The sequence below is a fragment of the Mustela lutreola genome, chromosome 7 (assembly GCF_030435805.1).
Source record: "Mustela lutreola isolate mMusLut2 chromosome 7, mMusLut2.pri, whole genome shotgun sequence".
Lineage (NCBI taxonomy): Eukaryota > Metazoa > Chordata > Mammalia > Carnivora > Mustelidae > Mustela > Mustela lutreola.
Window position 1 is genome coordinate 71145607 of NC_081296.1, and position 65388 is coordinate 71210994.

Below are 65388 nucleotides of genomic sequence, written 5' to 3' on the forward strand. Positions count from 1 at the left end.
CTCCTCTCGCCCTTTGCAGTTCTTTTTTAAGAAAAGATTTCATTTATTTATTTGCCAGAGAGAGAGAGAGAGTATAAGGAGGTGGAGTGGCAGAGGGAGAGGGAGAAGCAGGCTCCTCACTGAGCAGGGAACCCAATGTGGGATTTGACCCCAGGACCCTGGGATCATGACCTGGGCAGAAGGCAGACACTTAACCCACTGAGCCACCCAGGCATGCCAGCCCCCTGCCCCCCCACCCCACCCCCGTGCTATTCTATCCATCCCCAGGCAACTGCTGACCTACTTTCAGTCAGTATAGATTATAGATTAGTTTGAACTTTATATAAGTGGAATTATACAATATTTATTTTTTGTCTACTTGCTCAGCATAATTATTCAGCAATTCATCCATGTTATATCAATAGTTCATTCCTTTTTGTCACTCAGTAGTATTCTGTTGTATGGATACACTACAATTTTTTTCATCCATTCATCTGTAGATGAACATTTGCTTCTTTTCTCCAGTTTTGAGGCAATGCAAATCAATTTACTATGTACATCATTATACAAGTCTGTGTGTGGACTTATGCTTTCATTTTTCTTACATCCATATCTAGGAGTGGAATGGCTAGAGCATATGGTAGGTATAACTTAATTATGTTATTTAATTAAGAATAATTAAAATTTAAGTGACCAAAGGTAGCTAGTAGCTCCCACATTCGGCAGCACAGTTCTAGAAAGTATTTATTACTCTGGTGTGGTGTTTACCAGGGAGAGACTTTCACTCTTTCTCTAGTATCAGAATTTATTCATTCACCTTTCACTCAGTGAAGATCTACTGAGACCCACTTTGTGCCTCTCATTGTGCTAGACACTAAGGATGCGCTGTGGCAAGGTGGATGTGGACCCTGTCATTGAGGTGCTTACAGTCTAGTGGATTCTGTTTCGTTGGGTTCTGGGTGTGTGAAGTCCACTGAGGAGGAAGAGGAAGAATCCAGTGTGATTGTAAAGTAGAGCTGTTCAAGTCTGTTTAGGCTGTTGGGATGATCCCAGGAGGGGTGTGGGATTAAGGTGAAGGATGAAGCCTCTCCTCTCCTATAGATGGAGCCTGTGAAAATCAGAAGCAAGTACGGGGATCATCATGTTTTTGGATAATACGGAGGTAGTTGGTGAATTTGGTGTTTTGGGTAGTGGGGGGCATTCGCTGCTTAGGGGGGGGAGAAGGAGACACACGCTGTGCTAGGACTAATTGTGCCTGTCCTAGGGACAGGGTGGGGGCCCTACAGGGAGTGATCAGCTCATGGGAACTCCCTAGAATCTGAGCCTTCACTGTCACTTTGACGCGATATAGACACATCTCTACTGATGTTTCCCACTAGAGGAAAACTATTTTTAGGTCCTGAGTTAGTGGGTGTGGGTGTATTGCACCAAGAATCTTCCTAAGAATTTTTAGGTCATTCTGCTCATGACTCACAGTTTCTGCCTGTGGAGGCTTTGCCCAGAAGCAGCCGTGAGCCCAGGATTTCGGTGGAAGGCAGGGGGGCGCAGTAAGATGTCCTCCTTGAACTGACAGCATGATCTGTGCTGGGGTGGTTGTGACTGACTCACTTGGGGAGCAGATCCTGCATCTCCATTGTGTGATGAAGTTATGACTTTGGAGTTGTTTTTAGGATGTCAGGAAAGCTTCTAGCGAGGCCAGAGAAGCTCAGGACACCAATGTAGGAATAACGGCAGCTGCAGCCACCATTCAGTGCGCCCCCAGCATGTGCCTGAGACCAGCTAGCATTAAGACCTCCCTTTAATTAAAAACAAAAACAAAAAACAGATCCCAAAGAGGTCAAGTAATCAACCTCAGTTCATACTGATGGAACCTGAATATAAACTTGGGGTCACTTCTGCCCCATTGAGAAAAGGCAGATGGGTATGAAATGACCTGACATAAAATCTCAGATAACATTTAGTTGCTTTCCATCCTTCAGTGAATCCCTGGTGTGAGAATCTACCTGAGTTATACTAAGTAGATATGTCCAGTAGGAACATTTGTGATTTCTCCCAGAGCAGGGAGCCAAGGAAGGAGATGACAATTTATTGACCAGCAAGCACAGTGCTAGACATTTTATGGACAGCATAACCGTTCACAGTGATTAAGTTCACAGGGCTGAATTTGAATCCCCACAGGCTGGATCCAAACCTTCTCCTTGCCATCACGCTATGCCACCTCTCAACTTCTCACCAACAAAGCACAGCAGAGAAGAGGCAGAGCATAGCCCCTTTGGGGTCTCTATTTGTCAAAAATGTTAGTAAGCTTCAGGCAGTTCCGGAAGAGATGGGGTCAGAGTTAAGGTAACCTGTCCATCCAGTTGCACAATTCTTTTTTTTTTTTTTTTAAGATTTTATTTATTTATTTGTCAGAGAGAGAGAGAGAGAGCAAGAGTGAGCACAGGCAGACAGAGTGGCAGGCAGAGTCAGAGGGAGAAGCAGGCTCCCTGCGGAGCAAGGAGCCTGATGTGGGACTTGATCCCAGGACGCTGGGATCATGACCTGAGCCGAAGGCAGCTGCTTAACAGACTGAGCCACCCAGGCGTCCCTCTTTTTTTTTTTTTTTTTTTTTTGTAAGATTTTATTTATTTGTCAGAGAGAGAGCACACAAGCAGGCTGTGTGGCAGGCAGAGGCAGGGAGAGAAGCAGGCTCCTGCTGAGCAAGGAGCCCAATGCAGAACTCGATCCCAGGATCCAGGGATCATGACCCATGCCAAAGGCAGAGGCTTAACTGACTGAGCCACCCAGGCGTCCCCAGTTGCCCAATTCTTGATGAAGCAGGCACATTCCTGCTGTGGTCCTCCTCACGTTCATCCCATCCACATAGCTGTGCATGCAGGCAGCCCCCGTGGGTGCTCCGAGAGCATCATGAAATTCTGCATGAGCTCATTCGGGAGGTCCGTCCAAGCTCCCGTCTCACCGGAAAGTCTAAGAGTGTGGAGGCTGGACCAGCCTGCCTGGATTTGAATCCTAGCTCTGCCACTTCTTGGCTGACCTGGGGCAAGTTTCTTCAATTCTCCTTGTCTCAGTTTCCTCATCTGTAAAACCAGGGCAATAAAATAGGGTTGTTTGGTAAGATTCCTGAACACCCGAAAATCTCTTAGAGCAGTGCCTGGCGTATACAGTGCTAACATTCAGTCAGTGTTTTATTATTATTATTAGTAGTAGTAGTAGTAGTAGTAGTAGTATTCAGACGGCCAGACTGAGGTTCAACAAATGTCCAATGAGACACACCTACCAGAGCTGAGACCAGAATTTTTTCTTCTGCCTCTTGCTCCAGTGTGCTCCTATATGCTCGGTGATAACGTTGTAAAGTGAGAATAGATTGATTTAAACTCCATCAAGACTTTCAAAGGAGTGTGAGCTGTTCCCCAATTTCAAGATGAAAATAGCTGCTGTTCATCTTCTAAAAACAAGGCGTCTTTGTTAAAGGAACAAGCCGTCACCAGCAAGACGGGAACTGACAGGAACTGCTACTACCTCTGTGCTCCTGGAGATGAGCAGGTTCTGGGAGTGATGATAACTGCTAGCTGTTAACAGCAATTTAGTTGCAGTTAATTATGCAATTGTCTGTGGGTGTTTCAGGAGAGGGTCTAATTTCTCTTGTAATCTTAAAACGATACGGAAAATAATCAGAAGTTCTTGAATAGCTGTGCTGTAATCGTACATACTCTAAGTATAAAGAAACTAAGTCTTTGTTATTGGAAGATGGCCAGTCTGGAACATTTTTTTTCAGAGGAGCCATTTTATGCTAAGGTTTCAGTTATGTTATGGGAAAGAGATTACAGCATTGATGATAGGGGTTCTTAGGGCTACTTAAGAAATTTCATACAAAAATAGATATTTAGTGGATGTATACTTTCCAACATCCACACAGGCCTCTTGCGTCTCCAACACTGGAGATTCGAACAGAAGACCTAGGTCCCTCCCCCAAGAGGCCTGTGGGTTGATCAGACAGTGGTGGCTCCCACAGCGACCAAATGGGGGAGGAGGACACAGAAGAGGGGCTCCTAATTCACATCGGGAGAGCAAGGAAGGCTTTCTGGAGGAGATGATGCCCAAGGAGATCCCTTCAGGATGAGATGAGTTTTGTGAGGTAAAGAAGTTGGGGAAATGATCTTTCAGATAAAGAAGGGGCAAAGGAGTGAGGCTAACAAATTTGCCTTGTTCTCGGAGCTGCGAGACCAGCACTGCTCAGTTAGTCAAGTAAAAAAAAAAAAAAAAAAAAAAAGGCAGTGTTTTTTTGTTTGTTTTGTTTCGTTTTGTTTTAGATTTTATTTATTCATGAGAGACAGAGAGAGGCAGATGCAGGGAGCCCGATGTGGGACTCAATCCCAGGACCCTGGGATCATGATGCCCGCCCACTGAGCCACCCCAGCTGCCCTAGGCAGTGCATTTGTGAAGAGATTAACTTTTGATGATAATGATGTATTCTCAGCACTTCCACGAGATAGCTCACTTAATCCTCATAAAAGTCACATGAGGTAGGGACAATTAATACTACTGTTTTGCACACAGAAACACTGAGGCACAGAAAAGTTCAATAAGTTTTCCCAAAATCTCACTGTTAGGAAGGGAGGGTCAGGATAGAAATCTAAACAGCCTGCTCTGAGTCCATACCTCTGTGTGAGCTCAGAGGGAAAGCATCTCTTTGGTTTGGAGCTTCCTAGTTACTAACCCAGATATCTACTAGATCTTACCCACTCACAACCCAGATGAGATCAGCTTTAACCCATAATTCCATGGCTTGTGGGAAGTTCACTGACTTCCTGGAAATTTCTGTGAATTACTGGAGGCTTGTGTTTTTGTTGTTTCCCAACATAGAATCTCTTCAGCTGTTTCTTGGTCATTTCAATCCTGTCTTGGTGATGGTCCATTGTTGGGCACCACCCCTTTTCCTTGATTTATCTACCTTTCCCTCTCCCCAAGCAATGTAAGCACTGACTTAAGATTTGGTGGATGGGGGCGCCTGGGTGGCTCAGTTGGTTGGGTGTCTGCCTTCTGCTCAGGTCATAATTGTGGGGTCCTGGGATCAAATCCTGTGTTTGACTCCCTGCTTGGTGGGACATCTGCTTCTCCCTCTCCTTCTGCATTTCCTCCTGCTGTGTGTGCACCTGAGCTCTCTCTTCTTCAAATAAATAAATAAAATCTAAAAAAAAAAAAAAAAAAAAAAGATTTTGGGATGGCTGTGACCTGTGGATCCCCATGTATGTTGACTATAATGTGAAACAGCCCCTCGTCCTCACAAACAAGACCAGGTGTGGACACGGAAGTGCACTGTCCTGGGAGCAGGAAGTGCTTCCCCCCTATTGAGGGAAGGCCAGAAGGAGCCCAGCCCCTGTGGCTTGGGTCCCAACACTTCCCCATCATGGCTGTGAGGGTTGAGGAGTGAAGAGAGGAAATGCTAGTGAGAACAATATGCTGAGACCTGGTTTAGTACCATTCTAGTGCTTTAAAAATCAAGAACTCAGCTAAGAAACAGAGTAAAATTCTGGCTACTTTTTGGCCAAGCATGCATATAAATTGTAAAAAGTTGAGTGCGCCTGAACTATTATACTTACATTATTTTTATACATCTATTATCTAAAACTTGGTTGTGATTTTGACTACAGTAGTCTACACTGGATCCCTTGTGTATCACTTGTTTACTAATTATAACTAATTTTAAGAGTTGTCTGTGACCTTCTATTTCTGCATTATGACTCTACCTACGTGACTTTTGTCAAGGCACTTAACTTCTCCTGGTCTCAGTTTCTTCATTTGTAAGATGATTATAATATTCCTCAAAATACCATCACGAGAATTACCTAATGAAATGCACAGTACAGTGTCTGAAATCTCAAAAAAAAATGTTAACACATATTTCCCCCATTAACCAAAAGTTGACTGTGGTTTGTTATGGCTGACATATGGCGGGGTAGGGTAATAGTTGTGGAAAGGATGGAACTGTCAGTAGAGAAGTGAGCAGTCACCAAATCAGAAAGATTTTGTATATCATTACCAAGAGGATGGATTTTATCCTACCAGCCAGAGTTTCTCAAGCTATCCCTAATGGGAGTTTGATCTTATATTTGTAGGAGTGAGGGTATGACCTAAGATGCTCTCCAAAAACATAATATTGTTTCCTTTCCTGTTTAATTTGAAAAATCCTTAGGAATTTTTTATTCTAACATGTTTCTATAACATGTTCAGTAGGGAGGAGATGGTCTTCAAAGATCAATTCCAAAAAAATATATATCTTATAAAAAATTCCAACCAACTGAACCAACTTTTTGAGACGTCCCAATTTCAATATCATGGTATCTTAAAGATGAGAATGCTTCTCAAACCAGATCTATCTATCTATCTATCTGGATGTATATATAACCAGATATCTATCTATCTATCTATCTACCTATCTATAAAATATATAATACTTTGTCTTGGCACTTTAAAAAATATGCTGCAGTGACGCCTGGGTGGCTCAGTTGTTTGGGCAGCTGCCTTCGGCTCAGGTCATGATCCCAGCGTCCTGGGATCGAGTCCCGCATCGGGCTCCTTGCTCGGCAGGGAGTCTGCTTCTCCCTCTGCTGCACTTTGGAAAATTTTCTTTTTTTTCTTAAAGAAACAGAGAGAGAGAGAGCACAAGCAGGCAGAGAGGCAGGCGGCGGGCGGGGGGGGGGGGGAGGTGGGAAGCCGTCTCCCTGCTTGTGCAGAGAGCCCAATGTGGGGCTCTATCCCAGGACCCTGAGATCATGACCTGAGCTGAAGGCAGAGGATTAACCTACTGAGCCACCCAGGCGCCCCTGGAAAATATTCTTACACAACAAAGCAAAGAGAGGATGGAATGGGCTTGTGTTCAGATAATGCTGAAACTCCAGGCAAACTGTAAAGTGATTAAGAGCCTATTGAAACTAGGATTTGCTCATAGCCTTCCCAGGTGACTGTGATTTAATGCATGGAACTCCAGGAAACTCTCATCTTCACCCCACTTCTTCATGCCCCGACTAGCATCATTGTCTAGAGGCAAATATCCCTGTAATAATTCACACTATCAGCTGGATTTCTCTGGGAAGGAAGTAGAGGAAAGGTAAGAGAGGAAGGTGGGGTCAGATTTGCAATCCTAGGAAAGTCAAGGGAACAGAGGTCTCACTTGCCCTAGGGTAGTCCTTGCAGTCATGAGGTCTCTGAAAATTTCCAGTAAAGAAAATATCTGGGGCACCAGGGTGCTCAGTTGGTTAAGCATCTGCCTTTGGCTCAGGTCATGACTCCAGGGTCTTTTGGGATTGAGTTCCTCATAGGGCTCCCTGCTCACCAAGGAGCCTACTTTTCCCTCTGCTTCTGTTTGCTGCTCCCCCTGCTTGTGCATTCTTCCTCTTTCTCTCTCTGTCAAATAAATAAATAAAATCTTTTTTTAAAAATTCTACTTTCTTACCAAGAAATAGCTCGATATAGTTTGTAAAAAAAACCAACCCCCGCACACTTTTTCCATGACATTTTGTTACAGTGAAGAGAAGTGTGAAAGCAACAACAACAAAACCCACACAACAAAACCCCATAAACCAACATGCAGAAACTGGCAAGTAAAACATAGACAATAGGAATCTGAAAGTCAAACCAGAATGAATTTTTGAGAAGTTCAGGAAAGGAGACATGGAAGCTATTTGGTAACTTACGAAGTATCATCTCCAGATTTACTGGGTAATACCCATTAGGCCAAACTTTATAGTTCATGTTCTGTAAAAGTCACATGAGAGCCTTAAACCAGAATGCTGCTTAAAAAGGCTATTTCAGGGGCACGTAGGTGGCTCAGTGGGTTAAGCTGCTGCCTTCAGCTCAGGTCATGACCTCGGGGTCCTGGGATCAAGTCCCGCATCGGGCTCTCTGCTCAGCAGGGAGCCTGCTTCCCTTCCTCTCTCTCTGCCTGCCTCTCTGCCTATTTGTGATCTCTCTCTGTCAAATTAATTAATTAATTAATTAATTAAGAGGCTATTTCATAGCCTCCAGCAATAATAACAGGTCATAGTTGGAATGAGTTATAAATGAACATTATTCTGATATAGTAAATAAAACTGAAAGTTTGGCATAAATAAAAAATTTATAAAGCTGTTACCCCAGCTTAGAATTTATTTTAGCATCTGATGTGGACCAAAAAAATTGACACATTTTAGATAGCTCTAGCTAGATAAGCAATCAAATAATATCTAACATCTCCCTAGTACAACTTATCTAAACTATATTTCATTACTATTTTCAAAAATAGATGTATCTTTCATCTATTTCATATTTCATAAATATTTCATAAATAGATATATCTTTCCCTGACTGGAAAATTGAGAGGACATATTTTAAAAGCCCAATAACCAATTTTCATCTTTTCTTTTTCTAAATATTTTATTTGAGAAAGAGCGACAGAGACAGCAACACTGAGCACAAATGGGGAGAAGAGGAAGAAACAGTCTCCCCACTGAGCAGGGACCCCAATGTGGGGCTCAATCCCAGGACCCCGGGATCATAACCTGTGCCAAAGGCAGACACTTAACCAACTGAGCCAGCCAGAACTCCCCAATTTTCATCTTATTTAGCAGATAAAATATTATTTTTCACTTGTGAGCTCCCAGTTGGCACAAACTACATAAGGTACTCGACATAAATACATTTTAAATTCCTTTTTTTGTCCTAACTTAAGTGAAAAAATAAAATCAAGTAAATAAAACTTTATATTGGGAAGTATTTTTTTAAATATTGACTCATTTTTGAAAGAGCATGCAGGCATGCAGGATGAGGGCAGGGAAAGGGGCCAGAGAGAAAGGGAGAGAATCCCAAGCTGACTCCCCACAGAGCATGGGGCCAAATGCAGGGCTCAGTCTCACCACCTTGAACTCACAACCTGAGCTGATATCAAGAGTTGGATGCTTGGGCACCTGGGTGTCTCAGTGGGTTAAGCTGCTGCCTTTGGCTCAGGTCATGATCTCAGGGTCCTGGGATCGAGTCCCGCATTGGGCTCTCTGCTCAGCAGGGAGCCTGTTCCTCCCTTCTCTCTCTCTCTCTGCCTACTTGTGATCTCCCTCTGTCAAATAAATAAATAAAATCTTTTTTTTTTTTTTAAGATTTATTTATTTATTTGACAGAGAGATGACAAGCAGGCAGAGAGGCAGGCAGAGAGGGAGAGGAGGAAGCAGGCTCCCTGCTGAGCAGAGAGCCCAATGCAGGACTTGATCCCAGGACCGTGGGATCATGACCTGAGCTGAAGGCAGCGGCCCAACCCACTGGGCCACCCAGGCGCCCCAATAAATAAAATCTTAAAAAAAAAAAAAAAGAGTTGGATGCTTAACCAACTGAGGCACCCAGGAGCCCCTTGAAAAGTATTATTTTTTTAAAAAGATTTTATTTATTTGACAGAGAGAGATCACAAGTAGGCAGAGAAATAGAGGAGGAAGCAGGCTCCCCGCTGAGCAGAGAGCCCGATACGGGACTCGATCCCAGGACCCTGAGATCATGACCTGAGCCGAAGGCAGCGGCTTAACCCACTGAGCCACCCAGGCGCCCCCTTGAAAAGTATTCTTAAACGATCCTGGTGTTTGGGGTAGAAAACTGCTTTACTAGTAAACATTTAGGGCATATGGCATAAAATGTTTGAAATCTTGCTACTCTTTTCCTCTTTCTGCCCCAAACTTCAAGGAGGATATAGAAAAGAAAAAAGGGGAGGGGAAGAACCTTTAGTGGCTCAGGTGACCTTCATATTAGCCAGTCTCAGAAATATCCATGCCAGATTGGAAGTTTGCTACACCCAAAAGTGATAGCCTTCAAAGAGAACAACAGCGTGTACACCAGGGGCGGACAGACTTCCTATAAATGGTCAGATAGCAAATATGTTATACGTGTCCCAACTCCTCAACTCTGCCATTGAAGAATGAAAGCAGCCACAGACGACACTTGATCAAAGGAGCAGAGCTGTGTTTGAACCCCCTACACTGAAATATAAAGTTCAACTTAATTTTCACATCATATTCTTCTTCTGACTTTTTTTTAGCCATTAAAAACTATAAACACCATTTTGAGCTCCTTGGGCTGCACAAATCAGGCTGCAGGCCAGACTTGGCCCATGAGGCACAGTGCTCAGACCGAGCCCTTGTCTACACTCCCAGAGGGTCAGCAGGTAGCGCGCCCAGACTTCACAAAGGCCTGCACCAACCTTACTGGAGCAGGAGCCTTGCTCTTCCCTTTCTGCCACTGTTGCTGGGGCTGCAGGGATATCATAAATGACAGACAGAAAAAGTTACAGATTCTTTTAATATCTTTTTCTCCTTATCAGGAAGGTTTTTTCAGGTTTATTTCTTAAACGTCTAAGAGGGCATGACCATTGGGAGTTGGTAAGACTAGTTAGGTTATAATCCACTGTCTAATGCTTTTAAAGATTATTATTGTTTTAAGGCCTACTACTATTTAATCAATGAAAAAAAAACCCAGAGATTTAAGGGGGATTGTATGTTTTCATTTTTTAATAAACCACACGGCAAAACAATAATAAATGTATAGGAAATTACAATTTGAAAATTGCAAATACAATACATATACTATACTTTGATCTTAAATTACGTGGGCAAACCCCAGCTTCAAAATCTTCCCAAAATCAATCATATGCAAAATACCTGGTTTCTGAAAGGGCAAATGGAAAAGTATATACAATTTCTTAAACTGTGATATGGCTTACTTAATAACATATATATTTTTTTAGAGAAGCAAAAGCTTTCCAAATATACAGTATCTTCCAGGTGCAAAGCTGACATACTACTGGCCATTTCAATTTTGTGTTGCAGTTACATCAGAATATACTTAATTACATTATTATAAATTGACACTGTCATAGATTTAATTGGGAAAGTCTCCATAAATGCTTTCCAGTCTTACAAAAATCAGAAAATGTTTGTTGGTCCTTACAATATGATTAGAAGAACAGCATAAACCCTTTGTAAGCGAGAAATCAATTACAGGATGGCCTGAATGCGCATATACAATTCAATACTGAGGGATTCCCCCACGACAATTTCTTCTAATTTGCACGTTCCTGCCAACATCGGAAAAATACCCCGATTGGTGAGCTGTAAAATAAATATCATGCCCTGTCTGGCAAGATTCACAGGACAGATCTGTAGTTAGAAATAAAACTTAAATCATTTGGAATTGAGACTCACCTCCCCTCAACACAGCACACAGCAAGATGTCACTATTCATTTGTGACTTAATACTCAACTGGCTCATGAACTGAGCTTGATTCAAAGACAAACTGAGCCAAATGAACTAGTCTTGTATCAATTAACATATTCTATAACTTTAAATTTATTGTAGGTAGAGTCAACAGCAGAATTGCCTACAACCTTATGCCAAAGGGGCTCAAATTCTGTAGGAACACACTATTCATTATGGTGAGCCAATTTATATAAATTCATAAAAAGAAAATTAATTTAGGGCACCCAGGGGCTCAGTCAGTTAAGCAACTAACTCTTGATCTCAAGGTCATGAGTTAAGCCCTGCACTGGGCTATTAAAAATTAAAAAAAAGAAAAAAAATAAATTTAGCTAATTGTGCTTGTTTCAGAAGCAAATGACTGTATCTTCAAAAGTAATGAGAATGGTTGTTTGAGAAACAAGACCCAGAGTCTTCTTACTAGAAATGATCTTCACTCATGGTTATAGTATAGCTTATTTCTATCATACTTATTCTTTAAAGTTCAGTGTGCAGAGAAATCTGGATCAGGACAAGCAGCTGTTAAAAAAAAGCATTCTTCCTCACCTAGAAATACATTTATAAGTGATACTTTGTTTCTGAAAGATGGTTTTCCTCACATTAAAATGAAAGAGAAGCTCGTGTGTCTAATCCTGTGTGTCTAGTCTGGGAAAATTCTACTGAAAAGACAAACACTGTCAGTGAGGACCTGGGTTCAAGAGACAGAGCCAGAATACTGAGACCTTTAAGAGCAGGAAAATTCATTTTAGAAAATGGAAATAAAGTACCAAAATTTGTAAGGAAAACAGTAAAACAGGAGCTCCTGTGATTTGGCAAACAATACTGATGGGAGCTGAGAGCTGCGAAAATCTGGGCTCACATTACACGAGGCACAGCTAATGGAAAGTGTATGTGCGAATTCCATTTGCTTGTGATTCGGCATTTCAAAGCCCTCTGAAAGATACTTTATTCAACCCTCTTCCTCACATGAGATTTCTAAGGCAGCATGGTCGTTAATGAAAAATAGGTCTTTCCCTAAAATCAAAATGCTACCTCTGGCCAGAGTTGTGAAACACAGGTTTTAAGTACACAAGTTAACTCTGATTATTTGTAAATGTTAATTAAAATAGATCATACTGAAGAACTGCCCAGTGCAAAATCAACCACACTAGGTGTTTATCCACAAATCCCCACCGCTTGTCACAGGACGGTGGAGAGCTCTTCCTGTGAGGGCTTGCTGGGGGTGTAACTCAGGGTTGCAGCTCAACAGGTGAGGGACAGATACAAGGCTTCTTATCAGAGGTAGACCATGGTCCCCTGGTCGTACCTGCTAAATTCATATCCTCCTTTGTGGGTTTTGTCAAGTAATAAAAAGTGAAATCTATCAATTCTCAGTTCCACAGACCCAGTAAAGTACAAAATCTGTAATTCTTGCTACAAAAGACAAAGACAGGAAACTTCATGTGTACCTCACTTTAAATAGAACACAGTCATTAAGATTTACGTAAGTTTTCCGTGTTTCTTGCCTTTTACACAAAGCTCCTTTTCAGTCCTCAAGTGGATTTCAGACTCTTTTATCAAGTAAATTTTCAAGGACAGGTCGATATGAAAAGATATACCTACTCAAGACAAAGGGAAGTTTACAAGAAACAAGCTCAGTAGACATAAGAAACAACTACAAATATATGAAAATCCATTAGTATATAATGATTATTCTTTTCCCTTCTTGTGCTAGGTACCCTAAAGTCCATAAATGCCCAGACGTCCACTGAAGTGCTTCTCATTTATTCTTATTTGCCTTCCCTATTATGAGAATTTGTATTAACAGTTTATATACCACCCAAATTCTGATAAATTCAAATCATTATTTTTAAATGGATTCACAGTAAGAATCCCCTAAAGTTGATTTTAAATTCAATTCCATAAACACTTACTGGGTTTTATTAGATACAATTATCCCTCCTCAACCCTTTTTGGGGGGATACCAACTCATAATCCTCTCTTAGGTAAATTCAGGTTTTATCTTCGGTTTACTTATAGTGAGGTACTTGGTAGAAAGATGAAATCTGTTTCCTATCCTTCTTTGATATTGTTAAGTCATCAGCATGTTTACGTCGGCTTTCAATTCACAACCTGTCTGTTCTACACTGTCCGCTACTCTTGGGTCTCTGAGAACTCCAAGAGCCACAGCCATTCTTGGTTAAGAAACCGTCCCTGTGAAAATGGACTCTTAAAGTGCATAAAGATAATTTCAAAACCAACAGTTGCAAAATGGAACGAATATTCACAGCTGCCTCTTTAACACAACTGTTACCAATTAGATTGCATTCCTTTGGACAGTTTCATGTTTAACCTCCCCATACCACAGACTGAATGTCCACCCCTATTCCTGTGCTTTAAGAAAACACAAACACTAGGTCAAAAACCCTTGACTTTTTTCTTCTTTCTTCTTCTTTTTTTTTTTCTCAGAATAATGTCTTCTCCCTATCTCTTTGGGCATTTCTGCTATGGTATTATTGGAAAACCTCAAAATTATATCTTAGGGTTTCTGGAGTCCCTGGAGAATCCCTGACTCATATAATCAAACAAAAATCTCTCTGAAGGAATGTGCTTAATACACATGTGAAAGATGGGCATTACAAACTGACCCTTAGTCCTCCAGAGTTTTACCCTGAAAGGGCACAAACTGACTAACTGATAAGGAGGCCAGAAGCAAGGTACCAAGCAAACTTTCAGTTCTTGAAAGGACAGAGGATCACTGTTCACATTTTGCAGTCTCCTCCTAGTCTTAAGTAAAGATAATTCCATGAACAATAAAAGTGATTTCAGGAAGACTTAAATCTGACATTCCACACTCCATCCTTACTCCTGTATTTTGTTTTACATGATCATATCATAACTGGAGTTTAAGATGAACTTCTGCCATTCAGAATAGTACTGAAAATATTTCCTAAATAATCGTCATGACAGTGATCACAATATGTAAAGATTTAGTTCTGATCAACATTGCAAATAACCCAAAATGTTAACTTTGAGATGCAAAACCCCATAACATCTGGCAAAAACTGTTTATAAAGTATAACTATAATAATAACATTAAGTTATTTGTGAAGTAAAACATTTCTGAAACATGGGAATACATGCTTATTCCACTCTCTGGATAACGTCTAGTACTTTCTGAAATCTGCTGAGAAATAATTTCTGTAAAAAGAGAGCTGGGTGTCAAATTCCAGAAGCTGGATGTCAAGATTACATAATAAAAAAAAATTCAGTTTTCCAGCACTGGCTTGATAAAAAATGGTCTTTAAAAAGGATTTTTAAATGTAAATACTGAATTCTTGATGCTTCCTTTAAGACATGTACTCTGTCATAATTAATGAAGTGTGGTCTTGGATTGTCTTCTTTGAGGTATCTGTAGAGTCACATCTTATTCTGTAAATAGTGTTGGAAACATCTTCCTCTGAAAGTCAGGGTGAAGTCTCATTTTACCATTAAACAGAAACTAGCACTGTCCGGCTGGAGTGATTGTTCTGAGAGACCTGTGCTTGATATGGACACAGCTGGCAGGGATTCCATTGTCTCATTCAGGCGTGTGCATTTATTGCTCTCAGGTCTGTGACTGCAGGATAAATAAGGCAGTAGTCCCAAAAATGTATAAAGTTAAGGACTGGAACTCTGACAATGGGCACAAGTTCTGTCCACTTCTTGCCTGTAACTCTGAAGCTGAATAGTACATTTATACATGCCAAATGTGTTCAATAATACATGCTTTGCTTTGGACTGTACTTCCTCCCATTTAGATGAACTTCCAGGAACTGCAATGTCAAGAAAATATCATTACTACTCAGTGTACAAAGCTACAATGACATAGGGGAATAACAAACTCAGCATACAGTGCACCTATTTTTATTAGTTTGATTTCTCCCCTCTTGAAGCTACTCTGTTAGAGAAGTACACCAGTCTCCAAAGCCAGGATGCTTTCTCATATTTCAATCCCTCCAGTCCACTCACAGGTAGAGAAAGAATACTAGACATCAATTAAGTCTTTTGCCTAAAAAAAAACCCATATGTACATTACTTTATCTTTTTTTTTTTTAAGTTTTTTAAAAATTTATTTACTTGACAGACAGAGATCACAAGTAGGCAGAGAGGCAGGCAGAGAGAGAGGAGGAAGCAGGCTCCCTGCTGAGCAGAGAGCCCATGCGGGGCTCAATCCCAGGACCCTGGGATCATGACCTGAGCCGAAGGCAGAGGCTTTAACCCACTGAGCCACCCAGGCGCCCCTGCCTATTACTTTAATAAATAAAAAGCATCAATCTGCAAAGTGACTTTAAGAAATAAAAACAGGTTTTCTTATTGTAGAAAAAGGATGGTAAATATTCTTCATGCCTTAATCTGAAGGCAAAAATCAATTTGTAACGTCTCATTTTAGGGGTGACTGGGTGGCTCAGTTGGTTAAGTGTCTGCCTTTGGCTCAGGTCATGTTCCCAGGCTCCCTGCTCAGCAGTCTCCCTCTTCCTCTGCCCCTCTGTGCATTCTCTCTCTCTCTCTCTCTCTCTCAAATAAATAAAATCTTAAAAAAAAAAAAGTCTCATCTTAGAGATCAAAAATTATTGCTCTGCTGTTGTTACTGATCTGTCACTCACCTTTTGAAAAGCCTGGTCCCTCCCCTTAAAGCAATTATTTACAGCAGAAAAGTCCTCCTACTTAATTATAAGCACAGATGTTTAATACTAAAGTCCATCAACCCCAGCATTTACTGTCAGCAACATACTTAGCTGTATGTGTACTATGGCAGTCGGTTTTCCTGAAGTGAGAGACCAGATATTTAAATCTTCCACGGAATATACATCTTCTATTTTCATCAAGGCTTCTTTGATATAGTCTATATTCAAATGGCTTGGTACACCTGTTAGTTTAGAATATATCATTTAAAAGTAAAGTTTATTTTGGGGAAGAAAGTTATACATTACTGACAGAACTTTTTGTTTTCCCCCAAAGAAACCAAATGGCTTTATCAAATTCACTTTAAATGGACACTTTAAAATATCTTAATACCTTAAGACAAACCATGCACACATAAAGCAAGATATGTATAAGAGGTTAATAACTTTTAGAATGTTCATTCTCTCTAAAAAGAAATATCAAATCTGAATACTTCCTTTAACAAATAAGCTAGGATACACAAAAAAAGGGAAAAAAGAGAATATCCAATGATGATGAACCTGGTGTTGAGAACTTACACACTCAGTCATAGGATTTTAAGGAGGGAGGTTGAAAATATAACAAAGTAGCAAGTTAAATGGGAATTAAAGAATGAATAAATCACTAAACATAATTATACCAAGAATCAAGAGTTGTATTTCTGTCCTCACTCCACAGTTTATTAGCAGCATTACCTTAAGTAAGCAAGTTATATAACCCCTCTGAAGCTCAATTTCCTCGTCGGTAAGTGGGGATAATGTCCACCCTACCTACCTACCTTAGCTATTGTAAGGATCAAATGGGTAACAGAGGGAAGAGTACATCAATTCTTATATGTTATATACACATGAAGTGGTTTAACCGTAGCCCAATAAGCATCAGTAAAGAGAAAAGAAAAGACATGACTCTTACTCTAGAGTGCCCCCCACCCCCAATTTGATTAAGGGCAGTAAGAAACCCACACTGGGGATATGAAAGTGAGATCTTACCTTCTAGTATTATAACTATTGTGTCCCATATGATACGAAATGTTGTAAAAGCCACAAGTAATGAAAACACATATGTACAGATGGGATCAGCAATCTTGTATTCTGGCTGAAAAGTAACAGACCAAAATTGTGTGATTAAATATAGACCAATGTAAAATAGACTGTAAAGCAGAAACAAGCAATACTCTGTCCCCTGTTCTTTAGTCTTCTGTACCAGGACTAAAGAATACCTTTATTTATTTATTTTTTAAGATTTTATTTATTTATTTGACAGAGAGAGATCACAAGTAGATGGAGAGGCAGGCAGAAAGAGAGGGAAGCAGGCTCTCGGATGAGCAGAGATCCCGATGCGGGACTCGATCCCAGGACCCTGAGATCATGACCCGAGCCGAAGGCAGCGGCTTAACCCACTGAGCCACCCAGGCGCCCAAGAATACCTTTATTTTTGAATACTGCAATTGAGAAACATCTTCACTCTTTCCTAGACTGTTTAAAAAAAAAATTTTTTTTTTTGCCTTTCCTTCTAAGACATATTTCCAGAAGTTTAATCATTTGTTCTATTGTTTTCTTCTGTGCCTTCTCTAAATCTTCCACCCAGAACCATAGAATATCAGAGCTGGAAGGACTTTTAGCAGCCACATATCTGGTCTAAGCTTCTCCTACAAAGGAGGAGGGACTAGCTCAGGTCAAAGCATTAACAGCAGAGCCAAGACTAGAACCCCAGTCTCTGGATTTCTAGTCCAGTGTACATTCCAGTCTCTGGATTTCTAGTCCAGTGTACATTCCAGTACCTAGCAGTTCAGTGACATGGCTTAAAACTGAGTTATCCAGTGAAGGCAGTCCGGAAGCCAGCTACAGACAAGCTACTATGTGAAATGATACTATTGTGTTTAGTGCTAGCAAAAGAGCTATACTGATGGCTCAATTAAGCCTACCCAAATGCAAAATGAGTAAGACTGGCTTTGGTATCCAGTATATTGATAAAAGACAATTATGTTAATATTCTTAATATTGAAATTAAATATAATTTAAAATAGAAAAAGTAGCAATCATATTACCTTGAATCTTATGATGTATGCAGCTATTAGTACACCAACACTCTGTACCAAATCCCCCAAGGCATGTACAAACGCAGCTCTCACTGCCAGGCTGTCCTGCCCATGGTTGTGTCTACACACAGAACCTGTGGTAGGAGAATTTGAAGGCAGGGAGTGGGAATGGGAGTGGTGACCAGACTGGTTCAACAGAAAACCCATTCTGTCAAAAATAAAAGAAAACATTATTATTCTTCCTAGTATTGTTGATAAAAGGATTTGTTACAAATCAGACACTAATGAGGCAACATGGAACTCATTCATTTAATATATATATGAGCACCTATTATGTATTAGGTATTGTTTTAGGTATTGGCATCAAAACAGTGAATAAGGGGCGCCTGGGTGGCTTGGTGGGTTAAGTCTCAGCCTTCGACTCAGGTCATGATCTCAGGGTCCTGGGATTAAGCCCAACATTGGGCTCTCTGCTCAGCAGGGAGCCTGCTTCCTCCGCCCCCGCCCCGCCTCTGCCTGCCTTTCTGCCTACTTGTCTCTGTCAAATAAATAATCAAAATCTTAAAAAAACAAAAAACCCGTGAATAAGACAGACATATTCCTATCCCCATGGAGCTTATGTTCCAGCAGAGAAGGCAGAGAAGTAAACAGATAAATACATAATAGACTGCCAGGCAATGCAAATGTTTTGAAGGGAAGTAAAGCGCTGCGAGGGGATGGAGTGCTGGGGGAGTGTAGTCTGTCAGAGGCCTGAGATTCCTTCTGAGAGGAGACTTGGATCAAGTCAGGAAGCAGCATGTGGTGGTGCTCTAGGCAGAAGGAATACGGGGGCAAAGGCTCTTAGATGAAAATGTGCTCTACGTGTTTCAAAAAAGCAGGACAGCCATTGTGGTACATTAAAGTGATTAAGAAGGGACGCCTGGGTGGCTCAGTCTGTTAAGCATATGCCTTTGGCTCAGGTCATGATCCCAGGATCCTGGGACTGAGTCCCACATGGGGCTCCTTGCTCAGCAGGGAGCCTGCTCTCACCTCTACCTGCTGTTCTGCTTGTGTGCACTCTCTTGCTCTCTCTGACAAATAAATAAATAAATTTTAAAAATAAATAAACTGAGCAAGAATGCTAAGGTATGAGAAAGGTACACAGGATTTTGTTTAAAAGGCTGTGGTAAGGACTGAATCATTTTATTTTATTATTATTATTTTTTTAAAGATTTTATTTATTTGTCAGAGAGAGAGAGTGAGCACAGGAGACAGAATGGCAGGCAGAGGCAGAGGGAGAAGCAGGCTCCCTGCTGAGCAAGGAGCCCGATGTGGGACTCGATCCCAGGACGTTGGGATCATGACCTGAACCGAAGGCAGCTGCTTAACCAACTGAGCCACCCAGGCGTCCCAGGACTGATTTATTTTAATAGGAATGGAAGCCAGTAGGGCAGGGATTAGCAAACCACAGTCTGTAAACCCTATGTGGCCCGCTGCCTGTTTTTGTAAATAAAGTTTTATTGGGACACAGCAGTGCTCATTTGTTTACGTATTAAATGTGCCTACTTTTGTTCTCTAACAGCAGAGCTGAGCAGTTGTGACAGAAACTACATGGCTCTCAAAGCCTAAAATAGTTATTATCCGGCCTTTTACAGAAAAGTTTTCTGACTACTGGTCCAAATAAGTATATAACCTAAAAATTTCATAGCTTTTAGGGAAAAAGTTTGTAGTTTAAAAAAGTCTTGTTAATTATAATAAAAAAAAAAACTTCGTCCCACTTAAATTCCAAATTATTTGTCAAACTTCAGTATAACTGAGCAAACTAATGAGGAATTTAGAATTCCATCAATGTTTTACTAATATTTATAAGAAAAATTAACATAACATATAATTTTAAGATACATAAAGATACCACTGCACATTAGTGAATGCATGTACAATAGTCTCTAAGTTCACAGAACTTTAAAATATTAATTTATTAAAAATTAATAAAATATTAATTGAAAACAATATACAGTATACGATACCAGAATGGTTCATACATATCATCATAAAATTGTCCAAACCCACAGAATATACAATATCAAGAGAATGGACCCGAATGTAAACTAGGGATATTGTGGGGTAATGTGTTAATGCTGGTTTGCTGGTTCATCCACTGTAACAAACGTACCACTCTGAGGGAGGACATTCATAAAGGTGAAGGCTATGCGTGTGTGAAGGCAGCAGGTATACAGGAAATCTCTGTACCTTCTGCTCAGTTTTGTTGTGAACCTAAAACTATTCTAAAAAATAAAGCTTTTATACTTTTATTTAAAATAAAGCTTACATTACATTAACAGCAACTCCAACTGCTGCAGTGATGAGCATTATATCTCCATTTATTTCATATTTCATATGGATAGTTCTTTGGACAGCTTCATATAGGAGGAATCCCATAAGTACATATACCAACAGCACACTAATCATAGCTGATAAAACCTCTGGAGGGAAAAATATAAACAACAAATATATCTGTAGCACGGTTATTACACTTCATACAAACTAAATATTGTACAATCTTTTATTTATATCCTTCCTCCAAAGAGATTAAAAACACTGTATTTAATTTCTTTCATGTTATTTTTTTAATTTAAAAAGTGTTGAGTAGTTTGCTCTGGATTCTCCACTAATTCATTCTCCCCACTCCACACCTTCCTCCTCATCTCTTTAGGGTCAAACTGTGTATATTTAACAGACCATATACATGGCAAAAAAATGAAAAACTGAAAAAAAATTATTGGTAACATGCATGCTCACAGACTAATTTCCCAGTAAAAGAGTACATTTACAAATTAATAATAAAGTGAAGAACCCATAACAAAAATGGATAAAGGACATAAATACTAATATACAGAAAATTAACAGAAAAACCAATTTATCAAAATCAATCACACTACAAGAAATTCAGATAAGAATATGGTTATTCTTTGTCTCTTACTAAATTGGTAAATATTAAAAAGTTTGTTAACAGCTATAGTTTGCAAGGATATAATGGTGGAAATGTCACATGGAACTATCTTTTTGGAGAGCAGTTAGTAAAATGAATCAAAAATTTAAATGCATGTGTTCCTTGATTCTAGGAATCTATTCAATAGAACTCATGATATATATGCAAAGATATACCTATAAAGTTTTTCACTATTAATTCACTATTATCAAAAAATATCTAGAGACATCTTAAATGTCCACCAACGAAGAACTTAATGGATAAAATATGATATATCCATATAGTGAAATATCATAAAGCCATTTATGTTGAAAAAAAATCATGCAAATTGATAATCACAAGACAAGAGAGTGTTACATCTAGGAAGTGGGACTAGAGCTTTGGAAACTTAGTTTTCATTTTATTCTTTTCAGTAATGTTTGAAATGTTTTAAGTTTTACCGCCAACACATATTACCTTTAGACTAAAGAAAAACAAGGCATACAAGTATTCATGAATGCACTTTGACCTAGCAATGCTTCTTCTTGGAATGATACACACATTCATGCTAACTGAGCTGCATATGTACAAAATGAGGTATATTATGAAGCTATTCATGAAGCACTGTATAAAATAGCAAACAATAAGAAAGTGAGAGGGCCCTATAACACGCAATACTATGCAGCTGTTAAAAAGGGGATATATAGCTTTTTATGTTCTGATAAGGGGTACTGTCCAAGATACAGTGTTATGTGAAAAAAGCAAAGTGTGTATGGCATGTTACTATATGTGAAAAGAAAAAGGAGTATGTATATATATATATATATAGAGAGAGAGAGAGAGCTATATCTTATATATACATGATATCTGTACATGCAATCTCTGAAAGGATATACAAAATGCTGATAAAAAACTGGTTATGAAGAAAATGGCTGACTGGGAGACAGGGATGACTGCACTATATATGCTTTTATGTCATATAAACTTTTACCACGTAAGTATATAGTAGAGATAATCTTATATCTTTTCAAGATACACAATAGGACAATGGAAAATATTTACATTTTAAAATAATTAACATTATAATATAAAAATATATTATATATAAAAAGTATATAATATATATATAAAATATAAAACAACTATTGACACTCAAAATAATAAAAGCAAGAAAATACTTTTAAAGAAAATTTTTCCTTTAGAGAAACCAGAGAGTAATCTCGTTAAAGGTAAAACAATCTGGGAAACTGTTATCTGAGTCAAGTCATTGCTCAAAGGTTCCAGGCAGTTCAAATATATTGAGCTTTGATACATTTTCATTTTGATGCATAAATTACAGCACAGAAAAATTATGTAGCAGTTATTAGCTGTTTCCTGAACACATCTCACTAATGTAGCTAAAACTCCAATAAAATTCTGTGCATTAGCAGAACAAACACTGGCATAATACAACATAAAGCTCCTATTCAAAACCATGGTACACTTATTTCTGACATACTAATTGTCCCACTTCAAAAGACGCATACGGCTAAAACCCAGGAAGGACACTCTGAAATACACAAAGCTGTGGAGAAACTACCACATCAAGTGCAGACTCTCAGCAGCTTGAGGACAGGACCAGTTCCATTCCACATCACACTTACTGTGACACTCAACAGAGTGGTTGTCATGTAGCAAATACTGATGGATGGATTTGCTGAATGAGGTTAGGTAGGTTGAACAAGGGGAGATGATAAAGGCTATACAATTAAGAAGGGTAGGCTAAATGTAAGTAATAGGTTATTTACTAAATCCCAAAAAATAGTAAGTAAATTGGTTAGAAGAGAAGAATTAAGCCAAATACAAGACAGAAAATGCATGGAATTTCTCCTCTTAAGTTATAACTGCTGATGGTAAAGAACACATATATTAAAAAAAATAAAATATTTTTAAACTGTGAAGTTCATATACTAGTGGTAGCTTCATTTTACTCACAAGGTAAGAGAAATTTCCTTTAAAAATGGTATTTAATAAATACCATTCTGGGGCACCTGGCTGGCTAGCATGTAACCCTTGATCTGGGGGTTGTTAGTTGAAGCCTTAAGTTGGGAGTAGAATTTACTTAAAAACAACAACAACAACAACAACAACAAAACCAATTCTTCTTCTCAAACTCTTCCCCTCTACCCTCCCAGAAAAGAGAACTTTAATCATGTGTCAAGGTTGAAGCTACCAATGAAGTCAGATAGTTTTTAAGATGACTTAATCAGGGCGCCCGGGTGGCTCATAGGTTAAGCCTCTGCCTTCAGCTCAGGTCATGATCTCAGGGTCCTGGGATAGAGTCCCGCATCAGGTTCTCTGCTCAGCGGGGAGCCTGCTTCCCTCGCTCTCTCTCTCTCTCTCTCTGCCTTCCTCTCCGCCTATTTGTGATCTCTCTCTGTCAAAGAAATAAATAAAATCTTGAAAAAAAAAAGATGACTTAATCAAATTATTAATATAAAATTATAAAGCAATACGCTTTACTTATAAAAATTCATGGCTATATAAGTTTATGCCATTAACTTTGTCTTTAAGTTGTGATTATTTATGAAAATCTAAAACCAATAATTAAAAATTCTTTCAAAACTCCCTATAATTAAGTTAATAATACTTTATAGTTTTCCTGGAATAGTCCCAATTTATTAATTATACCATTGTCCTGGCATAATTATTTAAAAAGCCCTACTTCACTCTCAAAAGTGTACTGGTTTGGATGATAAATGATAACTTACACTAGTAGGTATGCCAGATAAAATACTGGATATCTAGTTAAATTTGCATTTCAGGTGAATAATTTTTTAGTATAAGTATGTCCCATGCAATATCTCAGACATATTGGGAGTCCTGCAAGAATGTGTGTGTGCCCTCCCAGGCCACACACCCAAATCTGGCAACTCCATATCCTAGTGATAATTTTCCTAAACACTTAAAATCACCTTTTAGTGATCTTTCATATAAAGCAAAACCAATGAAATAAAACTATCTTATCTCAAAATAAAGTAAAATGAAAGTCAGACTAAAGCATGAACAGAGATCCTCGGCAGGGAGGACTCCCACACTTAGAAGGCCCACTAGACACCTGCAGCCTGCAGTTTTCCACACCAGTTTTTAGCCATGTGAGTAGCATAAAAGGGATCCCAATGTCTACCCACAGTTAATAGTAATGGAATTCAGCTGATTCCTAGAAACTGCCAAAGTGACATATTAGGATGCTGATATCAATGATATCCCTTTTCCAGCAATTAATAAGAAATGTGACTTGTGTCTCAACCCCTTGGTGAAAAGCAAAGACATTCGGCTATTATTTTTTATTCTAATCACCTGTCAAAATGTCTTAGACAGAATACTGATAAATGCAAAAACAGAAAAAATTTATGTATATTTTTAGGCCTGAGATTTATAACTGAGAAGTAAAAGGCACAGATAATACTACATAGCTAAAAATCCTAGTAGTAGTAATATGATCATTTATTTTGATAAAAGCTCTTTCACTGTGAATAAATTAAACTGGTAAAATATCATGAATAGGACAAATTAGCATTTATAATTCTTTTCATAGGTTTTGTTTTAAGAGAAGAAGGAAGGGGGTGTGGTGTGGAGAGGGACAGAGCAAGAGAATTTTTTTTTTTTTAAAAGATTTTATTTATTTATTTGACAAACAGAGATCACAAATAGGCAGAGAGGCAGGCAGAGAGAGACGAGGAAGCAGGCTCTCTGCTGGGATCATGACCCAAGCCAAAGGCAGAGGCTTTAACCCACTGAGCCACCCAGGTGCCCCACAGAACAAGAGAATCTTAAGAAGAATCTTCAGCTCAGGTCATGATCTCAGGGTCCTGGGATAGAGTCCCGCATCAGGTTCTCTGCTCAGCGGGGAGCCTGCTTCCCTCGCTCTCTCTCTCTCTGCCTTCCTCTCTGCCTATTTGTGATCTCTCTCTGTCAAAGAAATAAATAAAATCTTGGAAAAAAAAAGATGACTTAATCAAATTATTAATATAAAATTATAAAGCAATACGCTTTACTTATAAAAATTCAGCACAGAGCTTGATAAGGGGCTTAATCTCACAACCCTGAGATCATGACCTGAGCTGAAGATCAAGAGTTGCATGCTTAACCAACTGAGCACCCAAGCACCCCTTTCAAAGTATTTTTTAACATGACAGAATGTAGATAAACACAAGCAAGGTTTTTGCCTCCCAACATTTAAAAGAAAGGGAAACTTTCCACCAACAACCAAATTCTGACTTGCTCCAGTCTTCTCATTCTTGCTCTTGCTTAGTCTCTGGTCACATAACATACAAAAAAGTTTTTCAACACAAAGGAGAACACAACAGCATGGATTTTTCATCTTTGAAAGAAGACCCAGAATTTTCACAACTGAAACCCTAGATTTCCATGAAAGTTAGGACCCCAGTAGCTTTAGATAAACTTGACTAAATGGAAATTTATCATAAATGAAAAACTCTTGAAAGAGATTTTTATGGAAATTCTAGAAAATCTATTATTATAGTAGTTCCAACATATTTTGCTACATTACACACAAATAATTAAATCACTTCATCTGACTGAACTGGAGCACTGGAGGAGGGAGTAAGATGAGTGAATATGTGTTTTTTATTATAACATCACTTAGGTCTTTTAATTCAGCTGAAATATAAACACATGTTTATGGTCAATGATGTATTAAGACCAAAATATACCCTGAATTTCACATCCAGAGAATAGGCAGTTTTGGTTTAAATGACTCATAAATGGTAAGAAAAAAATCAAATGGGAGAAAACAGAGATGAATGTCAAGTTTTGATAGTACTAGAAAATATGAAAAATGTTTATTGCATATTTTAACACATCTATAAATTTCCAAAACTAGAGGTTTTCAAGGTTCATATAATAAACACTGAGTCCTTCTCTGTCCTCCTGTTACTCTCCATTATAGTACCTTATTCTTTGCTTCCTAGAATTTACTCTAGGAAGTACTCTAGGAATTTACTGCATTTGTGTACATATTTACTGCCTATCTCCCCAGCCTACAGTATTACTCCTTTAATCAACAGGTAACTATTGAGCACCTATTCAGTGAATGAGTATCCCTTTGCTTCAATTACATAAACCACACTCAGCCCAAACATACTGTTTTTCAGGAGTGCTGCCTAAATGTACTGGCCTATCATAAGTGTTAACTTCGCTAATGCTAGGATGCCAATAATGAGTATATTTCCTTTAAATTCCATAATGCTTGTCTTTCTGCTGTCTCAAAAACTAGAGCAAACATCTAAAAACAGGTTTCAGTGGTTTAAAAAAATGAATAGGGAAGGAGAGCGGAGACACAGTCTCTCCTGTACTTCCTTTTTTTCACAACTGAAACCCTTCCAGTAAAAGATAGGAAGGAAAAAGAAGGAAAATCAGTGGGCTGTGCTAGATTTGCCTAGGATTTCTGAATTCATATTTGTACTTCAACTCAGCCACAGACAATCCTACTGCATGCACTTAGGCTAAAGACATCACTTTTTAGTGGCCTACTGTTGCCACCGGAATACCAGGTGGCAGACTGCAAAGCAGACTTTGCAGTTTAGCCTGGTATTCCGGTGGCAAGAGTAGGTTGCCATGTTTGGAGCCTTTCAGTTCCTATTCTAAATAATCTTTTCAATTTTTTTTTTTTTAAAGGTTCTATTTATTTGACAGAGAGAGACTTAGCAAGAGAGGGAATACAAGCAGGGGGAGTGGGAGAGGGAAAGCAGATTCCCCACTGAGCAGGAAGCCTGATGCAGGGCTTGGTCCCAGGACCCTGGGATCATGAGCCTGAGCCAAAGGCAGATGCCTAATGCCTGAGCCACCCAGGCGCCCCTCTAATGCCTTCTCACCACTCCCTCTACCCCATACCCAAGATGGCCAGCACTCTCAAATGGACTCTTGACTATCCAACATGGACCACCTCACTCATGTCTTCCTTCTGTCTCAGCAAAAACTCCAGTTTCTAGGAGGTATCTATTCTTTTCCAGATGTTTAGGTGATATGAATTCTCACTAAGATGTGAATCATTAACTGGCATAACCCTTGTCAGGAGTGGGAGGACGTTATTAAAATGAATGACTAACCATGGCTGCATGTATGGGGAAGAGAAATTTTTTAGCTGAATACTTTCTGTTCCTTTAGCAACAGGGAATGAAATAGCAAATGACACAGAATTAGCTTTATAACTGTATACCTACAGGAGAAGAACCATCATCTAGCCATGTCTGCTAAGGTCTTTGCTGAGTGGAACTACACTCTGCTTATTACACTCCGCACTGTTACTTCGCTAACCTAGGCTGATGATTTGCATTACCAAAATGTAAATCCTGCTTTTTTATTTCAAATACAAACAACTCTTACTAAGTCCTTTTACATGATCTCTATCTTTATCTAATCCTTGAAGCTTCTTCAGCCCAAGAAATGGAAGAAAAGCCTTATAAATAAAAGTCAATTAAGCTCATAATCTACAGAGAATAAAAGTAGAAAACAAGGGGATTGTACTGTTTTCTTTCGAATAGCAATTCCCCTTTGTCTGGGAAATAGTCTGTTCCTCCTAAGGATCTGTAGGATTTCTGCTACAGTGTGTTTCATTAAGTTCTAGGTTTTATTAACTTCCAGGGTAAGAGGACATACCCACAGTCAAATAAATCAAGGCACTTAAAAATAGCTCATATATGGTTTCTAGCCTGCTCTCTCTTTTCCCACAAAAGAGCTGCCACTTGATAAAGAAAAGGAAAACCTGAATGACTTTACACAATCTGTGAGCTCACGTGAAGGAAAGGAATGTACTACCAGAATGGAACAGACTCCTGAGGCAGCTATTTGGTACTCCCTTCAAATCTAAAACCACCTTTCTCACCTTCACTAAATGATTTGTGTGAAAATAAATTTAGTCACAGTTCCAAAAAAGTTACCAAAAGGGGCACCTGGGTGGCTCAGTAGCTTAAGCGTCTAGCTCTGGATTTTGGCTCGGGTGGAGATTGAGCCCCATGTGGAGCTCCACATGCAGTGGGGAGTCTGCTTGAGATTCCCTCTCCTTCTGTACCTCCCCCCTTTATCTCTCTGGAATAAATAAATAAATCTTAAAAACATATTACCAAAGACCTGAGTTTAAAAGCACAGCTCTAAAACTGCTGCTTAATCATCAGGGTGAATCACCTTACTTTTCTCCCACTACCTAGCTGAGACAGTTATGCTCAGAGAAGAATTCTGAGGGGAGGGAATTAGCGGGGAGGGAAGACATATAATTTTGGAGTGTGTAGCATCTGAGAGATGCAAAAAGTGTGGGCAGAGTGATATACTGGCAGGCAAAAGAGGGAAGGAAACAAGATTGGAACTTTTATTGGGAATTCATTCTGGGCCAGGTCTACCACCTCAGGTACTTAGACCTTACCACATTACGTATTCAAGTATTATCATTCATATTTTACCAAAAATCCCCCAAAACCTTGTACTTAGATTAAGTCATCTCTAAAAGGTCATATAGTTAGTAAAACTGCAGATCTCAGATCTGAACCAAAGACAACTTGTTCCCAAAACTTTAAAAGTGGAAAGTACCAAAACAAATAGGACTGTTTCTGACTGACATCTGGGGGAAACACTCCCAACTAATTTCTTACTTAGTTGAAGGGACCGAGAAGACTGGCTGTTCCACCCCATTATGTTATGAATCAAATAACTTTTTATAGTGTAGTTTGTGAATATGATCACAGTTTCAGAACTACAGATAAATGTTCTCAAGTCCCAGATATTTTAGTCCTCAAATTTCAAAAATATCCCTACTCCTAGTTTGGAAACTGGTTTAATTTACCCTAAACACAAGTGATTGGACGTTCCTGAGCTATATTAAATGATCTGCCTCATAGTTTTCATGTCCTTATTTACTCAGAATAATATTATTTATTTACTTAGCCTGCATAAGCAATAATTCAGCTAATAATCTCATATTGCACACTTATTACTGCCAGACATAAAAAGTTTATTTAATATTATCTGTTTCCATCCCTACTTCATTCATGGTCTAGAACAAGATACGGTTTCATGAAAATAGCTATAAAATGTGATAAATCCTATTAGGCATGTATAAACTGTTAGAAGCAAACAGAAAGGAAATAAATTTAAGGATTGGTACAACTAGTATCTATCATCCACAGACACACACTTCCAGGTCAAGAACTGGGTACACAGTATGCTGCCTTTTTGCATAAGACAGGGTGGCAGGGGATGGGATAAGGTAGGCAGTATGGTATATATGTATGTATTCACTTATACTTTCAAGAGGAAATGCTGGAAGGGTAGGCCAGAAACAAGTTAAAAATCATTACTAATAAGGAATGGGGTTAGAGGATGGGTTGGAGGGGACAGAATGAAAATAAAGCTTCTTGAGTAAATCCTTTCTTTTAATAACTCATTTTTGATTCTTGCAACATAAGTTTTACATATTTACAAAACAGATCAACAAAGAAAAAAATTAACTCCTGTCCTAACCTCCCCCCCATAATCCACAATGTCAAAACAAAATTCAACAACAGTAACACCAGAAGTTTCTTAGGGGGACTTTTTCTGCAGCGTTTTTTAGGACCTGAATCCCCAAGTCTTGGTATTAGAGGTTCACAGAGCTTGAAAAGAATACTCATGGAGCAGTATATTCTGTGGAACACAAGACAGCCCCTGCTGTGGTTTACAGCTTTATTCAATTCTACATATCCTTGCTGTCTCTCTAATCCTCCCCAAAGAGCAGAATAAGTGAAATAAGTTCTGTATCTGCAAAATCCTCATAAAATTTTGCAATACAAAGAAAATGAAGATCCCATAAGGCCCTTCTAGTGTAAAGGTTTGAGTCCCTCCCTAGCTTTGGGAAATACTCACCCACCTGTAGCTCAGTAACTCTCTTCCTTTTTAAGATAATTTTTAAAAATTTAGATAAAATTCACCCACATAAAATTCTCCAGTTTAATAATTTTAAAGTGCACCACCGATGAGTGGGTTTCAGTGCACAAGGTTACGACACAATCACCTCTAATTCCAGAACATGCTCATCACACCAAAAGGAAGCCTATATGAAGTCACTCCCTTTTATTTTTTTTTAACATTTTCCTGAGGTTCTTAATAAGCACAATCTTTGGACCTTCTAAATTGTTCTTTTATAAAAGCTTTAAACTTTCCCCCTGTTTTTATCTTTTTGTTCTATATATCCTAAGACTTCGATTATATTTTCTAGTCTGTGTACTGAATTTTTAGAAAAAATTTAGCAGTAACATTTCAAAGACCTTTTTCTTATATGCTTCTTTTTCAAAATATTTTACTGTCTTATTATTCTGAGTATATTAATAAGATGATTTAAAACATTTGCTTCTGCTTCTAAAGTCACCTTTCTTTCCTCTAGGACTAATTTTTCTGTTTTTCTTATTGCTAAAAGGTCGTTGGTTGTCCATTTACATTTAGGGCAGAAGGACAAGGAAACAGTTCTTTGCAAAAAGAAAATGAGGAAGGATAAGCCATAAACTAATTAAAATGGTTACTAATAAGGGGTGCAAGGCAGGGCAGACTAAAACAAATGTATTACTTTGGAGGAGGGGAACCACACATTACATGTGCAAAACCCTGAATTCTAATATGATAAAGACTTATTTTGGAACATCAACTTCCACACTACAAGCCTCAGCTCTCCCCAGACATTTTGTTCAAGATCTTTCAAGAACTATATGGTACTTTGCATGGGGGGAAAATGCAGGCTACCTGAGTGGGGATAGGAAGGTAGGAACAGAATGGACAAGTGTGAGCAGTTTCCCACTTATAGTCATTCAGTTAACTGTTCTTGTTTTCAGCCCCAGTCCTCACTATTGCTCAGCTCTATCCCTGAGTCTTCTATGGAGAAGTGTGGGGCTGCCAGCTCCTGGCTCAGTGTGCACTGGGCTGCAACTTCCTGGCTTGTTTCTTCCTTTGGCCCCCTCCCATCTATCTTCTAACTTCGAAAGGTGTTTATTGGTGACTTGCTTCTCTCTGCTGTTTTTATTTGAATGAACTCTCAGAAGAGATAAGTCAAATGCTGGTATCTAATCCATAATTGTAAACTTTGTACTTCTAAGGAAAAAGGTATATTTGACTTTCTACAGAAACTTGCAGAGATAAACAGGAACAGTCAGTCCTATTTTCTCTCTTTTCACAGTGCTTGTTGTGTATGAAGAAATGAAGTGACTAGATAAAGTATTTCTTTGATATTTAATAGGATTTTCATGATTATGTGTTCTTATTATATGTAGGACTTTCTATGTTCTGTTATTGAATGTTTCTTTGGTGGGGGGGAGAATTCTACTACTTTCATTAATGGTCCAAGGGGTCTATAACCTAAAAGGTTAAGAGCTGCAGGACAAAATGAAACACTCTTTCAAAACAGTGGTGGAAGGTAAAACCCCCATTCCTTGATGCTATGTTTGAATGTTAGATCTTAAATTGAAGGTGTTTAAATCACAAGAAATTAAAGTTTGAAAGTAATCTTGAATTTATTCAAAAAGCCCAATGCAATCAGTTAAGAAATGACTGTACAGTACGTTGGTAAGCAGTGGCTGCACTGTGAAGTGGGAAAAAAAAAATCACAGACACACGTCAGGGCATTAACTCTCTGGTACAGCAAGCAGCTCAGAGTGCTGAAGGTGGGGTGCCAGAGAATGTCCCAATCTGATGATCTGGATAGCTAGTTGAGATAGAGCCTTTCAGGCACAATGGAGTTTTACATAGAAGGCCCAGTGACTAAATTTTAGAAGACCTAGATGCTGAGTTATGATGAGCCTAAAAAGTAACCAAGAAGGGGAGGAACTTACTCATGTATTAGCCAAGAAGGTCAGTGTCTCTACAAAATTAAACTGCAAGTTGTTAATTCTGGATCTTTAAGACAGGTTTTATTAAAGCTACCTAAATGTCAACTTCTGGATTCTAATCAAATGACATCCGAACATATGGCATTTCACATACTAGTTCAAGTAAATTGTTTCATACATATTTTTAAAATAAGTAAAAAAAAATCTAAAAACACAGTAACAGAGAAAGAGTTGTATGGATAACAATGTATGATTTTAACCTCTCAAATATTAATATTTATTCAAAATAGGAAAATAAAAACATGTACATTATTAAAGAAAAAAAAATTAATGACACTTGTCAACACATGGTAAAGAAGACTTTATTCAAGAGGGGAAGCTATGAAGAAAGGTACAGGACCAGTGCAATAGAACTCTGCAGTGGGTGGGGTGAGATTGGGTTCAGCTCTGAATACTCTATCGGCAAGTCAGTGGATGGAAAATTACTAAGAGGAAACATAAGGGTTGAGGGGGATTCTGGCTAAACTGACCTAAGAGAATTTTCACTAGAGACAGGCCAGTGCAATGAGATATCACCTCTGAGATGACCTACCAGATACTGAGAGTGTGGGTTCTGTTCAACTGACTTAGCAGGGTTCTTGCTAAAACAGGATTATTTAAAGAAGTGCACAGATGGGCTCGGGAGGTTTAGTTTCCTGAATAAACTTTGGTCAAGCAAAGAATCCTTATCAGCATTTACAGAATTATGATGATAAAATGGCAGCAATGAAGCTTAGCCACACAGTATATGTGAAACATATAGTACTGCTTAAGATCTGGGCTATGTAGCTTTGGTTGAAATACCCAAAGTATAGCGAAAGAAGCTAATACACATTAGCATAAACCCATGTGGTTTTGCCTATTTGAATAAACTATAAGGTAAACTTTTTTCTGTTAACATCTTCAGGAAATAGGGAACAACAGTTAGTGATTACTGTATTATTGGGTATGTGTAAACTGTTTAGCTGACTAGACTGAATGTACCCTGGAGTATATGTATCTGAATAAATCATGTTTATCTATTTTCATCTGCTTTATTCAAATAGGTTATCACCAGAAAGACTTCAGTTACTCAGAGGCTAGTTATAGTTCATTGTGGTTTTACTATGAAATCTTATAAACCGAAAGAAACTCCCAATTACCTACCTAAGCGGTGGAATCCAAAAGTGAATCTTTTGGTTGGTGATTTTGAAGAGAGCCACAAAGCAAGCAAGGTCAGTATGATAGCACTTAGGTCAGTTAACATATGAAGCGCATCTGTCATGATTGCTAGGCTGTTTGCAATGTATCCACCTTGGGGTAAAGGTGAGAGGGAAGAAGGAATAAGTTAAAATAATGAATAATTAGAATAATGTTTAAAATAATAAACATAAGCAAACCAAAAATATGTAACATCCTACAAAACATCAGCTTTTAACCAAATCTTTATCCTATTACAATTAAATCAAGATATCCTGAAATTTTATACCGAACATTAAATATGTGTATTTTTGTGGTGAAGATGTCCATTTCTATAAACAGATTCTCTGAAGAGTCGATGACCTTAAAAAAATTAAGAACCGGGGCACCTGGGTGGCTCAGCTGATTAACTGTCTGCCTTCAGCTCAGGACATGATCTCAGGGTCCTGGGATTGAGCCCCATGTCAGGTTCCCTGCTCAGCGAGTAATCTGCTTCTCCCTCTCCCTCTGCTGCGTCCCCTGCTTGAGCTCATGGTCTCTCTCTCTCAAATAAATAAATAAAATCTTGAAAAAAAGTTAAGAACCATTAAACTGGGCTCTAACACAGAAATTTTGTTTTAGCACTGCAGCTTTTACTCAACCTACTAATCCTACTATTAGTGAAATTAATGGCCATAATATCTAAATATTACAAGAAAGCTGAAGGTAGATACTTGTTTGTGAAGGTTTGACCACAAAATTAAACTTAAGAAATTTTTTAAATGTACATGGCAGGGTGGTTGGGTTATGGACATTGGGGAGGGTATGTACTGTGGCGAGTGCTATGAAGTGTGTAAACCTGGTGATTCACAGACCTGTACCCCTGGGGCTAATACATTATATGTTAATAAAAAATTAAAAAATTATTTTAAAAAAGTACATGAGTTCAAAATGAAGGATAAAGATTAACGGATTCCCTTGGATACAGACAGCAGTGTCTCAGAGAGATTAAAGATGGTATTTAGAATAAAATTTTTAATGTTGATTTTCCAGGCATTATATGTATATATAATATATAAAATTCTTTTTGTGTATGTGTGTGTATATATGTGTGTGTGTGTGTGTATATATATGTCATTTTACTATTGGTTAACCAACGTCCTAGCACCATTCACTGAATAAGCTTTTTATAACAAAACTTTATGTGTATCAGAATCGCCTGGTTAAACACACCAAATTGCTTGCCCCACTCCCAGAATTTTTTTTTTTTTTAAGATTTTATTTATTTGACAGAGAGAGCGATCACAAATAGGCAGAGAGGCAGGCAGAGAGAAGGGGGAAGCAGGATCCCTGCTATGCAGAGAGCTTGATGCGGCGCTTGATCCGAGGACCCTGAGATCATGACCTGAACTGAAGGCAGAGGCTTAACCCACTGAGCCACCCTAGGTCCCCCACTCCCAGAATTTCTAATTCCAGAGGGCTGGATGAGGCCTGAGAATTTCTTTTTTTTTTTTTTTAAAGGAGAATTTCCATTTTTAACATGTTCCCAAGGTGATGTGGATGCTTCTGGTCTTGGTAATTTTGAGCATCACTGTTACAATTAACTTCCTGACTAGGGTATTATGACACGTAAGTGTGCTGAGTTGTTGTTCCCCTCTTTAATGGCATGATATGCAGAGGCAAGAGCAGCAGGAGACCGAGTTAGTGATCTTATAATCACATCCATTTACTCCAGTGTGCTCTATACAAATACCACTTTTTTTTTTTTAATGTATTCCTTTGACATTAAAGAGCTGGAAATCACTGAGAAAAATGTAAGTTGGTGACAAATAACATGGGGTTTTGGACTCTCTGAGACTCTCTTAGAAAGTTACTTAATACTTTTGTGCCTCAGTTTCCTTATCTATAAAATAAAGATAACACCTTATAGCTGTACTGTCCAGTAAGTTTCTGAGATGATGGAAATATTTTATCTGTGCTGTCCAGAAGAACCACTAGTCACAGTAGCTTTTCAGCATTTGAAATATGGGTAAGGCAACTGAGGGATTTATTCAATTTTAGTTAACCTAAATTTAAAGAGCCATGTGTTGATAATCAGCAAAAAATAGCAGAGTAAGGACCTCTGAAAATCATCTCCTCTATGGAAGTAATGAGAACCTAGGGAAAATGATCCATATCAACTTTTTTAGAACTCTGGAAATTAACCAGAGGCTGTTATAGGTAGTATTCACTCAAGGAAAACAACTGAATCTTCATCAGAACAGTGAACCTTCTGTAGCCTTGGACCCATCTCCCTCTCTCCTGCTCTGTGGTTGATCTGAAAACCAACAAGCAGCAACCATAGTGAAAACTAGCCTGGCAGGTTAAAATGTGGTTAGAGCTCCTTACAAGCCCCATTCCCAAAGAACTATCATTATTTGATCTGCCTGGTACTTCGCTGAAAAATCATACAAGTAAGGCTGTTTTGACTTGACTTGGGGATCTGCCTTAGGCAAACCCTAAGAAATGTTTGTCAAAAAACAATCAGAGGGAATTGTTTAACACTGCAGCTGCCTGAAGCAATAGATAACAATGTGCTCCCTGTATTCTGAAATTTCACAAGGATGTACCTCAGTATGGCTTTATTTTCGCCCACTTTGCTGGGTTTTTGTTTACTCTTCTTACCTGGAAAGGTAAACCCTTCAGTTCTGGGGAAATTTCTTAAAAACTATATTGTTGACAATTTCTTTTCTTCTGTTTTCTCAATTTCCCAAATTCCTATTACCTGGAGTTTAGATTGATATGCTAATTTTCTTGTGTTTTTTCTCCTATTATCCATTTCTATTGTTTTGCTCTACTCTGAGAGATTACCTTAGTTCATCTTATAACTTTTTTATGGAGTTCAAATTGTTTTTTGTTTTTATTGTTCAAAAGCTCTTTATTTTGAATTTTTTTAAAAACAGCCTATTCTTGTAGATACATATCTCTTATTTCTGTGGATACTAACTATATAATTATTGTATCTGTTTAACTTGTTTCCTTATTTTAGTTTTCATCTTCACCCACGTTTCTAGGGGTACCAGGTGCAAACAATTCGGGGCCTACTTAGGATTCTGAAGTGCAGCAGTTCTCAATATGGTCCCTGGTATCAGCATCCCTTGTGAACTTAGAAATCCAAATCCTTGGGCCCTATCCCAGACTTAATTTGAAGCTCTCACCCAACAATGTGTGTTTTAATAAATTCTCTAGGTGTTTCTGATGAATTAGTGTAAACTGGGTTGATTCTTGGCATTCCCCAACTACTTGCTTGCCAGGGGGCTTTCTTGGGTCTATTAAGTCAGTTATTTCTTTTATCTATCTCCTTTCTAGTTTGCTAAATTTATGTTATTATTTCCTCTCCAGTTTTCCCCATCTATGCAGACATACATACACATACACAGACACAGATGTGGATGGATATATGGCTATAAAAATATATACCTTTAGAAATCCCTTTATTGTAGTTTGAGAGGCTTCAGGAAAAAGTACATTTAGATATAGGAGTTCATTTGCCATCTTTATCAGGAAGTCTGTTTGCATTCATTCTTCAAGCTTTTTCACTCCCAATAAAAATGCAATTGTTAATCAATAACTATTACTAAATCCAAAGGATAGTCTAGTTCTCATCTCATTAGACCTCTCAGCAGCTTTACCTTATTTATTTTCACTTGGAAATACTTTAATTTCTTAGATTCTGTAATACCTGTTTGTTTTTTTGCCTGACTTCTAAAGTTGGAGTTCCTCAAAAAAGACTCTTTAGATGTTTTTTTCCATTCCGATAGCACTACACACTGTATCTCTTAATTTGACCTTTCTTTTGAACTATAAACTCATATCTAAAGCTCACGAGACATGTTTACTGGCTACTTTATGTACATGCGATAATGAACATGTCGAAACCAACCCTTGAGCCCGTGCCTAAATCCTGCTTTGTATTTTCTCCCTGCCTAACAGATGATATGCATTTCCATACACTCAGTTTCTTAGGTGAGAAACTTCAGAATCAACCCCCACATCTAAGCCAATAGTCAATTTTGTTAATGTTACCTCTAGAATATTTCTCAGTCAGTACATTTTTCTCCATCCACATCAGTCCAAGCCATGATTTCTTGTCTAGACCTCTGCAATAGTTTACTTGCTTCCATTCTTGCACCCTCCAACCCATCTCCACAAAAGGCCCAGAATAATCTTTTAAAAAGGTAAATCCCATCATATCGCTCTCCACTTAAAAGCCTTCATTGGCTATTCATTGTACTTAGACCTAAAACTATACTCATAATATGGTCTATCAGAACTGGCTGATCTGGTGGTCTGGGCTCCTTCCCTCTTACTTATTATTATATTCCGGTGAAACTTGCCTTCTTTTTAGGTCCTTTTAAAGAATTGAAGGTTTTTAGGACCTTTGCACATGCTGTTCTCTTCACTTGGAAAACTCCTCCACTCCTCTACTTGAGTAACTCTTACCTTTTGGTTTAATTGCACCTGGCTCACACATAAACTATGTGCCACTAGTTACTCTATCGTATAGTACCTTGTTCTTTTGTTTCATAACACTTAAGGCCATATGGATTTTAAACTTATTTGTCTATATGTTTAACATCTGTGCCCTCCATTAAACTAAGTGCTTCAGACAGTAGATTCCATAATAGTTTTGTCTGCAATTATATAGCCCAAATACTTAATATAGTGCCTGGCATAGAGCAAGTACACAAAAAATACTTGCTGAATGAAAGGAAGAAAAGAATGGACCTATCTCAAGTCTCACAAAGCCAAGATTCAAAATCAAGTCTTCCCTTTCAGATCTTTAAATTATTTCATTTTAGGGGTGCCTGGGTGACTCAATGGGTTAAGCCGCTGCCTTCGGCTCAGGTCATGATCCCAAGGTGCTGGGATCGAGCCCCGCATCAGGCTCTCTGCTCAGCCGGGAGCCTGCTTCCTTCTCTCTCTCTCTGCCTGCCTCTCTGCTTGTGATCTCTCTCTGTCAAATAAAAAATAAATAAATAAATAAAAATAAATTATTTCATTTTATTTTATTTTTTTTTTATTTTTTTTTTTAAAGATTTTATTTATTTGTCAGAGAGAGCGAGCGAGAGCAAGCACAGGCAGACAGAGTGGAAGGCAGAGTCAGAGGGAGAAGCAGGCTCCCTGCAGAGCAAGGAGCCCGATGTGGGACTCGATCCCAGGACGCCGGGATCATGACCTGAGCCGAAGGCAGCTGCTTAACCAACTGAGCCACCCAGGCATCCCAAATTATTTCATTTTAAAAATTACTCCATACTTCTACATAAGATGCCTTTTTTCTAAGTGCTTTTGATACACTTTAATATATGCTCTACTATATACAATTTAATTCTATGTAACACCTTGAATATTTGTTAATGCTTATCCTATTAGCATTTTGTTTAAAAGATTTTATTTATTTATTTGACAGAGAGAGAGAGAGAGAGAGACAGGGAAGGCAGGAACACAAGCAGGGGGAGCAGGAGAGGGAGAAACAGGCCTTCTGCTGAGCAGGGAGCCCAATGGGATGTGTGATATGGGGGCTGGATCCCAGGACTCTGGAATCATGACCTGAGCTGAAAGGAGAGGCTTAAAGACTGAGCCACCCAGGTGCCCCCATTAGCTTTTCTGTATTATTTAACGAAAGATTCTTATCTTTGAAAATAAAATCAATATTTTAAGTAAAATACTTAGTTTGGCTTTCACAAAACAACATTTACCAAATAAGAGATTTCAAAAATGGTATGTCGGGACAATTTTATCTTAATAATTTTTTCTTAGGTAAAATAAAGTAAATTAATTTTAAGGGGGACAATTGTGATTAATATGATTTTTAACTTCAAATACAAAATATTAACTTCAAGAATTACCAAGTCTGGGGCACCTGGGTGAGTCAGCCAGCCACTGTGGGATGGAGATGCCAAGGGTAGGGCTTCTGCTCACCAGGGAGTCTGCTTCTCTTCCTCTCCCTCTGCTCCCTCCTACTTCATGTGTGTGCACGTGCTCTCTTTCTCTCAAATAAATAAATCTTAAAAAAAAAAAATCACTAAGTCTGACTGACTCAATATTCTAGCTATGTGAATTTGAGCAAGTCATTGAATCTTAGTCTCTTATAGAGGCTATGTCTTACCTGGCCACAATTTCACACCTGCCTTTTACTTTCTTTATAGCTTAAGCATTTATAATTCTCTATCACAATAAAAATTAATTCAACAAAAGTTTACTGGAGGTCTATTCTGTTCCTGGGAATGTAGCTTTTATTTTAGTGGAAGAAGACAGATATCAAACAAGTGAATATACAAGATGATTTCAAGATGCTGAGGGATTTTAAAGTTGGGGAGAGAATAGGGGAAATGAGATACTTACTTCAGTCCGTCAGAAAAGGTCTCTCAGAGGTATCTTTTGGGGTAAGATATGAATGTCAAGAAACCAGCCAAGAGAATATTTGGGAAAAGGCACTCCAGGTTAAGCAGTGTTTTTCAAACTGCAGGCCCTGATCTACTTGTGGAACACAAAATCAATTAAGTGGGCTGGGGCCGTACCGAAAAAATACTAGAATGCAACACAAGAAATCGGACTTTTGTTTTAGTTATACATATATTTACACATATATGTATGTGTGTGTACATCCATCCATACATATGTATGTATGCATGCCTACCCGGGTCACAACGTTAAGCGTTGTTTTTACTATAATTAGGTCAAGAAAATTTAAAAGCCACTGAGGTGGAGGAACCAGCCAGTTTGAAGGCCTCATGGACTGGAGAGAGCTTTGTGAGTCATAGGGAGAAAAGCGGCCAGCATGGCGGAAGTGCGCACTGGGGAGGAGATGTATAAAATGAGGTAGGAAATGTATATAATTTTCCTACATATAACCTCTGGCCAATATCTTATTCTGGACTGGCACCTCTGTTTCTAATGGTTCATCATTAAGAAACAACAAGGCAGAATTATCTCCCTGCTTTATTGTCACTTTTGTAAACTGTTATTAAGAGAAGTTAGCAGTTACACTAATGTGACTGTGAAATTAACCTCTAAGAATGTATTTAGAGTGACAATGTATTACTTGAATAATTAAAAAGTGAAAACAAGTTCATGAACCCTGGGGGAGCCCTCTGGTTCCTTTCAGATCCTTACTATAATGAAAAACTTTAAAAGTCAGTTAGTAGTATTTAATTTTGCAAATCTCTTGGATGTAAATGCAAAAAGAAATAGTATGAAGAGACCACTTAAGTCAAATGCAGAGAAAAAAGCAAGCAGCTGGAGACTGTGGATGTGGCTCTTCCACTAACCAGCTAAGTGTCCTCCCAACTTATTTAACTTTCTGGGCCCTCAGATTCCTTCTGTGTGAAAAAGAAGGAAGAGCAGGTGTTCAGTAAGGTCACTTCACACTGTAAAATTTTATGATTCTACGCTTAGATCATTTACTATTTTAAACGATGCAAAAACTAACCTGGTTGTTTTATCAGAACTTTTTAAAGAGGAAGTTACGTGATAAACAGTGAAGCTAACGTCCTTAACTTTACAGTAGGTGTCACAGTGTTTGGAGAACCAGATGAAAAAGTCCAAGTTATCTCTGAAAGTTTCTGTCTTACTTATGTTGACCTGCACTTTGGAACTGTGTGGATTCCTCCTATCACGGGATCAATATCTCGATAAACAACAAACTTCCCGAAAAGAAAGTTTCAACCTCAAATCATGTGTAACTAAAGCTGGACAACAACCCTCGGGACAAGGTAAATGGAAAGTGAGTTGGCAACACAACTCACCTACAAGTTCTCCAATCATGAAAAGCAAGTAAAGAACGGCAGCAATGGTCAATCTGGTTTTCACCTTTCTCTGCTTCAGTAACTCTCGCCGTCTGCTGCAGTTGTCACAGGGGTCCACCTTCAGACTCAGCTGACTGTTGGTCAAAGGTAAGTCCTGGTCCAGTAAGGAATCGTCGTCGGCCTGCAGGGCCGGGTGCGCCCCGTTAACAGGCCTTTCTGGGATTTCAGAACCATCGTCGGCCACCACAACTCGAAGTTTGTTAAACCGAGGAAGCCCCTCGTCCCCCACCTCGTCCGAGAAGTCGAAGGCGCTGGTGTCATTTAGAAACAGCGGCGCGTCGTCCTTCCGTAGCAGAGATTTGAGGCGCTTCCACGCGCTGGATCCGGCCATGGCAGAGGCTGAGCGGCCGCCGCACGGAACGGCTCGGTGCAGGCGGCCGGCCGGCGGCTCCCGCGGCCCCTACTTCACCGGAGCGCCAGTTCCCGATGGCACAGCCGCGCGTCCCTCCCCATGCTGCGGAAAACGAAACACGTTATAAATTAAAGGCGCCCCAACACTGCCCCCAAGTTCCGAAGCCCCGGGCGGCGGGGGCACGGGCTGGTCCGGAGGCTCCCGGGCTCCGCGAGGGGGCGGCGCGTCTACCTGGGGCGCTGCCGCGGGGCCGCCGCTCATCTCCCCGCCCCTGGCCGGCTCGGCGGGGCCGACTCGCGCAGCTCGGGTCGGGGCCGCGCAGGGAGCGACGCCGTCCTCGCGCCGGCCACGCCCGCAGCTCCAGGCCGGCTACCCGGGTCTGACAGGTTTGCGGCCGGGCGCCGGGGGCCACCGCCTCTCCCCGCCCTGCGCGAGGCCGCGCGCGTGCGCCGGAGCGGCCGCAGGCGAGGAGCGCGAAGGAGGGGTCGGCAGGAGCACACGCAGGCCCGCTGCGCAGGGCTGCGGCGCCCGCGAGGGGAGGGGCAGGGGCGCGCACGCCGCAGCCCCCGCCGGTGCTTCCCCAGTCCCGGCGGCGGAGCCCCGCGCGCCTGCCTCTGCCCGAGGGGCACTCACAGGGATACACCCCTGTCTCCCGCGCAGCCTTGCCACCCCAGGCGGAGAAGCAGGAGCGGATGAAGCCGGGCCTGCGGACAAAGTGGGTAGATTCGAACGGTCCCGCCCGCCCGGGGCTGGGCGTTGCTGCCGGAGCTCGCTCGCTCCACCCGAGGAGGGCCTCTGGAATCTTGGGTCAGGACCTCGGTTGCGGGTCCGCAGCAGAAAACGATTTTAGCGCTTTCTTGCCAAGCGAGAAACCAACCGGCTTTCTCTCCTCGAGTTGCTGCTTCTCTGGCAAGTTGGCAAAATTTGCTGCACCGTCAGGTCAACTTCGAGAGGGCAAGGCCCTCTCAAGGTCGTCAGCAATTCTAACTCCTTTGTATTTACGATTGCTTTTCATCAGATAATGTCTTGTCCTGTGTGGTGGTCGCTGCCATGTTCCTTTTCCCTCCATTTATAACATGGACTAAACCCAAGCACAAAATCTAAAAGGGGTTTCCGTTTTGGCCTTTGGTCCTATTAACAACTACAAATTTAGAACTGAGTTCTGAGTAGTAGTTGCTGATTTAGATCTAAGCTGTAATGGAATGACAATAAGCCTCCCCACTCCTCTTCTCCCTTGATGTCTTAAGAGATTCTTTTTTTTTTTTTTTAATTTTTTATTTTTTTTTTTTATCTTAAGAGATTCTTAATCCAGATTCCTTGGATAGGTTTTAGGGGCTTCTGGAGGCCTTAAACTCATGTGCAAAATATCGTAGCTTATATGTATTTTCTTGAATTAAGTCCCTTAGCTTTTATCATATTCTCAAAAAGGTTTAAGACTCAAATTTTAAGATTTAAAACCACAACATTGTCAGGGGAACTCATAGAGCAAGTCCCTAGCTAACACTTGGAGTTGAATTGTAGTGAAACTCCTAGTTACCCTGTGTTAATGGATGTTGTATTTTGACAGTAGTCTACATGGATTACCAAGTTTCAGGTTACAAAATACACAATAAAAAGTCACATGGAGCATCCTTTTCCTCTGAAGATTCAGACGGTACTGTCGAGTCTTGCATCCCACGGGTGTCAGAGCATCAAATGTTTTTGGACTCCCCAAGTAATCCATCAGTCTTGAATTCAACCCATACTCCTACAGAGCTGCAGCCATGGGAGTCAGATCAGGAAACCTGGATCAGAGATGCCATGGTTCCCATGACCAAGGAGGGCAGCCTTACTAGGATATTCAGTAACCAGAGAGCTCAGGTCATTATTAGCTGAAGGGACAGTGCTTACTAAGCCTTGCTTTCCTAACCCCAACTATCTTAATCCATCCAACTCAGGAGTAAATTTTTTTTATTTTTCATTTCAGTTTGTTTCATTGGCTGAAATTCTGCTAATGAGAAAGACACTTAAATAAAGCAAATATGTCAGGAATGTGATTGCTCTTTCTTTGGTGTAAATTGTTCAAATAAAATTCCATTCAAGGAAAGGGGATAGACGTTTTCAAGAAAAGTTGAGGCAGAACATGGTTTGTTTTGGATACTTACGGCAAGCCTTGTTGGGAAGGGCTACAGTTCTGCCTCCCAATTTATTTTTACTATTTTATATCACTGGATATCTAAACAGAGTGATAGGAGATAAAAAACTGGATAGTGATTTTAATGTATGTCCACAAATTCTGATACTCATCTGATCCAGAAATAAAGCTTAATCTCCCTCCCACTGAATGTGAGCTTCTCTTAATGAATACCATGTGGCCTAGAATGAATAGAATATGACAATAGTGACAATGTGTGACTTAAAAGACTAGGTCATAAAAGGCACTGCAGCTACCTGCTTGTTCTCTCTCGGATCAGCTGTGCTGAGGAAGTCAGGGTTACCATGTCACAGGGAACTCAGCAGCCCCAAAGAAAAGCCCAGGTGATGAGAAATGGAGAGCTCCTGCCAAGAGCCATGTGAATGAGCCACATTGGAAGTAGATCCTCCAGTTAAACCTTCAGATTGTAGCCCAGGAGATGTTGACTGAAACCCCAGAGAGATCCTGAACAGAACCAGCCAACTAAGCTGCTCCCAGATGACCCACAGAGACTGTGAGATATTGTTTATTGTTTTAATGCAGTAAGTTTAGGGATAATTTGTTACAGAGCAATAGATAACTAATACACTCAATCTCAACTTGCCTCTGTACCAGGAAATAGACTTTTAATTTTATCACATGGGCCCTTGTTCCTAGGTTTGGCCTTGAGCTAGTGGCATGATTTCTAGCATTGAACTTTAAAATGGGCTGAATAGACTTCTGTGAATAGTCTTGGCATGTAACCACCATTTGCAACCTTATTTCTATGTATTCAGAATTTATGACAATAGACAAATGAACTTTTGAAATATAATCATTTATAATCTGGTCCTGCCTACAATTCAGCTATTGCTCAACCTGCCATTCTTTTATGAGACTTCATAGTTCTTTCCAGTACGGAGAACTTTTCTGCATGAGCAAATAGATAAAGTTGCTAACCATTTGTCCCGTCTCTTAACTAGGCAACTCATAATACACAAATTGTTTAGGTAATAGTAGATGTCTGACGTTTAAAAGACACTTACCTCTGGCAGTCAAACTAGAGTAGCCCCAATATCCCATGTCAAAACCTGTTTTCTGGCCCAGACCTTTTTCAGAACAAATGACAATGCTGAAAATAATACCATATCTAACATTTACCTGAGGCTTTTTTATGTGCCAAGCACCTCTGCAAGAGACGTGATTTATATCGGCTCATTTAGTCCTTAGACCATCACTATGAGGAAGTTAATGATTCAAAGCATGGGTCTTGAAGTCTGACTGCATGTGTGTGCGTGCTGGTTTCACCATTTAGTCCTATAATCTCTGGCAAACCATTTAAGCAATTTGTCCTTCAATTTTCTTACCTATAAAAGGCGCTTGATGAGAGTACCCACTTCCCAGGGCTATCGGAAGGATTCAGTGAGATCATGCACATAAAGTATGTAAAACAGCATATACAGAAATGCCTGGGTGGCTCAGTCAGTTAAGCGTTTGCTTTCAGCTCAGGTCATGATCCCAGGGCCCTGGGATGGAGTCCTACATCAGGCTCCCTGCTCAGCAGGGAACCTGCTTCTCCCTCTCCCTCTGCCTGCTGCTCTCCCTGCTTGTGCTCCCTCTCTCTCTGACAAATAAATAAATAAATAAAATATTTTTTTAAAAAACAACATAGCATATATGGTTCCTGGCACATAATAAGTGATCCATCAATGCCAACTATTAATATTTTTAAAGTAGAGGGACACCTGGGTGGCTCAGTTGAGTAAGTATCTGCCTTTGGCTCAAGTCACAATCCCGGAGAACCTGCTTCTCCCCCTCCTCCCCACTCATGCTGGCAACCATTAGCCTACATTATCCTCTCAGTCTGTTTCCACACACAAATGGAATGATCAACAGAAATGTACTTGGACTCCTTGAAGTACACTAGAAGAAATTCCCATTCCATACACCAAAGATTTGCCATCACCTCCAGACTTCAGCATCACCCTGTGAAATCCTTGGAAAGGAAGGGGGTGGGAGTGGAAAAGTTTTCAAAAATGGAAATAGAGGGACGCCTGGGTGGCTCAGTGGGTTAAGCCACTGCCTTCGGCTCAGGTCATGATCCCAGGGTCATGGGATCGAGTTCTTGCATCAGGCTCCTTGCTCGGCAGGGAACCTGCTTCTCTCTCTGCCTCTGCCTGCCTCTCTGCCTGCTTGTGTGTACTTGCTTGCGCTTGCTCTCTCTGTGGCAAATAAATAAAAATCTTAAAAAAAAAAAAATGGAAATATGAGAGGGTGGTGCCTGGGTGGCTCAGTCAGTTAAGGATCTGCCTTCTGCTCAGGTCATGATCCCAGAGTTCCAGGATCAAGCTCTGTTTTGGGGGGGGGGGGGGGGATGGTCTCTGCTCAGCGGGGAGCCTGCCCCTCTCTGCCCCTCCTTCCTACTCTGCTCTCGCTCTCTCTCCTTCTCAAATTAAATCTTAAAAAAAAATTTTTTAATGAAAATATGGGAAAAGTTGCCACTTAACTGACAGGCTCAAATGTTGCATATTCTTCTTCCTGAGAACTCCTTTCGCCATTGGAATAGGTGATTGTAGGAGATTATCAAAGGGTGTTTTTGGAATGTGACCCCTCATCTTTTTCAGGAGGGGATTAAAGCTGTCAGCTTCATATGGACAAGGGTTGGTGATGTGACACACAACCACAGGGAGTCTAATAATCTCTTCTTTTTGTGGATTGCTCTGGTAACAGAGAAGCTGGAGATTCTGTTTAACCCCTCTTCCAAGGGGAGGGGAAGAACACAGAGTAGTAAGAGAATTGCCCAAGGAGAGGGACGTTTCCTTCTTGGACAAAGAGGACATAAAGGAGAGAGCCACGTCAATATATCCCGCCAGGCAAAGCAACATGTGAGCCAAAACCTACACTAAACAAGTTCATTGTTTTCACACCTTTGTTTTTATCTTCCCTTAGTTTTGGAAGTAAATGCACCTGTGAATTTCTCTGACCGTGTCTGGCTAAAACTAAAGGTAATAGATGCTGGAACAGGTTAAAGACATAAGCACACCAGCCCTGGAGCCTGGAGGTGGCAGCGAAGCTCCAGGAGCTGATGGTGTGAACGTGGAAGGCTGACTTTGGATGTGCTTCAGGAATCCTTCCTCAGACAAGAGAAGCTTGTTTGGCATCTCTGATTTTGCCATCCTTTCACTATGATCCCTCGCAGCATACTGTTTCAAGACTCACTTTCTGTCTGCAAAGTGGAAAATAGTACTTGTCCTACCTATTTCCTAGAACACTGTAAGAATCCAGTGAGATTTCGCATGTGAAAACATTCCCTTACCTTACCTACTTTACAGCTCTTAAAGGCCATGCCATCTGAACCAAAATGCAAAACATGGGTACAGACAAATGCTGATTGTTCAGAAGCCTCCACTGGTATCTGTCGCTTCATAGGAGAGTGAAACTCCAGAAACTCCTTGGTTTGTGAAAGGCATATTATGACTTTGTTAGATCTCTGGATCACAACCACACACATTACTGTTACTATTACTTCATTTGTATCCTAGGTTGTTTTTGTGTCCAGGGCACCTAACATTGTGCTCAGAGCAGAAGCCTTGTAAATTCATGTGGATTGATATGCAAAAATGCCTTAATCATAGAGAGTTCATTCATAACTTTAAACAGTGTTTAAACAGTGTTTCCACTCAAACATTCTTATTTCTTGAAGCTGGTCTATAGTTTCTAAGAAATTCTTAGTGGTGAGCTTAGTCTGTCTCATACTGATCGGGAGATGATTAATACACTAATACTCAGTTTATATTTATACAAGACTTATTTCAAAGAACACTATAACGTTTATGAATTAAAACTAAGAGAAGCAACTGCAGACAAGTGACTCTTCTGTGGTCTCTAACAACTGGTGGCTTTAAACAATGAAGGCCATTGTGTAAGAGCTCCCTCCTAGGGTTATTGTGAGGATTAATTAGATTAAAATCTGCAAAGTGTTTTGAGTTTTTTCCCAGAACTCCTTTATAAATAAAGATGTTATTAATTTTTTTTAAGTATCCTTATATGGGTCCTCCCAGAATCAAATGTAGCAAATTCACCTGCTATTTAACTCCCTGTATTCCCTGAAGCAAAAAAAAAAAACCATGACTAAGCCAACCTAGATGATCCTCTAATGGTTTTAAACTGACCGTGGGAGCACACATGGATGAGCAGATTTTAGTACCCTAATCACAAAGATCTTGGTGTATGATTTACATGACACAATAATGCCTCCTAATCACGATGCCCCATGGTAATTAGATATAAATTACTATAATTATTACAGCTATTTAATACTGACCCACAAAGTTTTACCCTCCTTTTTGTTATTTATATTTTACTAACTCACATTCTGCTTACTTGCAGATGGGGTTTAAGGCAGCCTTCCCTTTAGTAGGTCTTCCTCACCTCCAAACTCTGGAAATGATGAGGGATTTTCCTACTAGGTACATTCTAATCTTCCTTGTATGTACGGAAACACACAGACACCGATGAAAGACAGGAGTCTTAACGACCAACTCTCCAGCAGCTGATGATGTCGTATTGGAATGTAGGTAAGGTCCAGAGCCAGTCGACTGCCAAGAAGGATTTTTTTTTTTTTCCAAGAAATTATTCTTGAGACATCTTTGGTGCAAAAGAAGTGATTTTATTGGGGTGCCTGGTGCCTCAGTTGGTTAAGCGTCAGCCTTTGGCTGGGGTCATGATCTCAGGGTCCGGGGATCAAGCCCCCCCCCCCCCCCAATCTGGCCGCCTGCTCAGATTTTGCAGGCTTAGAGCCTATTTCTCCCTCTCCCTCTGCAGGGGGTCCCTCTCCCTCTGCAGCTCCCCTGCTTGTGCTCTCTCTCACATACAGTCTTTCTCTCGAATAAATAAAATAAAATAAAAAATTTTTAAAGTGATTTTTTTAAAAAAAGATTTTATCGGAGAGACAGATCCAGAGAGCATGCGCGGGAGGGGATGAGGGGCAGAGGGAGAAGCTGACTCCCCACTGAGCAGGGATCCGGATGCAGAACTCAATCCTCTGGGATCATTACCTGAGCCAAAGGCCATCCCTTAGCCAACCAAGCCACCCACGGATCCTAGAAGTGATTTTATTAAAGCACGGGGACAGAAACCTTGGCAGAAAGAGGGAAGGGCTGCTACCGCTGCTGCCTAGTACCCTGGGATTGTGATTATATACTTTGGGATTGGGAGAGGTAAAAGTGAGGAGGCATCCAAAAGGACTTTCATATGCTAAATAAGACTGAAGGGATACCTTGCTATTGTCACATGAAGGTTGTTTTCCCAACTAGAGAGGCCTTAACAGTTGGGAGGCTCCTGGAGGAACCGTGTACTCTCCCTTCATCAAGTATTTGTTCTGAGGTGCTGAGGACATTTAATTGTACCTACATTTCCTTCTGCCTTTGTTTCCCTCATCTCCGAGGTTCCCTGGGAACCCCTTCTGCTGTGTCTCCAGATCTCTGATCTTAATCCTGTTCCCACTGACCCACCCAGCCCCTACTCTTCCCTTCCCTGACCCAGAAGGAGCTCTCTGAATATTGATTGGTGGGTGTGGGGCCACCTAATTGGGTGGAAGCTGGAGGTGGGGGCTGTGAAAGAATTCACCCATGGCAGAACAGTGGAGATAGAAGTTCATTGAATACAAATGGGCAGGACAGCAAAGGAAAGACTGTCTGCCCAGGGGGCTGTGGTATGGGGCTGTAGTTAAGGGGGGAAGGTGAGGAGGTGTGGGAACAGATAGAATTCTCTTTAAGTCAGCTAGGGTTTATGGCAGTTTGGAGGTGGGTCCCCTGATGGGCCTATTTGCATTCAGCTTTGTGGTCCCTGTGGGCCCTTTTACCTGACCTAGGTTTCCATTGCTCAAGCCTGTTGCCTAAAAGTGGACTTCACAGTGGGCTTATGGTAGCAGAAACAGTGGAGCCGGCCCAGGTGGAGTCTGGGGAAGAGCAGGACAAGAAGCCCATTGTAAATGAGAAACCCAGCTGGCAGGTGACCAACTGTCCCAGTTTACTTGGGATGGAAGGGATTCCCAAGACCTAGAACTTTTGGTGTACTGGGATGAGTTTACCTTGTGGCAAGAATAGATTCTGTAACCGTGATATTGCTGGGCAGGGAGAGTATCTTCCCTGGGAAGGATACCTTGTTCCTTTTGGGCTCAGTGGTACACTGGGCTGGTTGTTCTCCAGAATTCTCTGAGTGTGATTCCTGTCACAGTGAAATGGAAGAGGTCAGAGGTGTCCAAGAGAGAGACCAGCCACAGCCAGGCAGAGGCCCCAAGACACCAGAACCTGTTAGAGCCCCGGAGGCCCCAAATCAGTTCGTAGCTTCGCAGGTATGGAAATGATGCCTGAGGATGAGGCTGGGGAAATCAGTGCATACCCAACTGCCCGGGGAGACTGACAAAATTACTGTGAGGTTGATTACTTAAATCTCCTGGGGCTACAACTCTCTTATTGCCCTGGATGTCCTCTTCACAAAACCAATGAATATGAGAAACCAAGTTACCTTACAGCTAGAACAAAGGTGACTTTGGATCTTAATGACATTATTTATAGGCCTCAGGACCTCTCCTGGCCTTTTGTACTCCTGGTTCCCTGCTGGGATGTTCTTCTTCCTTCTTGGTATCTGGCTACATGCTATCTAGCTTTCAAACCCCATAGATTCTGCCCAGTTTCCCTCTTCCTTTCCCTCCTCCCCCCTTCCCTTCTTTCTTTGTTTCCTATCTGCCTTCCACAAATATTGTTTATCATATGCTAGTCACTAAAGTAGCACCGGAACTATAGAATTAAATAGACAAAGTCTAGATGATAACCCATCCTAGATTAGTCCTGTATACACAGCACAAATTCTAATTCTTTATTATTGATTTTCCCCAGATTACATATAGACTGTTGATATCTGGTGTGGTTTGGGGATAGAGGTAAGATTTGGTGGGGTGGGGTCCGAAGCCAATGGCGGAGAAAGAACTCTTGAGATGTCTTTGGTGCAAAAGGTGGTTTTATTAAAGCACGGGGACAGGACCCAGGGGCAGAAAAAGCTGCTGCTTGGGGTTGTGAGGGGTGGCTGATTATGTACTTGGGAGTTGGAGGAGGTAAGGAAAAAGCAAATGTCCAACAGGACTTTCAAATGCTAAAGACGACCCACAGGCTACTGGAGGCCTTGTTCTTGTCAAGTTAAGGTGGTTTTCTCTCTAGCAAGGCATTAACATGAAGATAGCTGGGAGCTTTCTTGGAGGAACACTGCACGGCCTGCTTCTAGGATCTGTCAGGGCCACAGTTCATAAGGACATTTAATTGTGTCTACATTTCCTTCTGATGCCTCAGTTATTCATAGAGATGCTTTGTTCTTGTAAATTGCTAAGACTTTTTTGTAAGCGGAGGAAGACTCAACTCTTGTAGGATTGTGATCTCTATAAATTAACTATTTGTTTTTCCTTTCCTTAGCTTTAGGGAAGCCAGGTCTATCTGAGGAATGTCACATCTATGGGGGTGGGAACAGAGTTGTGGGGTGTCAGCTTCTGCTTTGTCCTTGGCTTGCCTGTATTCCCTCATCAATATCTATATGTAATTTCTAAGTGAAAGTGAAAAATAAAAAGCTTTCTTCTTAGTTGAATTTCAGTTTAGTCTTTCTGAAATCATTCCCCAGGCCCCCATCTGGTGAAGTCTTCAGATAACCAACTCTAGCCATTGTGTTTGATTTTTATCATCTAGGGCAGGAAGTTCACTTAATATTACTGTTGCTGCCTTTAGTTCTTCCAGTTGGCTGACTTCTGAGTTGTGACCTCATAGCTCAGAGCCTTGTCTTCATTTTATAAATAGTTAGGATATTTTTATCCCAAAGTGCATTACTTTGCACTCGTTCCCACTAAAGCTCATTTGTCAGTTGTCTGACCACATGGTCAGATTTATAGGCTCTTCTGACTAGCCCAGGGATTGGCAAACTTCTTCTATAAAGGACCAGATAATAAATAATTTCAGCTTTGCAGCATACCTTGGTGCTGGTCGCATTTGTTCAACTCTGCTCTTGTGAAAGCAGCACAAATGATAACAAATGAATGAGTATGACTTTAATTATGGGCGCTGAAATGTGAATTTCATATGCTTTTCACATGTCACAAAATATTGGTTGTCTTTTCCTTTAAAAAATAAAATCATTTAAAAATATAGAAACCATTCTTAGCTCTAGGTCTGCCCAGAAATAGGCACAGGCTGGATTTGGCTTGTGGGCTGTAGTTTGCTGACCCTGATCTAACCCATCACTAGATAGAAGTGTTGTTAGAGATTTTACTGCTTGCTGCCTCCTCCTGATCACATATACATATCTTAGAGAGCCCCTTGCTAGCAAAGATGCTTGAGGAGTCAGTCTCTTTACTTGGGTCCATCAATCTCTGCTTCCCAATGTACTATTAAAGCAGCAACGTTTGGACATTCCAACTGTCTTCATACAGGTGGAATGTAGCTGGGGTCCCAGAACCCATTAGAGAGGTCTGTTTGGGGCTGCTCAAGCGTGTTTAAATACCTTGGACTTTACAGAATGGAAATCGGATCGCATGCCCACACTTCCCCACACCCTCAGTTCAGCCCGTCTGAGCTGTAGCCACACTGAAGTTGCATTGTTTGGGGGCTCAGACCATAGTTATGATAGGCAATAGTCTTAAATGGAATGCTTTTCTTCACCACTCGTTTACCTCATTAGTTCTAGATGAAGTCTAGAACCACTTTTCCCCATGGCACCCCTCCCATCCCAAGTCTAGACACATCTATGATGTGTCTTCATGTCTCACTTTGTAATTTTATCTTCATTAGTGGCACTATTTGACTAATGGCTGCTTCCAACTCTCTTATTAGACTCTGCTCCGTGAGACTTGGGTGGGGGGGGTCTTATCTCCTGCACCTGACTCTGTGCCTGGCACATAGTAGGTGCTTAGTAAGCATCTGTTAAACAGAGGAACCAGAGCCACAGCAGACCTTAGCTTATTAGGCAGGCACTGTTCTTGATAACAGGCCCCTTCCCTTACTAGCAGAGAGAACTTGAATTATAAGATCTCCTTGAGCTTCAATTTCCTTCTCTGTAAAATGGAGACAACAGTTACCATCAGTGGGTTGTGGTGATATAAATGAGATAATGTGATTGGCACCTGGCTTGCTTTGGTTACTATTAGATTAATGGGCCCCTGCCCCACTTCCTCTCATGGATGTCAACCCCACAGTTGTCTGATGCCTCTACGTCAGATCCCCTCAGTGCACAGGACTCCGCCTTCCTGAGGAAGACTGCACTGTTTCCTTTGAGAAAGCCAGAATTAGAAATGTAACTACTATGCCCGCCATACATCAGAGGCCTTTCCAGCATCTGTCACTTGGGTCCTGTAGTTCCCTCCCCTGGCTGGAATCAGGAGGTACCACCCATTGTTTTTGTTTCTGAGCTTAGTTCCTCATTGCCTCATGAAACATTCCAGTTTTCCAGGACTTTTATCTCAGGCTTTCCTTTGGAAATCTGTCCAAGGTTTTCTTTTCTCTCTCTTTTTTTTTTAAAGATTTTATTTATTTGACAGACAGAGATCACAAGCAGGCAGAGAGAGGAGAAAGCAGGCTCCCTGCTAAGCAGAGAACCCCATGCGAGGCTCGATTCCAGGACCCTGGGATCATGACCTGAGCCAAAGGCAGAGGCTTTAACCCACTGAGCTACCCAGGTGCCCCTGTCCAAGGTTTTCTTAAGGTGTTCAGGTAGATAATATCAAGCAGTTCTCTTTTACCTATATGTGGTTTACTTCCTCAAAAATTAAGTAAATTAATTTAGGAAGTTTTCCCTTTAAAGATACTGAAAGGGTCCGTAGACAAAAGGATGAGACTGAAACAAAGTGAAGGTCAAGCAAAGCTTTATTTTGCGCTAAGCATCGAGAATCAAGCTGACCGGCCAGGGCCGTCTCTTGTGAGACCCTCCCAGTCTCACAGACTAACTTTTATAGAGTAAAGGCCATGTGGTTGAGCCTGGCCACACACAGGTGGCCAATTGAATTACATTCTACCCCATGATAGTCATCTAATTCAGCCTATGACCTTGGCTAGAATTGGCGCCTTTGTCTGGTGCCTAAAAGGCGGGGCTCACACTCCTTGGTGGGTAATATGTGCGTTTTCCCTTGATTGGACGTTTCCACCTGGCCTGGTTCATCCTTGGCGGGTAGGAAGGTAATACATGCACTTTTACTGATTGGACGTTTCTACCTGACCAGACTCGTCCTTGTATGTGGGCTCCGTTATCAGGCGCTGGTCAGTCCTATTTCACCAGTTCTGTTTCTAAGCGCTTTTCTCTTGGGGGGAAGGGGCAGGTCCAATCTAAGTTTACTGCATAAACGACAAAATGGCTCGCTCTGGCTAAGTAGGCCCTTACAGATACCATTTTGTCTGGTGCGCCTGGGTGGCTCAGTGGGTTGTCTGCCTTCTGCTCAGGTCATGATCCCAGGGTCTTGGGATGGAGCCCTGTGTTGTGCTCACTGTTCAGCAGGGAGTCTGCTTCTCCCTCTGCTCCTCCTCCCACTCATTCTCTCTCTCAAATTAAAAAAAAAGAGAGAGATACCATTTTGTCATCCTTCTCTTAAGTTAATTTTAAGTATTTAGCTTGCCTATTTCACAAGTAAACCATAACTTCCTGGGTTCTCTCCAGAAATTTCTTAATGATAATACATATTTTCATATAATAAAAATTATAATATTTTGAGACCAGTATGTGTCAAGCACTGTGCTAAGACCCTTAGTTAAATATGTTCTTTAATTTAACCTTATAACAACCTTGTATAGTGGATATGATTATCCCATTTTATACATGGGATAGATGAAATTTTTTAAATACTTTGTTCAAAGTCACACAACTAGAAGATGGTGGAGTCAAGACTTGCATTCAGGTTTGTCACAGCCCAGTGCCCATCATCTTTCCATTCTGACATTTTCTTCCCTTCTTATGCTTAGTGGTTGTTGGTGGTACTGGGGGCGGGGGGGGGGGCATGTGTATCACATTCCCACTTTTCTAACCTCCTGGGGAGCAGCCGGCTATCATGACTGGTACCATTTTGGCAAATGATCCCTCAATGTCATAGTAAAGTTCTATCAGAACTCATGTAGGTTTTAAAGTTGTACCCTTTCACTTAAAACCATCTGTCTGTCCGTCCATCCATCCATCCATCCATCCAACCATCCATCCATCTATCCAACCAATTTTTCTTAACAGACTATCTTAGTCTGTTTGGGCTGCTATACCAAAATACCACAGGCTGGGTGGCATATCAACAGCAGAAATCTGCTTCTCACAGTTCCAGAGGCTTGGATGTCCAAGATCAAGGCATTAGCAGGATCATGTTCTGGTGAGGACCCTCTTTCTGGGTCATAGCCAGTACCTTTTCACTGTGTCCTCACAGAGTGGGAAAGGAGAGGGAGCTCTGTGGGATGTCCTTTGTAAGAACAAGAATCCCATTCATGAGGGCCCCACCCTCATGACCTAATCTCCTCCCAAAGGCTCCATCTTCTACCACCATCACACTGGGCATTAGGATTCCAACACGTGAATTTTGGGAGGACACAAACATTCATATCATGGCAGAGGCTGTATACCAGACTCAGTGCTATGTGCTGAACATGTCGCAGGCTGAAGAAATGGGTCCCTCGTGTTTAAAATGTGTCCCTAGTGTTTTAAATTAAGACATGGGGAGTTAATGGAAGAGGCACTTGGGGAGGAGGGTGTGGAGATAGGAAAGATGGAGAGAAAGGATAAGAAAGAGAAGTCACTGCCTTGGGGGCCCACAGGTCAGGAGGAGGCCATTGGATATAATGAGGAAGGCAAGAGAAGATGAACGAGAGAGATTCTTATACACTAGAAGTGGTGAGGTGGAACCAGCAGAATTTCGCCCTGACATGACATACTGTCTCTGTTGGTGTGCCTTATGGTTTTCAGTTCCCTTTCCAACAGCCAGTACTTTCCTAGCTTTCTGATGTTCCTGTTTTTTTTTCCTGAGCCAGCAGAGAGGACACCTTTGCAATTGTGTTCTCTGTAGCATCCTCATTTATCTTTAAAGCCTACCAGAATTGCTGCAGTGACTGGCTGTTCTACTGTATGGAAGTTCTACTTCATTTGTATGAATGTATGTATGTGTGTATGTACATTCTATGTACATACTATGTATGATCTACTTCCTTTTCCCCTTATGTGTGTGTGTGTGTGTGTGTGTGTGTATGCATAATGGGTGTATGTGTACACAAAAGAGAAGTAAGGGGACCTGGACTGTTGTAGTTCAGTCCTTACAATCCATTTCAAACAGAAGGATCCTGGTGACCTGGATCACAGTGGCATTCACCCCTTGCATCAGAGTCAGAAGCTTGATTTTGTTGGCACCCTAAGAAAATAGTCATTTCCCATTAACTTGGCTCACAGAAACTAATAAATACAAAACAGACTATTGAGGGTATGTGGGAAAATGTACGTATGTTCTAGAGAGCCATACTGAAGTGAGTGGGGATGCAATGACCTGGGTCTATTATTTGCTTTAAACTATTTTAGTTTTTCAAAATGCAAGAAAGTGAAGCAAGTGTGGGAAAATCTTGATAATGATTGAATCTGGGTAATGGGTATTTTATACTATCTGTATGTTTTGTACGTTATAATCTCATTATTACTATACCTGTACTTCTGTGTGTTTGGAATTTTTCTTAATATAAAAATTAAATATATAGGGGCACTTGGGTGGCTCAGTGGGTTAGAGCCTCTGCCTTCAGCTCAGGTCATGATCCCGGAGTCCTGGGATCAAGCCCCGCACTGGGCTCTCTGCTCAGCAGAGAGCCTGCTTCCCTCACTCTCTCTGCCTGCCTCTCTGCCTACTTATGGTCTCTGTCTGTCAAATAAAAAATAAATAAATCTTTAAAAAATTAAACATATAGGCTTCCCCCTCTCTCTCTGCCTGCCTCTCTGTCTGCTGTGATCTCTCTCTGTCAAATTAATAAATAAAATCTTTAAAAAAAATAAAAAAAAAATTAAAAATTAAACATATAAAGAAAATGACGGTAATTTCTAGAAAAATTAAAAATCAGGTTACCTTGGTGTTCAAGTTACCTTAACCAGGAATACAATGTAGAAAGCTAATTCAACGTAAGACTACTGGGTCACCCAAGATGGTGACGTATTCTTGTCTGCAGCTAGGAGCTCATTCTCCCCTTCTGCTCTTCTACCTCAGGATCTAATTCTGGGTTCTGTCTCAGAGACTAAGGCATCTGATTTTGACATCCACGGGCTTCTCCAGTTTTACGCCCTGTCCTGGGTCAGACACTTAAATCCTGCTCCAGACTGAGTGGGTTGGTGCGTCTATTGTGACCGCCACTGGCAACAGGCATCTGGTTCTCCTACTTCCAGCTTCTCATTTTGCTTTAGGACTTCTCATTCCTGGGACACATGAGAGACCCTGCTGACTCAAGTGCTAGTTCAGCTTCCACTTCTGCTGAACCACCATTCTATCAGATCTTGTAGGGGCTTGAAACCTGCAAAGCAGCGAGGCATGGTGCAGAGAGGATTCCTGACCTTGCAGCCTGATCTGTTGGCCCACTTTCTGCCTTGTTTGCCTGGAACCCACCCCAGGAAGGACACAGATGGCTAAAGGGAAAGGTGCTGAGGATACCTCTGTGTTTTACAAATCGTGTTCAAGGGCATGATTTATTAATTCAATCCTCATTCAGATCTGTGAGAAAGTTATCATTCCTATTTGAAGAGATAGGAAACTAGGATGCTGCAAGGTGAGGTCATGTGTTTATAGCCACAGAGTTAACTAGCAGCAGGACCCTGATAGGAACTTAGGTATTCCTGGAGGAGTTTATCTGTATCTAAATCCAAGTTATTACTAAGCTAGTATAATTCCCTAATTAAACTATTATTTGTAGTAACCAAGCCGAATTACCACAAATGATGAGTCATTATTAGAGCAGGCTAAAGTTGTTCAATAGAGAAATGCCTTACTTCCTTTTCATCTGTGTGTTACGAATTTATTAATTTTTTTCTAAGATTTTGTTTATTTATTTGACAGAGAGAGAGACAGACAAATGGACAGCACAAGCAGGCAGAGCAGCAGGCAGAGGGAGAAGCAGGCACCCCACTGAGAGGGGAGCCCAATGCAGGTCTTGATCCTAGGACCTGAGCCAAAGGCAGATGTTTAACAGACTGAGCCACCCAGGCACCCCTGTATTTACTAATTTAAACAAGACATTCCTAATGTTTCATTATGAGGAGTTGATAAATAATATCTATAGTTGATAAGTCAAGCAAAAGGGGTATAAATGTATCACATACAGTTTCAGTGGTAATTGAGAGAACTTAAAACAGAAACTTGTTGGAACATGAGTAATGGGTGTGGCAGAGATGTGGTTGGTGGGGATGGGAGGAAGGAGACTTTTTCTTTCTCATTTTAGACATGTCTATACCATGTGAATTTTTTTGGGTGGGGAGGGTGTGAGTGGATTGGGGGTGGGGAGGGCAGAGGGAGAGGGAGAGAATCTTAAGCAGATTCTGTGCTGAGTGTGGAGCCCAATGTGGGGTTCAATGTCACAACCCTGAGATCATGACCTGAGCCAAAATTAGGAGTTGGATGATTAACCAACAGCCACCCAGGTGCCCCAATACAGTCTGAATTTTTAAAAATATGGGTAAGTTTTACTTCAATAAATTTTAAAAGTCATTTAAAAGTAGAAAAAAAGAGGGGCGCCTGGGTGGCTCAGTGGGTTAAGCCACTGCCTTCGGCTCAGGTCATGATCTCAGGGTCCTGGGATCGAGTCCCGCATCGGGCTCTCTGCTCAGCAGGGAGCCTGCTTCTCTCTCTCTCTCTGCCTGCCTCTCCATCTACTTGTGATTTCTCTCTGTCAAATAAATAAATAAAATCTTTAAAAAAAAAAAAAAAATAAAAGTAGAAAAAAAGAAATGAAATAGAATGAAAAGTGTCCCCTCAATGAGTGATTTTTAAGTAGTTATATGTAATACTTGGCAGCCAATAGGGAAAAACAAAAAACAAAAAACAAACCACGAGGTTCACCTATACAGATCTTAAGTAGAAAAGGCAGATGGCGGCATGTTATGGTTAAGGAAATACCTAAGCATAAATATATTGTGTGCAGGTGTATGTGCACACCAAACTAGGAGGACACATATCAAAGTGACGCAAAAGTGTAAGGATGAGGGGTGGGGAGGAGAGAAAGATTGTGATAGGATTACCTCTCTTCACTTCTGGTTACGGTTTGGTTTTTTTCAAGGGGCAAGTATTGAACATGAACATGAATGGACTGTTTTGCACCTTCAAAGCTACAGTGGTTCTGACTACTCTCCCTTTTCCTTTTGTCAAAGGAGAGCTGAGTGTGATTGCACTGTGTTATGTATGAGGGTCAGGATCTTACACTGACTTGTGGTGAAGAAATTCACTGTTCCTTAATATCGTTAGAAAAGGGGAAGTCTGTGGATGGGATCATTCCACTCTCATGTGTTAACGTCACAACAGAGCTGACCAAGTCTGATTCATGTTTCTTTTTGTGTTAGATTTCCTTCCTTTGCTTTTTTTTTTAACCAAGGTTGTGTGGGATTTAAATCTCCAAATTCAGTATCTTGTGATTGTAACAAGGTATCCACCCCACACTTTGGAGTTCTGGATTTGGGGTTCTTGACTAAGCCTGATACTTGATTGAATCCTTTTGGCAAGGAGAAGCCAGGTTAAGACTTGAGCAGTATGTCTGTGCATCCCAGAGGCAGCCTCCACAGAGGAGCAGAAGGAAATAGAAGATACAGTAATTAGTGTAGAGAAAACTGAAGAAGCAACATTAAAAACAAGGTGTCCTCATCTGGGACAAAAGCATCGAGGTTCAGATTTCTTAAGGAAACAATTGCAGAAAGGGAAAAAATATCTTGATTCTGGGGATTATAATATGGTTAAAGCAAAAATGAATCAAGGTTTTGAGTTCAAGTCCCACACTGAGCATGGAGCCTACCTAAACACACACGCACACAACAACAACAACAACAAAAATGAAGAACAAGCAGCTTCCTACTGTAGTTCTGGATAAGACAGAAGTCACTGGTGACCACATTCCCACTCCATAGGACCTTCCTCAACAGAAACCATCTCTTGTGGCTAGCAAGTGGCTGGCTGATCAAAAGAGCTGAACTGCATGAATCTTCTAATTCCCATTATTTCTCCTTAATATGTTACTTCTCTGCTTTTTATTTCCTTTCACTCACTAAGTCATTTGAGAATGACAGCTTTGCAGGTAGCGGTAGTGTGTGCTGCTATTTTAAGGGAATATACGTGTGCAGAGTTTTGATTAGTTTTAACAGTGCACTGATAAAGAGAACATGTTAGAGCAACATAAAGTAATCTACTTGAACATGATTGTATATATTACCTAACTCCTAGTGAAGGACTGATTGAACAAGTTAAAAGCAAGTTTTAAAATTGTAATCTTTTGGCTTTCTTTAATTAATCTTAATTATAGCTTCGTATGTTACTCTTATTTAATATAACCTCTATTGTATTGATTTCTTCTGTATTTTCTTTTTGGATTTCATAAAACAGAAATTTAAGACAACCAGATGGAAGGAAGGTCACATTCTTCCAACAAAAATAGATGAGGCTCTGATAGATTTGTTTCTTTGTGCTTGAACTTGAATGGCTCTAAATGTCTTTCAACTTTAACATTAGAATTTTACTTGGGCAACATATGCCCATTCTGCTATAACTTACATGACTCTCGTGCTTAACAGCTGCCTTTGAGGCCAGTATTCTTATTCCATTCCATAGTGTCAGAATATCTTTTGTTGAAGATGTGAAGGAAGTACGCATGTGCATTGACTGTTGAATTCAGTTTTGTGCCATTTTTGTAAATACAGTAGTTTTGCACAAAAATAATCCTTTTGACGATTCATTTTCTTGTATTTTATTTTACTGTGGAAAGAATAGTTAACATAAGATTTACCCTCCTACCAAAAAATTTTTAAGTGTTGATATATTATTGTTGACTGCAGGTACAATGTTGTAGAGTCGGTCTCTAGAACTTACTAAGATTTTTTAAAATTAATTAATTACTGAAAGATTGTTTTTATTTATTTGACAGAGACAAGGCAAGAAATGGAACACAAGCAAGGGGGAATGGGAGAGGGAGAATCAGGCTTCCCACTAAGCAGGGAGCTTGATGTGGGGCTCGATCCCAGGACCCTGGGATCATGACCTGAACCAAAGGCAGACGCTTAACAACTTAGCCACCCAGGTGCCCCCATTTTGTTTATTTTCGGTAACTTAACTTCAAGGGTCTTGCTAACATTTAGAATTTTGAAAGATAAAGTTCACTGGTTTGTCAACGCTAGAGCTCTATAGTATCTATGTGTAAAACACAAGAAAACCTTGAATTATACATTTGGGTCTTAAAAAAGGGCTGTTAGAGTTAGCATAGAGCCACTGGTATGTATTCTCTGAGATCAGTCAAGTGTTTCTACCATTCATTAGATGATTCATTCAGTCATTTATGTAATCAATTTGTGCTAGATATTGGTAACCCAAAGATAAATGAGACAGATTCACTTCTTTAAGCCATGATATGTATAATTATGAATTTACCTGGGTGACCATGGGCACACTCTCTTTGGATACTCCATTTGTAAAATGAAGGCAACATCACTGTAATATTCACTACTAGGGTTCCAGTGGAAACTAAATGAGATTAACCATACCATGTAACACAGTGTCCATCGTATACTAAGTGCTCAATAAATATCAGTTTGCCCCCCCCCTTTTCTTTTAAAGCTTACTCACCTATCTTGGTAGTTAAGTTGTTAAAGACAAAGATTTCCAAGGAGGGATCCTTAGTTTAACTCTTCCCCCATATAGCACGAGAACTTTCCTTGCTGTCGTCTTCCTGAGGGCTTTCCATGCATTGGGGCTACTGATTGACAACGTTCTCCACAAAAAGAATTTTGTTAACATTCATAGATAATCCATCATTTCTTTTTTTTAAGATTTTATTTATTTATTTGACAGAGAGAGATCACAAGTAGGCATAGAGGCAGGCAGAGAGAGAGGAGGAAGCAGGCTCCCTGCTGAGCAGAGTGCCCGATGCAGGACTCGATCTCAGGAACCTGAGATCATGACCTGAGCCGAAGGCAGCGGCTTAACCCACTGAGCCACCCAGGTGCCCTAATCCATCATTTCTTTTAGGTAAATACCTAACAGTAGAATTTCTGGGTTATGGGATAGGTATATGTATAACTTGATAAGAAACTGCCGGTTTTCCAAAGAGCTTATACCATTTTATACCTCCATTAGGAGAGTATGAGAAGTTACTGCTAATCCTCACCAACATGTGGTATTGTCAGTTTTTTTCATTTAATTTTGATGAATTCTAACTTATGTATTTTTCCTTTTCTTTCTTTCTTTCTTTCTTTTTTTTTCCCTTGTGTTTTTGGTGTGATAGCTAAGAAATTATTGCCTGGGATGCCTGGGTGGCTTTGTCGGTTAAGCATCTGCCTTTGGCTCAGGTCATGATCCAGAGTCTTGGGATCCAGTCCCATACAAGGCTCCTTGCTCAGCGGGGAGACTGCTTCTCCCTCTGCCTGCCTCTCCCCTTGCTTGTGCTCACTCACTCTCTCTATCTGATTAAAAAAAAAAAAAATTAAAAGAAACTATTGCTTAATCCAAAGTTACAAATATTTAGACTTCTTTTTCCTCCTAGGAGTTTTATAGCTTTAGCTTTTACATATAAATCTATAATCCACTTTGAGTTAATTTTTGTGTATTGTGTGAAGGAAGGGTTCAAACTGATTCTTTTGCATATGGATATCCAGATGTCCCAGCATCATTTGTTGAAAAGGCTATTCTCTTTTCATTGAATTGTCTTGGTCATTTTGTAGAAAAACAATTGACCACAAATGTATGGGTTTATTTCTGGACTCTCAGTTCTATCCCATTGATTTATATGCCTACCCTTGTGCATCATTTCATTGGAATAATTCATTGTAGTTCTAACTTGCATTTAATATGTATTTTCCTGATGGCAAATAATTGCCCTGAAAAGTTTCTGCTTGCTCATTCCAGTTGAACCCTTTCCTTATCTCCTAGAATTAACCATTGCTTTGATAAGTTTATATCATAGACCCATACTTCCTATTCTAGAACTTTATATAAAAGGAATCACATAATATACGTTGTTTAGTGTAGGCTTCTTTCATTAAACATTGTGTTTTTGATGTGCACCTGGGTGGCTCAGTCAGTTAAACAGCTGCCTCAGTCTCGTCATGATCTCAGGGTCCTGGGATGGCGCCCCATATGATCGAGTTCCATATCTGGCTCCCTGCTCAGTGGGGAGTCTGTGGCTCCCTCCCCCTCTGCTGCTCCCCCTGTTTGTGCTCTCTTGCTCGTATGCTCTCTCTCTCTCAAATGAATACAAGTTACATTTCTTATCCAACTGCGAATTCCTTTAATATCTGGTACAATTTTAAGTCGGTCCAGTTTGGGATATCTGACTTTTTGTTTATTCCTCTTTTTTTTGTCATGCCTATGTAGTTGCCTCTTTAAAGTCCCTTGACGATTGTACTATAGTCAAAGGTGATTTTCTTTCTTTCAAAGCTTATATACATTGCTATCTTTTTACTAACTTGCTTATTTAAGTTTATTTACCCAAATAACCTACTTGAAGTTATATTCTTGCTATTAAGTTATTCAAATATGTACCTAGTTTCTGGAAACTTGGCAAACTTCTGGAAACTTGGAATTATTCATGGTGTTTAGGGAAACACTCTAGATATAGAAGGAACTCAATTCCCTCTCTCCTCTGTTTTCTTCCTCCCTTCCTTCCTTCCTTTTTTTCTTTTTTTCTTTCCTTCTTTTTCTTTTTCAGGAGCATTTGACTTTGCAGATGAGCCTGGAAGCATTAGCTGTAAAGGTATGCACGAACCTCTCTTGTTACACGAAAGATTAGAAATGCACAAAGTAGCAAAAGTGAGGAATAAGTGAGGAATAACTTATGCAATCTGCAGAGACTGGGTTCCATTAGAAGGTCAGTGCTCCCTCTCCACCCCTATTGCTGCCAATAATTAAAGCTGCCACGGAAGAGTGAGTTCGTGGCGCAGTGTCCCTACCCTTCTTATCTTTCTTCACTTTGAACTCACAGTGTCCTCTGGCTCCTGTCTTTTTTGACCCTTTATTTTCCCTGAATATACCCTGCCTTGGGTAGAATTATCAGCTACTATGTCAGCCCTCCCTTTGCTGTTCCTCCTCTTCCTTCCTTGCCTCTCCTAGCCCCCAGACCCCAGTCAGAAAACCAACCAATAGGTGATAGCTATTAAGACCTTTATTGCACAGAACTAGCTTCTAGGACTGTGATAGCTGGCAAGGAACACTGGTAGGGCAAGACTGAGACTCCTGCCAGCAGCTAAAATGTACAGAGAAATTTCCTCTTCAGAGAAACTTCAGTTCTTCTCTTAAAACCCTTTAACTGATTGAATCAAGCCCACTCAGATCATCTAGAATAGTCTCTCTTACTTACCTGAAATCTACTGATTATGGATTTAATTCATATCTACAAAACGCCTTCACTGTAAAGCCTAAATTAGTGTTTGATTGTGTAACTGGCGAAACCATTGTCTAACCAAGTCAACGTATAAAACTGACCACCGCACCCTATTGCTTTTAAATACTGGTTTAATTGGTAACTAAAATGTTAACTGATGGAGCTTCTCAGGGCTATTTTCATTTTATGAAGAAATCTTCAAGAACCATAGGAGTAAAACAATAATAAAATAAAAACAGCTAAGTATCTGTGAGGTGAAGTTGGGCAGTCAAAAGGCTAGGAGTGCCCACAGGTACACTCACTGCTTCTCAATGTCCCACACCTGCCCTTCCATTTCCTGGTATATCAACTATTTCAGATCTTTTATCTCCACATTTTTCTCCACCTCCTCACCCACATATCTACCCCAAGCTTCCCCCGCAGCACCTCGGAGTTTCCTTCCATGAACATATCTTGATATCTACACCTCACATACCTACATTTGGGCTTCCCCTATACCCACAGCTCTGTGCACATATTTATAGACCGTACTTTTCTCTCATGTTTAATCTGTCTCCTATACAGTTATAGGAGCTTTATAAAGGTATAAGAGTCCTATAAATTATAGGAGTCTTTGTAATTTGAAGACCCAATTATTCATTCATTCATCCATTGTATTTATCTGGGGCATTGGCAAGTAACACATCTAAAATAAACAGACTCAATCCCTAGGCCAAAGGACCTTGCAGAGGACAGAATGAAACAATCCCAGAACAGAGGAAAGAGCAGTTATTCTGACTGAGAGATTCTGGGAAAAGCTCATGGTGCCTTTCAGCTGGGATTTGAAGATTTTTGATGGATGGAGGAAGTATATTTCAGGTTGAGTGAGCTATATGAGAAAAGGCAAGGAGGCCTGAAGGTGCAGGAATAATTCAGAGCTCGCTTGTGGGTTGGAGAGTCACATTGGGGGCACAAGGTTATTACTTTTAGCTAAGTGAGGCTGAAGCCTACTGATAATTAGGAGAAGATAATAAGGCTTAGGACAGACTTAGAAGAGGAAATTGAAAAAGTAGAAGAAGGTCAGAGAATATAATATCCCCCAAAAAATCAAAGATAAAAGATATAGATTATGTTGTTTCTCTAAGGAGAGACTTAATGACTTACAACCCAGGGTCCAGGCTTCTGTTAGTCTACTCCTTTCCAGATCCTTTGGCTAGAGAGAGAATAGGCAGATTCTTGGGGGCGCTCCTTTTTTTCTTTTCTATGCCCATTGGCACAGGTTTCTCCAGCACTCAGTTTATGGTATTTTTTAAAAGATTTTAATCAACTTATCAAGACATAATTTTAAGATTTTAATTAATTTATTTAATTTTTAAAGATTTTTAAAATTTATTTATTTGAGAGAAAGAGAGAAGCAGACTCCCCACTGAGCAGGGAACCCAATGTGGGGCTTGATCTCATAACCTTGAGCTCGTAACCTGAGCAGAAATCAAGAGTTGTGTGCTTAATCAGCTGAG

General features: G+C 40.3%; 1 protein-coding gene and 1 pseudogene across 6 annotated transcripts; one reads left to right on the forward strand and one right to left on the reverse strand.

Moving 5' to 3' along the window:
• Nucleotides 1–10479: 10479 nt before the first annotated feature.
• SLC30A4 (solute carrier family 30 member 4) lies at nucleotides 10480–41504 on the reverse strand. 6 transcript variants are annotated; one of them, XM_059181445.1, is made up of 8 exons: nucleotides 41384–41504; nucleotides 40741–41254; nucleotides 32942–33088; nucleotides 20274–20427; nucleotides 17975–18173; nucleotides 16917–17022; nucleotides 15998–16132; nucleotides 10480–15038 (listed from the first exon to the last, which is right to left on the reverse strand). In XM_059181445.1, the coding sequence occupies exons 2-8, from the start codon at nucleotides 41129–41131 to the stop codon at nucleotides 14884–14886; spliced, it is 1287 nt and encodes a 428-aa protein (XP_059037428.1). In that variant the 5' UTR covers nucleotides 41132–41254; nucleotides 41384–41504; the 3' UTR covers nucleotides 10480–14883. The 6 variants fall into 6 exon arrangements, 5 of the variants coding, with proteins under 5 accessions (XP_059037428.1, XP_059037429.1, XP_059037430.1 ...); XM_059181446.1 differs by lacking the exon at nucleotides 41384–41504 and having other exon boundaries at nucleotides 40741–41368; XM_059181447.1 differs by lacking the exons at nucleotides 10480–15038; nucleotides 17975–18173.
• A 15580-nt stretch (nucleotides 41505–57084) lies between these two features.
• Nucleotides 57085–59498, forward strand: LOC131837179 (cAMP-regulated phosphoprotein 19-like; annotated as a pseudogene).
• The last annotated feature ends 5890 nt before the right edge of the window (nucleotides 59499–65388 follow it).

What these genes read in the sequence shown, in the direction of transcription:
- SLC30A4 (XM_059181445.1), bottom strand. Translation starts at nt 41,131, where the DNA reads ATGGCCGGATCCAGCGCGTGGAAGCGCCTCAAATCTCTGCTACGGAAG. An exon ending in TTTTGGATTCCACCGCTTAG is followed by an intron (nt 20,428 to 32,941) that starts GTAGGTAATTGG and finishes TTTTCCCTCCAG; the next exon opens with AGGTTTTATCAGCTATGATT. An exon ending in AATAGTTATAATACTAGAAG is followed by an intron (nt 16,133 to 16,916) that starts GTAAGATCTCAC and finishes CTAAACTAACAG; the next exon opens with GTGTACCAAGCCATTTGAAT.